Source organism: Anopheles cruzii, chromosome X (genome assembly GCF_943734635.1).
Source record: "Anopheles cruzii chromosome X, idAnoCruzAS_RS32_06, whole genome shotgun sequence".
NCBI classification, from domain to species: domain Eukaryota; kingdom Metazoa; phylum Arthropoda; class Insecta; order Diptera; family Culicidae; genus Anopheles; species Anopheles cruzii.
Genome location: NC_069143.1, coordinates 1,546,158 through 1,616,003, shown reverse-complemented (window position 1 = coordinate 1,616,003; position 69,846 = coordinate 1,546,158). Strand labels below are relative to the sequence as shown.

At 49.1% G+C, this 69,846-nt stretch overlaps 5 protein-coding genes across 13 annotated transcripts in view; 4 read left to right on the top strand and 1 right to left on the bottom strand.

Annotated features, from left to right (window-relative positions):
* The first annotated feature begins 4,717 nt into the window (after positions 1 to 4,717).
* Positions 4,718 to 8,710, top strand: LOC128271808 (tetratricopeptide repeat protein 17). The gene is made up of 4 exons (XM_053009500.1): positions 4,718 to 5,059; positions 5,180 to 6,120; positions 7,253 to 7,343; positions 7,467 to 8,710. Exons 1-4 carry the CDS (start codon positions 4,946 to 4,948, stop codon positions 7,734 to 7,736), a joined length of 1,416 nt encoding a protein of 471 aa, XP_052865460.1. The 5' UTR covers positions 4,718 to 4,945; the 3' UTR covers positions 7,737 to 8,710.
* Positions 8,711 to 30,687: 21,977 nt separating this feature from the next.
* LOC128270718 (troponin I) lies at positions 30,688 to 46,122 on the top strand. 8 transcript variants are annotated; one of them, XR_008269204.1, is made up of 8 exons: positions 30,688 to 30,840; positions 31,960 to 32,130; positions 32,202 to 32,325; positions 37,970 to 38,070; positions 43,607 to 43,650; positions 43,722 to 43,863; positions 44,517 to 45,321; positions 45,786 to 46,122. XR_008269204.1 is itself a non-coding variant. In XM_053008136.1 (7 exons), exons 2-7 carry the CDS (start codon positions 31,987 to 31,989, stop codon positions 45,861 to 45,863), a joined length of 633 nt encoding a protein of 210 aa, XP_052864096.1. In that variant the 5' UTR covers positions 30,688 to 30,840; positions 31,960 to 31,986; the 3' UTR covers positions 45,864 to 46,122. The 8 variants fall into 8 exon arrangements, 4 of the variants coding, with proteins under 4 accessions (XP_052864096.1, XP_052864103.1, XP_052864117.1 ...); XR_008269205.1 differs by lacking the exon at positions 37,970 to 38,070 and adding an exon at positions 36,040 to 36,140; XR_008269207.1 differs by lacking the exon at positions 37,970 to 38,070 and adding an exon at positions 34,941 to 35,041.
* A 4,806-nt stretch (positions 46,123 to 50,928) lies between these two features.
* Positions 50,929 to 54,339, top strand: LOC128275470 (uncharacterized). Its single transcript, XM_053014020.1, has 6 exons — positions 50,929 to 51,099; positions 51,163 to 52,796; positions 52,877 to 53,021; positions 53,097 to 53,238; positions 53,296 to 53,609; positions 53,695 to 54,339. The coding sequence occupies exons 1-6, from the start codon at positions 50,929 to 50,931 to the stop codon at positions 54,124 to 54,126; spliced, it is 2,838 nt and encodes a 945-aa protein (XP_052869980.1). The 3' UTR covers positions 54,127 to 54,339.
* A 2,630-nt stretch (positions 54,340 to 56,969) lies between these two features.
* Positions 56,970 to 61,652, bottom strand: LOC128274398 (xenotropic and polytropic retrovirus receptor 1). Of its 2 annotated transcripts, none has more exons than XM_053012604.1 (6): positions 61,555 to 61,652; positions 60,208 to 61,399; positions 59,938 to 60,132; positions 59,680 to 59,849; positions 59,276 to 59,565; positions 56,970 to 59,187 (listed from the first exon to the last, which is right to left on the bottom strand). In XM_053012604.1, exons 1-6 carry the CDS (start codon positions 61,621 to 61,623, stop codon positions 59,079 to 59,081), a joined length of 2,025 nt encoding a protein of 674 aa, XP_052868564.1. In that variant the 5' UTR covers positions 61,624 to 61,652; the 3' UTR covers positions 56,970 to 59,078. The 2 variants fall into 2 exon arrangements, with proteins under 2 accessions (XP_052868564.1, XP_052868555.1); XM_053012595.1 differs by having other exon boundaries at positions 60,214 to 61,399.
* Positions 61,653 to 68,948: 7,296 nt separating this feature from the next.
* Positions 68,949 to 69,846, top strand: part of LOC128266886 (40S ribosomal protein S14a) — a 1,314-nt gene continuing 416 nt past the window's right edge. The window contains exons 1-3 of the mRNA XM_053003712.1: positions 68,949 to 69,016; positions 69,222 to 69,462; positions 69,556 to 69,846. The exon at positions 69,556 to 69,846 is cut by the window's right edge and continues 416 nt beyond it. Coding sequence (XP_052859672.1) covers positions 69,223 to 69,462; positions 69,556 to 69,774 — 459 coding nt within the window. The 5' untranslated portion in view covers positions 68,949 to 69,016; position 69,222 and the 3' untranslated portion in view covers positions 69,775 to 69,846. The remainder of the gene's footprint in view (positions 69,017 to 69,221; positions 69,463 to 69,555) is intronic.

The following is a 69,846-nucleotide window of genomic DNA, read 5'->3' as shown; positions in this document are numbered from 1 at the left end:
CCGCCGAAACCTGCTCGTTTCCCAGCGTCGATTTGGCACAAAAGCGGTTCACTATTGATTCAACAATCGCTGCTCTCTGCCACCCACAGCCAACGGTCGACAAGTTCATCAGAATATGCGGGGGCGGCCCTCACCACGGTATGGGGTGGTGTTTCCTAGTAAGCTCTTGTTTCTCGCCTCGCCTTTAGGTGGTATTCTGTGTGGGGGCCGATATTTCGACAAAAACACGACACGGCCAACCGGCGCGACCCTGAAAACGTGATTTTTAGTAGGTTTTTAGCCGCCACACGTCTGCCCGACGCGAGATGGCGCTTGCGGCGTGCCAATGGTGGGCGTTCGAAAAACGTCCTCCGCCGTCGACTCGGCAACAATGCAACAGGACTTCGAAAACTGGAAAACAAGAATTCAGTTACCACTAGGCTGGGAACCGGAGCTTCTCTCGTGTGTACACTTGACTTCCAACGTCCTAACGTTGTGCGACGCACCGGCTGTTGGCGGCCGGAATGACTCGAAGGGGTATCAATAGAACCTTCCGTCGCCCAGCGTTTCCATTCGCAGGTTCCATCACACGACCTACGGCGCGACGATTCCCGGACGTGGGATTTTTCATTGCTCAAAGACGTGCTCTAAGATCCTCGTCGATCGTCGATTCGAGTTCTTTCAGTCCCACACGCGGCGGCGTCGTAATACACACTTGTCGGTTCAACGCGTGTGTGTGTGTGTTGTGAAAGTGTCCGTGTCCTTCTGCGTACTAGAGCAGCGCGCGCGGTACATCGCGGCACATTAGCGCACGCTGCTGATGCTGCTACCGGCGGCGCGGATAAGCTATTTTTAGCGAATCAAACCTTTTTTTCGGTCGTTTTATTCGGATCGAATTGAATTACATCACGAGTGTCACAGGGCGGTGTGTGCACGGCACACGGAGCCGGGACCCCGAAACTCCCCGAACCCGGCAATGGCTGGCGTTGAAGGTTGATGGTGGTTGGTTGGTTGGCGGGAGCCGTCAGCCGTCGAACACAATCTTGCACGGTGCGGGCGGGGTGATACTGACCCCGCGTCACTTTTGTTCGAAACGGCCCCACCAAAAAAAAACGGCGTCGAAGGTCACGAGCGACGAGACGATGGCACCGCGTAATGCTCAGCTTGCTGAGCGGAGCTTGGGATGGGGATCACAAAATTCGGCTAATCCTTCCATCTGTTCCAATTTCGGTTCCACACACATCGAAGAAACAAACCACGTCACTGACTTTGGAGGCTCTCACGCGTGCGTTCGACCGGATCGCGGTAAAAACAAGGACTCTGCTGCCGACCACGTATTTCGCCGGCGACACTGGGAGACATTCCTGTCACGTATTTCAAACTGCGGCACGGACGGAACAAAGGCGAAAACAAAACGGCAGCGGCCGCGTAAAGCCGCAGCGGCAACGCACGAGAACAGGAGAAGAAGCTCCTTCCTTGAGACAGACACATATTGCTCATCCGGATAATTTTGTAGCGCGCTGATTTATTTGCACATGCTGTGCGTTGTGCTCTCTGCCCGGTCGGGGTCGGCGTTTCTGTTTAGAAGGGTTCCCCGCAGCAACCTCTGCCTGCGCGCCGCACGGCGCGTCAGTCAATCGATCAGCGTGCGCTCGCCGCAAGTGATGGAACACGACCACACTAGATGCAACTAAATAGACCGCGATTGCTCAGCGGGGTGGTCAGCGCTCGGTGAAAATGCATGAAACCACCACCCCCCGGGCTGGCTCAGTAACGCTCCGGGAGTGGCGCATTGCCGCATCAAATCGTTTGCCGAAATGCTGAAATGTGGTCAACCCCACCAGGATGGAACGGACGCACGGATGGACGGACGGACGGTGGAAATGGTTTTCGACCGGTGACCGACATTTTCGCCAATCACCCACGGAAGGTGGGCGGCGGCGGACAGACAAACGGAACCGGCCTCACCAACCGTGGCCTACCCATCGTCCTGGCGACCCAATCGTTGTTCTGCTCTGCCGCGCAGCGGCCGATGAGCGATTGAGGCTAATAAAAGCACCAGCCGAATGGAGGCGAAGAAGCCGAAACCGTTCCACGGGCGGGAACACCAGCGCGCGGGACCACTCTCCATTGTTCCCCGCTGGCGGTCCATCCTGACGGTCCGGCAGGGAGGTTTGCGCAGCCGCAATAGCGCGTCGATGCGGTGCGACCGCGCTCGCATCGCGGCCCCTGGCCAATTCTGAGAAACTCGGTCCCCACGGCGGGCGGGGGTGCGGTCTCATCCTTTGTCAACTCCTCCTCACCACAAGGGGATGACCTCGCATCGGTGCCAAGGAATGGAATGGTGGTTTGGAAGCTTCGACTCCTTCGGAGCGAGGCGATCTGCTCCTTGAGCTTACATGCGGTGTGTTTAATAAAGCCCCTGTGCGCCTTGAAGCCGTACTGCGACAACTCACCGACTGACTGACGGTTGATTGATGATGGTTCACTACTGAGCGGTGGGGGGAAGGGACGGTGGTTGATGGCCGCGGCCTTCTGCGATGCACTGCGATGCACGGCCAGCAGCTAGCTTTCTCCTCCGCGCTGCTGCTGCTGCTGCCCTCAGCCGCCCTGGCGGAAGGCCTTCCGGTTAGAGTGTGAACATGTTGTGACACATACAGAGAGGGCGAGAGCGCGGCCCCCGGCCACTTACCTCGGCGATCTCGGCGCAGCGCGGGGGTAAACTACTCGTGTGGTTCCTGTGGCTGTGGCTGGCCTCGAAACTTTCACCGTTCACCGAGCGCAGCACTGTCGTTTGGTGGTGGTGGTGATGGGGGGTGTGTGGTGAGGCGCGCTTAGAAAGTTCGGTGGCGCCTTCGGTCGCGGTTGAGTGGTCATAAAAATGGCGATTCTCGTGGTGGTGCCGCTTACTACGCATCCGAAAGGGTTTTTTCGGCTAGCGTTCCATCCCCGGCCCCGAAGTTGAAGGCCACCGAACGGTACGGCAACGGCACTACGTAACCCGCGAGCCCAGGTGACACTTCCGGCAGCACACACGCACACACACACGCGCGCGTCACAGCCTTGCACGTTTGTTGGCTGCCGCCGGATGGATGAAGCCCAACCGACCTCGAAAGGCTCGCACGTGCGAGGCCACGCGAGTCAACGCGAGCGAACGGGGGAGTGGGGGGCGGTACGTGCAGCTTCGCTTTCACAACCACCCGGTCCCCGCCCGCGGGGGAAAATGTATGCAGCGGAGAAAAGGAGCGGAGCTATCCCCGGACCGCACGGGCACACCAGCGATAAAAAAACGCACGTTCAAAATGTAAGAACCGAAGAAAAACGCCACTATCCTTCCACCCCAATTGGTGCAATGCGTTTCTAAGCGTACCAGTGACCGAGCGACGGGGAGAGCGAGAGAGAGAAAGACGAACACTAACGGCCCCCCGATTATTCGAGTTACGATGGACACACACGGCTGAAGTTACGAGTTACGTTGGGCACGATTCAAGCGATGAACCGACTGACTAACTGGCTGACTAACAGTCGGATGACAGGCCGCGCTGAGTGGTGGCCACGGTGAGTGGCTTTTTGTGTGTACACACATCGTCGCACTATGGGGAAAAGGTGGTCATAAACTAACTTTAAAAACTGAGGATTTTAGTCACAATAGCCTAAAATAGATAAGTTATCTACGACAAACCCGAATCCGAATACGAAGCCGTTCATGTTGCGTAGATTCCGAGCATTCATCTGTCAAAGTCGAAAGAGTGATAAAAATGAATGGAACTTTTCTCATTTCATCCTCATTTCTTGATTATCCGGCGTTTCAAAGGACTTCCTGGTGACGTATCCGATCGGCTTCCTTTCCCGCTTCCCGTTAGATATATGTCAAAACACGCACCAGTTCAATTTAGCTCAAATTGCTTGAAAACTATCCGAGTTTGGCTACCATTTACCCAGTTTTTGTATGGGAGCCCCCTGTGCAAAATTTCAAGCGGATTGGTTCAGTCGTTTTGGAGAAAATGCGGTACAGACAGACAAACAACCATGTTTACATTTTGGCATTGCTGGTACATTTTTATTTGGAGATTAGTATAGAAAACAACGACAAGATACAGTTTTTCAACTTTGGTAATGCAGCAAATTTTTTCCGCAGCCTTGCGCAACTAAATTAGGGATTACAATTAAAGTTTGGGCAATTTAAAACTATTTCCAGTATGTTTTGCTTGCATCGACGAGTCGATGGACCTTGCCTGGATCGCGCCGTTAACCGATACCCGGGGACAATGTAACTGTCGAAACTGTCCAGTCCATGCTGTGTCCTGGTGTGCGCACCCACACTCTCTCAATGGGGCTGCCTGTTGTTCGTGGATGTAAACAAATTTTGTTTTTTTAAAGCATTAATGCTTCCGCAATCACCGCAACAACATGGTGCTCCGCACGTGCCGCTGTCAGAATTTGAGCCGCACTGGCACTCAGCGAGTGCCACGGGAACCCTACAAATGTTCGTTGGCGACGGTTGCTCCCAGTCGAAGTTTCGGTTTGTTGCTCTTGCTGCTGGTTTCTGGGGCGCCTACCGATCGCGGATTCGGGCGTACCAAAGAGAAACTGACTCGGGCAATGCGGTGCAGCATCCCGCGGGTTGATCATCTCTAGGACGCGCGAGCATCACAATCTGCGCGGCAACGTTCGGTGAGTGCCGGAGCGTCATCGTAGCTGTCACCCGCGCTGTGTGGCAACCAAAACAACACCGGGCCCAGCAATCAGCTGTCACCGCGCCGTGTGTGTACGTTCCCAGTCCCGTTCCGGGCCGTTCTACGAAATTCATCAGGTAGCCGAGGTCGGGCCGACGGCGTGTCGACAGTACGGAGTCGCAAGACCAACGCACCCGCAGCGGCGGTCCGGTGGACGACAGCGGACGGGTGTGCGGCGCCAGCGGTTGCCAGTGCGAACTGTCCGAGGCCGGCGGTCGCCCGCGGAGGTGATGTTGTTGCGTAAGAATCTGTTCGTTCTGCTGATACTGCTAGCGCACGACGGTGGCAGCGTCGAGGGCAGCACGCACTGGCTGCTCAACACCGACGGTCTAATTATACCGCAGGTGAGCGCGCTAACCCCCACCACCACCTACGCCTACGTCCGTGTGGCGGTCGGAATCATTTGAAAAATGTCTTTGTGATATTAATACCACCCCACCCGGCGCGCTCGGGGTCTCCACCAGCTCTCGTCGCCGTTCTACCTGCGCCGATCGTATGATCTGATCGCATTTCTGAACCAGCATGTGTACAAGCAGAAAATAGATCTCATCATCGGGGAGCTGCTGGCGATCAAGTCGAATCTGACGGCGAAAATGAACAATCTCGACCAGTACACGAACGAGCTGACGAGCAAGATCGGCTGCATACCAGACTACTACCTCGACGAGTCGGACATCCTCAGCACGATCGTGAACCCCAGCTACGTCAGCCGGATAGGCAAGCTGACCGAGAAAGAGGGACCGGCGAGCTTTGCCGTACCAAGCACGGCGCGCCATAAATCGGGGGACTCGGCGTCACCCGGAGAGCCGCCCCGGTTGCACCGGCCGTCCGCCTCGCTGCAGGTCCCCAAGTGTACCGAGTTCATGCCGCTCGACGTGAGCGTGGCAGCGTTCGACCACCTGGAGGGTGTGCACAACCGGTCCCGGCTGCGGATGGCCCCGGAGGAGGTGCTGATGAGTCTGGAGTACAACATCCCGAAGCTGCTGACGGACGGGCTGCGGTGGAATCCGGGCTCGTGGAAGATGCACACGATCGCGTCCTACTACTGGCGGCTCAAGGGGAACGCCCCGGAAGCGATGGAGTGTGCCCGGCGCGCCGTTACGCTAGCACCGCGTCCCTTCAAGGACATTGCGCTGCTTAGCCTTGGCACGATACTGCAGCGATCGCAACACCTGAACGACTCGTTGCTGGTGCTGCTGGCCGCCGTTGAGCATGACGCGACCGAACCGGAAAATCAGCTCGCACTCGGCAACACGTATATGCTGCTGTCCGAGTTTAACCGCAGCTTCGAGGCGTACCGCGTCACCGAGAGCCTCAGCCGGCTGTACTCGAAGCAGATCAACTACATCAAGAAGTCGGTCAACTGCTTCAAGGATCTGAAAATTAATCTGCTCAAGATGGAAAGGTGTGTGTCACGTGCCCTAACTGGACCTCAGTTGGCTAGGATTCGCGATCTTTGTGTGCTCGCCTTTTAGCATCATCCGGCACCAATCAACTTGGCATCACTCAATGTCGCTGCATCGTTAAATGGGGGGTAGAATTGTTGATCCTTCATGTGGCCTTTATGTTATCTCCACTGGAAGGCATAAAAACAGCAGCAGGCAGTTGTGGAACGCGCGTCGGTGCCGCACACATAAAACTGTGTCTGTGTCAAATGGCCCGCTTTTAACCGACTTTAAAGAACCATCGAATCGGGGCTGAAAACATGGGAAATTTTATTACACACTTGTCTGTCAATCTAGTCACCGTAGCGTAAATCATGTTCCTCAGTGCCCTAAGGTTGCGCGGGACCGGAGCTACTCAAGGACCTGTTTGGTTACGACCACCGGTCGCCACAAGTCCTTCACACGAACCCGCCAGATCTTTATTGGTTTGTTTTCGCCATCACGCATGAGAAGGCGGTAGCCTTGTTACGCGGTTATGATCGGGTGAGCCGGATCAGTGCACTCTTATTCATTTATTTTTTCTTCCGTTCTCTCTTGTAGTTGACTTGTGACTTCCTTCACATACGTCGTACATTATTATCAGAACTGCACGGAACGCCTTGTTTTTATGATGTTCGACTGTAAAAGAAAGCTTCCCTCGTTTAGAACGAGTTCAATGAGATGCACAATGCATTGCAAATTATGACATGTGATTTTACGGCTCATCTTCCCAGCCAACTACACATGCCGCTGAATTGCTGGGTTTTGGGGTAAAGATACTTCCAGTTTTTTCAGCGACTGCTGCCATCGGGCTGAGATTTAGCTCGTGAACTGAATGGCCGCACCGGGCCCCCTTTATGCAATACACTCGGGTGAGGGCCACGCTATTAAAGCAGTAAAACTAGCCGCTGCTTCCACTGAGCTCCGTCCTTAGGGAATGGTGTGCTTCGACTAGAACTGCTTATAAAAGAACTATAAACCAGCGCGCGCGCACACATACACACATGAAGGTTATGTAAACTAGGGGTTGTTTGAACCTGGGGCTTAAGGGTGTTTTGGATTGCTGGCTGAAGAAGTCATTTTACGATTTGTTTTCACTTTGTTCCTTTTCAGTCTCCTGCAGGATATTATCCCGGGACTGGAACTATACGGGGCGCTACAAAAGGAATTCGACGAGTACCACGAAAAGCTGGACCGTGAACAGGTAAGTTAATTATGGTAATAGTTGGGCGACATTATGATGGGCCAACTCACGGCAGCATTTTTCTTTTCATTCTTTTTTGTCTTACCAATGGCTCATAAAAACACACACGCACACAATCAACAGGCTCCCCTGAAGACGCGCGTGTTCGACGAGAGCTACAGCCACCAGGTAGACTTTTTAATACAGCGGAGCCAAATCTGCACCACGCGGTTGGCAAAGGATAAGGGCGAACCGGTTGTGTCCTGCGATTTCATCTCGGATGTGCAAATGTTAATGGAAGACTTTGCCGTCGAGATACTGAATAATTACGTTGACCTGAAACGAGAGCTCATCAACACCTACAAAATCAACTCTCTCGGTATCTATAAGAAAGTTTTCGTCGAGCATTTTTAGCAACAGTTTTTTTTATTTTACTGGTATGGCTTTTGCCAACGGGTGACGTCCGTCTAAAATTTCCATTATGTACTATGTTTTTGTGAAACGTATATGGTTCGATTTTCTTACGCGTTCCTTTTGGTACGGCAATGTTTGGGAAAAAATAAACCGATGTGCGTGCATCGTATGAGTTTAATGAAATCGAATGCTAGATTAATTTCTTTCAATTTTTCCTTGGCATTATTTAATCACGTGAGCGGCCCTGAGAAATGCTTGATTTTCCACATGGCTAAGACTGCTCGGATTGGTAGTTTAGTAGGGGGCGCTTAGAGGCTAGTTTTTTTATTTACCTTTTTGATACGTTAATTGCCTGCGCTTATGAGGAAGTGAACTTTGTTGGTCAAACCTGTTTCCTGTATTTGTGTGAGTGCTACGGTAATCTAATTAGCCGCGCTACGTACATAGATTTTGCATTGTGTTGTTCAATTTTCCTGGGCTGATCATTGAAAGGTTTCCCATCTGTCCTCGTGTTACGTGTGTGTTGCGCGAGTTAGTAAAGGTAGGCTGCGATCGCCGTAAGTTACTGGGCTTCCCTCGCTAGCAGTGTCGGTTACTGCTTCCCGTCGGTCGTCGTCCTGATAGTCCCTACTCTCAACTGTCTCTGAACGCTGAACCTAGGTCTCCACTCTGGCAAATAGAATTTGAGCTTACTAATGTTGGGTTTGTTGACAGCGTTACTTGTATGGTTACTTCTGCACTATGTGCACCGGGCTCTGTTTGCTATGAACACCAATGGAACGTGGGAGTTGAAGCAAAATGTTTCTCATCATACGGTGCACCCTTCTTTGAGCTAAATTATTGTCGAAATCAAACAAACAATCCCAAGCACTATGCTGCTGAGAACAAACATTACTATTACCGTCGAAACAAATGCAAACTTTGTGCAAATGAATGTGTTGTGATAATTTTTATCTTGATAATAAAATGTTCGCTTGATGGGTTTCAATTCTGTTATTCGATGGCATTCTGGCATTCTGTGATATCGTACAATATCGTAAATTCTAATTCTAAATAGGAATGCACAAAATTTGGTGTCCACGATAGCATCATTAATTTATTTTCGGTTCACGGTTATTTTATTTTGACAAATAAGTTAATTAGATAATCGAATGAGACATAATCCAAAGATACAGATGTCTTCGAATGATCTTCTTCATTATTGCTCGAAGTTAGTTCGAATCCAAGTGCAAAACTTGAAGTTGGTACTTAATACGACTCTGCTGGTTCTAATAATAATAAATAATCAAAATAACACGTAAGTTTCAGTGATAATTAAAATAGTTTGCAGCTTTCAATGGTTTCGCTATGATGGTCGGTAGACGATTCGATTCGGATATGTACCAAGCTCTTGTACTTATACTTATTATTCCTAGTTTAGCAAACCGCTGACGTGATGGAGTAAGATCTTAGTAAGAACTGCTTACAAAAAGAAAGGTTGTTTGTCTGTAGTTTATTCATCTATGCTGCACCGATTGATGCAGTAATTTAAGTTGATTACAATTCGACTGTATCCTTATCTAACAGGTAAACGAGAATAACAATATTCAACAGCAAGGTAGATTGTTAAGAAAACTGCTCCAGCCGTGAACGATGCTAGGATCAAGGAGTCAGTGGACTGTCTACGCAGCTTTCAAGTCTTTACCGTCACATCGAAATAAGCAATGTAACTCGGCAATGCTTGTCTTCAGTGAAAGTTTATTGTTTATTGTTTAGGATCTAATCATCGAACACTGAGCTACACTGCTCCAAAATGTTACCCAAAAAAGGTGCCTATAGATTGATGAAGGCAGACATTACTATTGCCGCCACTTATCGGTAATTCTGTACATTTTCAATTGGCGTCGTGGAACTCTTGGCTTTGGACTTGTTTGAGACCGATTTACTTTGTATTTATAGATGCAGATAGTTGTACCAAATAGTTCCACAATAATTTGTTGCGCGCGTTGTAGTCGTACGTGATATTGGTAGCAAGACCTAGATAAAGAGGAGGTACGACAACAAACGCTCAGATATTTTTATCTGATTTAAGCAAAACATTTAAATGCGGCACCGGACCAACGATTAAACGATGCACCGATGTGTTTTTTGCTGGTAGTTACGCTGGAGTTGCTTGTTGGTAGCGTTGGTGCCCGCGATTGATTGTCCGCACCCAGGAGGAACATCGTTTTTCAGACTGCGGTACTACACGCTGTGTTAGAATGCCCACAATAGCCGTTGTCACACGCACAAGAGTCATATTCTAATCTTGTGCAGTGGTCAGCAGCTGCAATGGACCTCGTATACTGTAGGTTGCATGCGTGGAGGTTGATTGTTGGTCACTTTAGCTTTGCGGTGGTTAGCAAACGAAGTCACCGAAGGAACCAGGCTACTATTGCCTGGAGAAGAACACCGATTTCGCTACAATTGCGCGTCCCAAGATGTTCCGTGCGCTAAATTATGCATGCGCGAACGTTGGCAGATGTTCCCGTTCCTGGTGGTGCTCCTTACCTGGAGCGTTACTGCTGGAACCATTGCACTAAATCACCACTGTCACTGTTCACTGGTGATCGATGCTAGCCACACTGCTCGAGGAAGAGCCGAAAATCGTTTTAAATGGGTTAAAACTTTCGAGCACTCCCAAGGACAGCGCGATCTAGTCGGCGGAGTTTGACGGTGTGTGGTCGGCACAGTACTGCTGGTCCTTTCGGTTGGTAGCGTCCTGCTTCATTGATGTTGATCGAGGAGTGTTTGAACACGAACTACCGAGCGGCAAGGCACAATCCATTGTAGCACCAAGGATCCTAGAGCACCGCCAAACAGAGGAACATGGTTTCGTACCATGGTTCCTGCTCCTGCTGCTGGCCTGGAACCGTTCCGTAGTGAAGCCAAAACCGTCACTGAGTAACACTGTCCACTCGGTGCTCCCTTTTATAGTAGGGACCTTACCCCCATCCGCCACTGACATGGTTACCTTCACCACCCGGTCGCTATAAGCCACTGACCAGCTGTAACGACACTGTCTGTCTATTGTTTCCACCCATCAATATATTTTCTCTCTCTTTCTGTCTCCCTCTTTTCTTTTGTCTCTCTTTCGGTCTTTCGCTTGTTCAGTTTTAGTGGTGGTTATGTATTCTTCTGGTATTCCGATTTCTTATCGCTTCTCTCTCTCTCTCTCTCTTCCTCTCTCTCTCTCTCTCTCTCTCTCTTGTTCTCGATTTTAAACTTATATTCATATTTATATGTGTATATGCATGTATGCAAACACATATGCACGCACGCTTCATCCATGCGTCTCCACTGTGTTATCCTACTTCGATTATCCTCTCCACTCAAGCTCTCGTCTCTCTTTTTCCGCGGTCAGGTTTCTCCCGAATCCTGTCGCGCTGCTGCCCAACAGGCTATGTGAGGTGCGCCTGTAAGGTGCAGCGCAGAATTTTGGGGACTTCTGGCACGGAATCCGTCGAATCGCCGTGTCAGTGCCGTCACAGAGCTTAAGGCGGGCAGACGGCCCGAAAAGTCCCAGTCTGTTCCGTAGTTTCGGTTCCGAAGTGACGTGGCGTTAATAGACCTAATAGTGTTTCCCTGCCACGTAATTGCTATGACGGGGCAATCGCGACCTGCGCGTCGAAGGATCGCCCTTGGTGTACCTTCCGAGGGTGCCATTCCAGCAAAGCCATACAGCGGACCGAAGGTGAGACCATCGATGAAATGGACACTTCCTCAATACAGCCCGGGTGGATCAACGTGTGTGTGTGTGTCCCATCAGTGTCCGTGGAGGGGACCGAACCGTCCAGGCTCTGGTTCCGAAAGCCATAGCAACGATCAGCCACCGGTCTGCTGCAACCCCCGGTGCTGCTACTGCTGCACGTGCTGCACTTCTTCCCCACTACCTCCGTCCCTCCGTCTCTCTCTCCTCACTACCATTTGCATTTAATTCAATATCGGATGGACTCGAAGGATTGCGTGGGCACTGCCTATACCTCGACATCCTCGTGGGACTTCGGGATTTGGTAGAGCGACCACCTAAGCGGGAAGCCCTCGAAGCCCAGTATGGTCGACGCGACCTCGCTGATGTTAATGGGGTTGCTAGCTTGCTGGGTTCTGTTCTGATTCTTCTCCACAAGCACTTCTCAAACATTACCTTATACGCTCAAAGTAGCGGCGGAGTGGCCCAACACTTGTAGCGTATCACCGCACAAAACTTAATCACAGTTAATGCGTTTCCAGCCACTCGTGGACTGGGAAAGGACGGCCCGAGCGAGGTATGTGGAAGAGGATATCTGCCCCCTGGTCCGGTTGTCCGATTTTTTATTGCTTTAAATTAGTTAATTTCTTGGATCTTGGGTCCGCAACCGCATTTATTTGATTACTACGTGTCGATCGCTCCGGAACCGTTTGGAGGTCCCCACGAGATTGCACGAGGTAAAGCTTAACGCACACACACGCACGCAACGCAGCGGGTCACTTGTCTGATGTGAAGCCCACCGAATGTTGAACCGCGAAGCGAACTCTAGCGATCAAAACGGACGTAATCATCGACGTAACACACCTCCCCCCCGGTGGAAGAAGATCCAAGGAGCAAAAACCAAGAACAACGAATAGTGTGGAGAATGTGGTTTGTTGCATACCTTGCAGGCGTGTGCATCCGTAGAGCTGCACCAATGCGACGGTGCGGATTGCTAGAGCGAGCGTCCGAGTAGTCGGTTCAGTTCATACCGCGAGTTCACTCCACACCGAGTAGGTCACTGTAGGCTAGTAGTGCAGCTACCATTTTGGTGTATATTGTTTTGCAGAGGTTCTAGGCGTTATATTAATCCCGGAAGTGTGCTTCAACTCAAATCTACTGCGCATATATGAAGATATAGTAGCGTGTCACCAGACTAGTAAGATGGTTTACTTGATTGAAGGGCCCCTCCACTGGATAGGATTGAAAACGGGGTATCGAAAGCCTTGCTCGCTGTGAACTATAGGGATCGTGTCCTAGGGGCTCAGGTACGGAGCCGTCTTCGGGGATCTTGTCAGTGACAGGTGAATGAAACTACTGCCTATCAGCTTACACTGCTATTAAGGCCCAAGTGCGAGGGGTACGAGCCTTTTTTATTGGAAGTCCTGACAACACCAGTGCACCTAACACCTGTTGCTGCTACTGTTGGACGCCTTCTGCCATGGGGCGCGCGCTCCGACGACGGAGCATTGCTTCCGCTTCCGCAGCTTGTTTCCCGAACTGACCCGAACCGTCCGACTCCGTGTCCGTGTCCGACTAAGCACGTGCAGCACTCGGATGAACCGAGCCCCGAGACGCTTGTGGCCGGGATGAACTCTCTCTCTCTGGCTTCGCGTGAAGTGACCGAAGGAAGAGGCTGAGGGAGTGTGCTCTAGAGGGGAAGAGAAATCCCCGGCGGTACGGGGGATTGTTTCCCTTCTTTTGTTTCGCTCTTGTTTGCTGTGTGTGTGTGTGTGTGTGTGTAAGTGTGTTGTTTGCTGAACATTACCGCGAATGACGTCATTCGAGACCTTGGCGGCAGGGCGGCGGGATTGCTGTAGCGTCGGGCGTCGGGGGGCAATGTTGTACTCCCGAATGCCCGATGCTCCGGCGCGCGGGGGCTTGGTTTTGCCTGGCGCGTGTACGTCACAACACGGAAGCGCGCAGTGCAGAAGTAGGTCAGGTAAGGCTCTCGCAACTCGCTTCCTCGGGCTCGGCCGGGCGCTCGGAGGGAAGCGCTGTTCGGCGTGGCTTCGAGATACCGGGAGGCGTGGGGCCGTTCGGGTGGTACCCGTTTGCGAATTTGGATCGCTCAAGCTCAGGCTCCGGGAATTAGTTCAGGCGTTTTGCGTCATACGAGCCCCCGTGTGCTCCAGGTCCAGGGCTGTGAGCCCCGGGGGTTTTGGGGGTACACCACGGGCCACGGGCCGCCACCGCTACAATGTGGTGTGGCTTTTGGTTTGCAAACGGAATTGTAACGCCCCCAACCAGGTGGTAATACGTACTTGACCTGGCATGTGGTGATAGGTACATATATTTTCACGCGAAACAACGCTCTAGACCTAAACGTTCGTCGGCCGTTAGGCCGTTTGGCGTTTGGGACTGTGTTTCAAATCGCTGAACCTCAAAACAGAAGAGGTCGCGCCACTATTGGTCGGCCGGACGGACCGGAAAAGAAAGTTGGAAAAAGGCCTAGGAAAATGTCCAAACTTCAAACACTAAAGGCTGTGCGTGGCCTGGACAAAGGCTGCACTGGGGCAACCGCTAACGCTGGGATCGGGCATGACGGGCAGTGACGAGTGGCACCAGCGCTCACGATGACGTCAGAGGTGATGACGTAGGTTCGTCCAGTAACTCGCACGGTTACCACGCCGCCGGTGCACCTCTCTTTTTCTCTCTCTCTCGCTCTTTCTGTCGGTGGCCTCGCTACGGACGCCAGGTCCTGCTGCTGCTGAGCTTCCTTACTGCACTCCAGCCGATTGTACGCCAGCCGTTTTTCAAACTGACTAGTGGGTCCTGGATCCGAAGGTCCGGCCAAGCCCTCGCGCTCGAGAAAAGGTACACGCCCGGCCCAGATAGGGCTCCCTGCTAAGTAGAGCCTATTAGGTGGCATTAGGTAGGATATAGTACATTTCGGGAACCCTTTTCCGGTGGACCTGGCCCGGGAAGGGCCCGGGAAGTGTACAGGTACGGGTATGGGCTGTTGTTTTAGTTTCCCGTTGGCCCATGTTGTCCCCGTTATTGCTTGTTACTGGAATCGTGTCTAGATTCGCTTCAGAACGTGTGGCGCTTTTCGCGGAATGTTCCCCTTTATGTGTGGCAAGGTTCAAAACGGTTCCTTCTTTTCGTTGTTTCTGTTTTGTTTCTATTTTGTTTTATTCCTCCCCCCCCCGCCGGTAACCCCCCCCCCGCGTGCCTCGACCCCTGCTTCAAAAAGTTATATTGTTGTTGTGTTGTGTTTGCCTCTTTTTGTCTCGTTTCTCACTTTCGTCCTGTCGGCCTTTCTCTAGAGGCTTCTTCCGAGGGTTTCTTTTTCAACTTTTGGGCCAGAGTTGCCATTCAATTGGCAACTGGCGCTACCACCTCATGAACCAGGGGACTGGAACTTACGATCAAGGGCTAACTAATTGCCGTCACGTTCGTAAGCGGTTGGGTGGCGAGAAATGGTCCTCATTCAACCAAATCCATGACCACTAGCTGGCCGGATTTTGGAATGGAATCGTGCCTGGACGATACGGTGGATGGGGATGGATACGCGGGGGGCTGGTACGTACCTGAGGGTCCACTGCAGTCAACCGCGTAGTCCAGCTATCGGATCGGGGTCGGGAGACAAAGTATGGACCGGAAATTTCGGAATTCGGCAACAGCTTTTTGAAACCTTTGGCAGGTGACCATCGGTTTTGGTCTCCGTGCTCTAACCTCAAGGTGCGCGAGCAGGAGCAGGGTCGAGAATGTCGACATAAGTTTAGGCGCGCGTTTCGTCGCGCCCTACAAAACTCTGGCGCTCTGGTCCACTGTTCGAACGAGCGCCACGCGCTTCTGGTTGGCGCTAGTAGCAACGGCTTACCTGAAGACGGAAAGTATCAACCAACCAACAGGCGGGGTATGTGGTCGGTGTTCTGTTTTTATAAATAGACCAGCTAACAGGCGCGACATCCGACGGTGTGCGAAGCTGCTTTCATTCGTGCTCGACCAACTCGACGACCCACACGGACAGAAACTGCGTGCTGCCGAGGTATGACGCTCGCTACAATGGTGCGACAATTAGGCCACTTCACGCCACTGGCTCACTCGCAATACCATGACTCCAAAGGCCAGCCAGCAATCAATCGCCCAACTTCTTCGCAAAATCTTGACATAAACATAGACGCTTTGAAGCGCTTGTATCCTGGACAGCCCAGTCTTGGATGTCTCGGTCTCGGTCTCGGTCCTACGCGGAAATATCTTCGAACGCATGTGGATGTAATTCTATCGTCTGACAACACACACGATGAGGCTGACAGTGATAGGTTCGGTACGATATGTATGCTCTTATCATTTTCTACCCTCAAATCAGCTGTCATCGACATGCGCGTCTACCAGGCATGGGCAAGCACAGAGCTAAGAGAATCTTTGTCAGCCCAATTCTCAGATTGAATGAGTTAATTAGCTAACGGCTACAATCAGATACCACATCAGTGTTGAAATGTCGTCGATAACTCCTTCTCCTCGTGCTGTGTCAGGTTATTTTCTTTCTCAAACTACTCGTGACTTCCCCGTTTGGCACTTGTGTTGGTAGCCAGACGAGTTCAGTTTTCACCGGACAACTGAACCCACCGAGAGATCCTCTCAACAAAACCGCTCTGGCTCCGTTCTGATCGCTTTGAAAGAAACAAAACTTGACAGCTAGCTCGTGCTCGTGAGCTCGAGCTCGATTTGGCAGTTGATGGTTGTCCACAGAAAACGGTTCCGGCCATCTCGCCGAGTCTCGTCATGGACCGGACCTGCTTCTGGTGGTGGTCGGAATAGATCGCACTGGCGCCTGGCGCGTCGGAGACAAATATCGACAAGAATCGCTTCACACCTTGGCACCAGCACACCCACCCGGCCCGTGACACCCGGCACACGCGGGGGAAGACCAGTGGTGTGTGGTGTGTGTGGGAGCGAGCATTTCTAAATTAAAGTTGACTGAATTACTGGTTGGGCGTTGGGCCGCAGAACCAAACCGTTCCTAATGGGATAGCGGGCTGCGTGGGCATGTCTTTAGCCCTGCCCCGCTCGGCTCGGCTCTTTTCTGTGCCACATCATCCGCCGTCGGCCATCCAACCGGATCGAAGTATTTTTAGTTCCGTTCGTAATCCACCGATCGGCTGGTGTTCACTGCTCGGCCGCACAGCTCTATTTCCTACGCCTGCCGTAGGTCGGTCTCATCCCCCAGGCTCCGTTGCCGTTTGCTTTGCCTCCTCCCCCCCCCCCCCCCCCCCCGCTGCTAGCGGTCTGCCCGTGTATCCTTCATCGTCCTCGTGCATCGCGCAGAGTGACGCACCTGTCGTGCGTTTTGCGACATATTGTTGGGCGAAACTCCGCACACTCGCGGAACTCTCGGATCGCCGGCCACTCGGAAGTGCTTTTTCGCTTGAGGGCTTCCGGTGCCATTGTCATAATGCACCGGAATCGAGCAAATTTAACGATGCTTTAGGAATGTGATTTTAATTTTATCCTCGACCGTTGCACCGTTCACGGGCAGCCCAGTCAGGCAGCCCGTAATGGTTGTTTCTGATGGTTTCGCACTGTCCTGCAGTCCTTCGTAATTTGCATGGCATTTCGTAGGGTCCGATTCGACATACGATTGCGTTGCCGTGCGGCATGATCTGTGATAAATGCAGGGTGTGGCGAGATGCAGATCGCCGTGGCGACAGCGAAGGGAAGAAAACGGAATAACCGAACAGGCGGAACAGGAGCAAATGAAGATCCTCAGGTGGTTGGCTCTCAGGAGTCTTGGGTCTGATTAAGTAAGGCCTTCCATTTATCAGTTTCAAGTGTGCCGTGATGTCGACACAGTTAAAATGATTATTATAATTATATTTTTGTTACTGCATCAATTATTTCCTATAAGTTTTTGCTACGATTCTGTTTACGATACAGTTTTTGGTGCGAGAACTTATTCAAGGAAATCCTTCCCAAAAAGTGCTCCATATAATAAGTTCTTGGCATTAGCATGATACAGTAATAATAATGTAATCATTGTATAAATAAGACAAGAAATATACTGTGTTGTTCAATAAGTTTTGACCTTCGATAAGAAATACACAATTTTATCGTTTTAAATACACTTTATTATTCAGTATGGACATCAGTCAACGAGATTCCAATTTATGAATTCCCTGATCCCTGAAGCGCGAAACTGGAACGGCTTTCACATCCCAAAAAATGGATTCTAACTCTCGAGCGATTTCTGGACACGAACTCATTTCAGAGCCAGATGAAGAGCCAGGTTCACGAATCCACTTTAGTGAATGCGTCACCCACTGTGCACACAGCTTTCTGAAACCCAATACATCAGTCAAATTATAGCTTGAAATGCCCAGTGAGATGCTTAGGGCTTCTACTAAATCTCTTTCAGCCACTCGACGTTTTTCCAATACGATATCCTGTATAGTTTCTACGGTTTCAGGTGTTGCTGCTGTTTTTGGGAGCGTGGATCCGAACGTGGATCGTTTTCAAGGCTTGTACGATCACATTAAATTCTGCAATCCATCTTTGTACTGTACTAGTCGAAGGCGAAGAGTCCTTGTATACTTTCAACATTCATTCATAAATTTCCTTTGCTTTTGAACCTTCCGAAAAAAATTCAAACACTGCACGGTACTTGATTTTTTCAATGCAAACAAAAACTGTGACACGCCGCTACTAAATGACTTGTAAACAAAGAATGAATTGACAGGTCCAAATGAAACTTCACATACGTTCATATGAACAGTGTACCAACATAACAAAAAATAACGTTAGCAGCAGCGCCCTCTGTGATTGAACCGCAAATATTATTGAACAGCTTGGTATAGAATATATTATGTATTTTTCCTTGGGCTCCTGTGTTGCAGACAACTGCTCATAAATGGGAATGCGAGAATCATACACACGGACGCTGAACGTGCCGCCATATCCTAGACCTTGAACGCTGTCACCCCGTCCCCCAAACCTTATCCCAGACCTTGAACGTCACCCGCGGACGTCCTTTTCGCATGCCCCAGGTTCGAGGCAGTCCGAAACCACATGCGATCGAGAGGTTGCAGATGGAGTCTGTGTGGAACGCATGGTGAACGTGTGCCTGGCCCACGCTCAAAGCGATGCTATCCACCAAGTGCAGGAGATTCGAGCACCAGCCATCCATGCAGGCTTCCACTGAACCTTCGCTTGCTGGCGAGGAATCGACAACGATGGTGACTGTTCCTAGGGCAGGCAACTAGAAGCGATCGTTGGATCTTGAAGGCCACCAGGGCGTCTTTTATTCTCAGGTAGACGCGGGCGTCTGTTGCCCTAGTCTCCCTTGTTCGAAATAAAGTCGGAAACAGAAGTCCCAGAAGTGGGCTGGGCAACTGCTTGATTTGACAAGAATCGGAGTGAAAAATATGATAAAATGAGTCTTAAATAGAAAGTAAACCCGACATTTCTTCTACACATCAACGTCTAGTCCCTAAATTTAATTTACATCTTGTTTCTGAATTAAATTAAGAGCGTTACCGTGGTTTCTTAAAACACACATCTTGTAGCCTAACGAAAGAGAAACCACAGCACACACACACGCACATACACATTAATGTCTACAAAGAGAGGGAAATAAGGGAGAAAGAGTGCGCGGCCGCGATTCGGCCATGAAACGGGATGGCCCCAACATCGTTAGTGGGGCATTCTCTCTGGCTGGCAAACGGAACACACGATGCGTGGTCGAGATTTAAAAATAGTACAAACCGAAAGGACAGCTCTGGACAAAACTACCGGCAACGAAGCAAGCGACAAGACTTTGAGCGAAATTTGTTACGCATTTTAAAAAGATGCTGGGCGTATAATTAGGCGAACTAGGACTTCATGACGGTTTGGTTGGTGTTCCTCCAAAGTTGAATATGGTTGCAGCAACCATTTTATAATTTTTTTAACTCCATCTTGAGCCAAGGGGTCGCAAGCTGTAGTAAACTTTTGATTGTGCACATAAAAATAGCTTAATACGATGCGGTAACAAGGGAAACGCAAACCAAATAAAGCAACCGCTCAGGTGAAAAGGAGAAAGGGAATGAAAATGTTTACACCGTTCCACAAACATATGAAAATCAAGTACCAGCGATGCACAGTTACAGATTTTATGCCAACGAGTAGGTTGAGAAGCGGAAAAAATGACGAGATTCAATTCTGACCTCAAACGCTTTTGGAGCGAACCCCGTTTAGGAGCGGACAGGAAAACGTTAGCTTAAAGAAAAGTAGCATTTCACACATTGAGCATCCGAAACATAGCAACAGGCAGTCGGTTCTATTAAAAGGCCGGTTCTAATTATGAAACCATACGATCCCCAAGATGGCCACTCTGGTGCATTTTCTTTGAGCGGCTTCAATGGCATCCCTCGGGGAATGCCGTGTGGAAATTCCATTTCACACCGGCGCATTCAATAGTTTGACGAACCAATTTGTTTTTAGTTATTGCAAAAATAAAATATTTCAGAAAAAAACACATATTTGGAAAACTGTCTAGTCCTTCTGTTGACAATAGTTGCCAATTGTGGCATACCATAGCCGTTGGTAAGTACAAATAGCTATCAAATGAAACATGTTTACGCGGCTAGCAGTGGCCGTGCCGCAACAGATGCCGCCCCAGCACCACTACGGAACCACTTAACGACAAATACCTGCGCAAAAGAGCAACCACCACAGAGCAAGGTGCACTTGGTAGGCTGCACAGAGTGTGACACTTCCAATACAATGAGGTGCCCCCGGGGGTGGACCGAACATTGTTCACCGTTGTGCCAATGAGTAACAAATCTGTCGGAGTAAGCATAAAAGAAGTCAACCCACGGTAGCTTACAAATACATATTCATTTTGTTTGTTGGGTTCCTAATATTTCTAAATAGCTCAGACGGGCGCGGAGATTGTCTCTCTCTCCCCTCGTTGAAAATGGTAACGTTAATGAGAACGTCGTTGCGAAGATTAAAAATTGACTGACTTCCTGATGTCCACCAAGCCAATCTAGTTCAGTGTTTCGACCGGACCGACGATACATTTAATTTTTTTCTTTACAGTGGACCTGATCCGAAAGGAATTTTTGCTTTCTCCCCGCCTCAGAACAGATGGTCGCCTCTATGCTTGCCAACCACGTATATTAGCGTTCACAAGCGTTGGAATGATCCACATTCACTGTCGCCATGCAGTTGTGTTTCTTGAATGTGGTGAGGCCACTATGCCGGGGTTGCGGCACTGTAGGATTTTTAAAAGGCAGGGAAAAACTCACAGCAACAATTCAATTCAAACTACGTTGAAACCGGGAATAGTTCGTCATAATGAGAACATTCTTTCCGCTTCTTACATCCGAATTCGCGATTCGAAACATTGTATGTTTTGAAATCATTGTCCATTGGTAGCCACTACTTTCTTCCCTCTTGCAGGTAATTCCCGGGTTCGAGTCTACAGAATTTCTCCTCCTTAGCAGCGTTTCAATAAGAGATTCATTTTTCAATACCTTCATAAGAAGTGAACCCCGCTGTGCTGCCTCAAATCGTTACTCATGCAACGGAACATGTAGTATTGACGTAACATGTTTTGACTGGTTTTGGAATCTAGTGGTCGAGCGTTGTTATGTTGAAAAATCAGTTTATTATGTCCTTTATCCCATTCTGGTCGTTTTATGGCCAAAACTTGCTTTAAACGTCCATCCATAATATCGTTAGGTTTGAAATGCTCATAGTGCACCATACCTTTCATGTCCCACCATGTGCACAGCATTATCTTTGCACCGTGAATATTTCGCTTTGGTTGCGGGTGGAAATGGTTTTCCTTCTTCCAATGTCCCTTTGTTTCAATTTATGTAGAACCTATAAGATATTTTTCTTCTTGGTCTTGCAAGCCAAAATCACATTTGACATGATTTCTCAGCAAGAGCATGTTTATTTCATAAAAACAAATTAAAAAAATAAAATTAAAATAATTTAGTGAGTATTGTATGTGAAACCGCATTAATTAGTTCATTGTCCTAATACCTTCCGCATGATTATGCACGGATTCATAGTAACACCTTTGGCAGGGCTGCAACATCTCTTTGTTGGAAGCTTTCGTATCGATTGCCCTTCACTAGGAGTTTCTAAGAATTCCAAGAGTCTTGGATCTGTTGGCACATTGATTGATGTTATTTTCCATACAGCAATTTTGAACTATCTGTACATATCTAATATGAAGTAAAGGTCCACTCAATAGTCTGAAGATGTGAAAAATGTATAAAGTGTGTACTTTTAAATATCGTAAATATCGATATACTAGCCGGCAGTTTCATAGGCACTCTTTTTTTGGTAAACTTCGGGTTCAATTCTTTGAGGCTGATATTATGAGTTGTTAATGAGGTTTAATTCACAACTTCATTCTCGTCGCATGGACGCACGGACCGGGACCCGGCGTTTCTCAGGAGCAATAGAAACAACAGATACATAACACAGCTACCGTCATGCAATCCGGACCCATTGCGGACCAATCCCCTTCCGCAGTGGCCCAGAACTGACCGCATTAAACCGCGCCTTCGAACGGGAAAGGAAAGTACCAAGTCGTAACATATTACACCCGATTCGAAACATATTATCGCGATCCCCGATTCGAATGACGCCCATCGTTGCGGTTGCTTTCGAGATGCGTTGGGACCGGTTCCCTCAAAAAGCCATTTGAATTAATCATTGCGCATTCTGGCCTGGTTGCGCGAACCCTAAAGACGCGCTCATCACAGCACGGCACGCTCGTGCGATCGTGCGAACTTATAGACTTATAAATAGTTCGGCACAACCAAGACCCGGGTAGCACAGCCGGCCGCTTGCCTGGTGGGGCGCATTGCCGTAGCATGCTGCTGCGGTGCGCGCCAGCTAGGTGCTGCGTTTGCGTTTTTAATGTTGTAAATTTAATTCAATGTGCCAGAGACATGTGTGTCGCTGCGTTGGCAGCAGCAGCAGCAGCAGCAAGGAACAACAAGTTCCAATGAATCTCTTCGGGACGAGCTCTGCAATGTGGAATGGACCGACGACGCGACGGTAGAGCTGAACCCAGGCCCGTGCCGTCCCGAGCGACGTTCCGTTCGGTGACGTCATATCGGTTAACTCAGGCATCACCGGCCTCAGTGGCACGACCACTGTCCCAGGATGCGGCCCGTATCGCCCTACCCACCCGTTACCCGTCAAACATTTGCTGCTGCGCTTCACCAATATATATATACATATTCGAGGGCTGTTCAAAAAGTAGTAAGATATTGAAATTTCCGGGGACTACGTTTATCCAATTTTCGGTTTTCTTTTGGTGGCGTCACATGTCAGTGACTTATGGTGAAAAGTTCGCCCATTTTGAGTAATCAGTCAATTTTTGACAGCTGTTTTAGTTGGACGTGTTTTGGCTCATCGACGATGCCGTCTTCATCTCCTAAATCGTATTGTAGCGTCGTCCTTTCATGGCAACCTTAAGTTTCCGGGATAAGAAAAAGTCAAAGGGGCCTAGAGATCTAGAGAATACGGTAGCTTTGGCATCATTAGTGTCTTGTTTTGGCCAAAAATTCGCGCAGAAACCACAATGTGTTAGCAGGAGCGCAAAAGCCAATTTTGATTTTCCCACAAATCCGAGGGCGTTTGTGACGGATTGCTTCGGGTGAATCGCGCATAACTTGTATGAAATATTCCTATTTAACCGTTCTATCCTTTGGCCACATCTTATGATGCACCACTACCACGGCAATCGAAGAAAACTGTAAGCAAAACCGTTCACATTCGACCAAACTTGGCTTTTCGATGTTCACATCTTCTCGGCACTCTGAAAAAAATTTTGAACAACCGTTAAGCGCTACTTTTGGTCTTAATGGCTTCACCATAAGCCACAGTCAACATTTCGATTGCGTCCACGCTCCTAGTTTCTTTTTTCACACATACTTTCATAAAGATTCTTTGCCATCCATTTTTTGACGATGAGCCAAAACACGTCCAAGCTAAACAGCTGTCAAAAATTGACCGATTACTCAAAATGGCCGAACTTGTCACCATAAGTGAATGACATGAGTAGCAACCTAACGCCAAAACTAAATCGAAAATCGAAACATACGTAGCCCGCGAAAATTCAAAGGTCTCACTAGTTTTTGAACAGCCCTCGTATATAAATATATGCGAATATTATAGCCACACTTTTGTTACTGGCCCGTAGCTAGCCGTCCCTGTCTCGCTAGTCGCCCAACCCGACACCTCCTCCCACAGGCCCCCTGACCACCCCCGAGTGCCTTTCTGATACGGCCATTAAATTGCGGCGTTCCGAAAATAGCCTCACGCAGCTGCCTGGTTGCGCTGACTGGCTGGCTGGTGGCAGGATGGCTGGTGGCCCTCAATTTGAAAACACGAAAATACGGCCCCGGAGCCGTCATCGTCGTCATCGGCGGATGGCCATCCTGGTCCTTCGCCCTCCTTCACTTTCGCACGCCTAAGTGGTTCAGCCTCCAATCCGAGCTGACCCTTCATCTCCGCGTAACCCGATTTAAATGGAATGATTTTTTGTGCGCCGGATTGCGCCACGGGATTGTGCCCCACGCACCCCGAACTGGAGTGCCCCGAAGAGTGGGATTACGTCAGACTGGTGGACGTCAGCCCGTTCGTGTCGCCGCAGGGCGCTGACAAAAGCCCCGACGACGACTGCAGCTCCTGCTGCAGTCGTCGTCGAGTGTGGATTTCCAGGGTGCAGTCTCCCGGGTGCCGATTGACTTGACCCTTGAGCGGAAAGCCCCCAGAACGACCTGGGGGCGGTTCGAAGGGGGGATTAAAATCGGACGCTAGGATACGGACGGATTCTACATTCGAACGTTTGTCATCATCGTTCGCCTACGTCGTCGATGACCCGGCGGCCAACTCGCATTAGACCATCGAGACCCCGGAACGCCGAGCAAATGTCGCCACTTGTCTCGCCAGCGTAAAAGTGGAGCAAAAACTAAACAACCACCAACAAGTGGTTAAATATGAATGTGAGAGAGAGAGCGAGAGAGAGAGAGAGAGATGCGCGCACACGTTAGGCTTAGAGGGCGTAGGGCCCGCCACGAAATCCTTGGCCACTTGGTGGCCCGGGACACAAGCAATCGGCTCGTCGGCGTTCCAAGTACGTAGTAATCCCCATTTTTCGGGACGACGATTTCAGTATATCCGGAGAAAATCCTGGAGATGAAGGCAACCTTGGACTCAAGGGTATCACCTGACCAAGGTGGAGGACCTTCCTCCTTATGGTGCAGTATGGTGCTGCCCGAGAGTTGGAGAAGAGTTGGGCCAAACCACACCAGTCGACCAGAATCGAATCGCTGTGAAGAAGTATCAGCAAACTGGAGGCGGAGGCGGCGGTGGCATCGCGGAACCGGCCTGCGGATCGCTACGTCACCATGGCTGCGATGGAGCGATGACGCAGATGGCGGTTCCCTCCTTTCCCCTGGCCCCTGGTTTGGGCCAGGGTTCCCATCGGAACCGTAATGTAGCGCATTTCACTGACCTACTTCGGTCGCACTCGGTGCACTCCGGCCGTCGTCCTGCAATGTCTGCCCAACGTCGTGTGTGGCAACAATGCAACCAAAACAACCCCCCAACCCCCCCCCCCCCCCCGCCAGAGAGAGCGAGAGAGAGCGAGTGAAAGGGGAGGGTTTGGAAGTTTGGAGCCTCGTGAACGCGCGAGTTCATTCACGGGCAGTCGTCTCACGCGGCGAGGCGTTCATCCTTGATATCGCTTACCATCGGAGTGGTACCGGTGGGGAAGGAGGGGAAGGATGACGAAGCGCGATAGGAAGAGAGAGATGTGTTTGTCGGGGTCGGGGTCCAAAGTGTCCAAATCCAATTCAAAGCGAGGGCCAGAGAGAAAGAGAAACAGAAATTCAGGGACAGGGAGACAGGAAAATAAGGGTTCAGTAAGTGTAGAAGGCGGCATGGTGGTTGGTAGGCCCCTCCCCTACCCTCCCTCTTACCCATAGTTTGGCAAGAATGAAGCATCAGCAGCGTTCTGCCATCATTTTGGGGCGAATTCGCATATCCGTGGAGACAGGACGATTCCTCTCAGTGTGTATGTGTGTGTGTGTGCGTGTGTGCAGCCATAAGTAGCTTACAGTTGTGGCAGTCGCTGAGGCCGATGACGTCAACGGTTGCGGCAGCAACTCGGACCCGGGACTCAGGGGCTCGGGGCAGGTCAAACCACACAAAAACAGGACGAACCACGACTATATACGTATGTACGTACATGCTCCGGTCGGTTCGCTTACGTTCGTCCTCGGCCTCGGTCTCGGCCTCGACACACCCCGACCTGACCCACCCCGACCCGACCCGAGTTTCGATCCTGCTGAACCGTTGTTGGTTCCGTGTTTAAAATTAAACATCCAACCACCTGGACCTGGACCGGGAGGACGCACCTGTTTGCCACACGCAGGACGAAACCAGGTCAACGGCCTTGCTAGCCCTGGAGGACGCCCAGAGCAGCAGCAGGGTCACGGACGGACGGGCGGACCGGAATCGAGCGTGATGACGTTCGTGGATCAGACTCCTGTCTCGTCCTCCGGACCCATGCCACCAATATTTTGTCTTCCGTAGTCAGCACCGAAAGGATACTGCCAAACACCCGAAAACGGATGGTGGACACTAAAAAAAACACAGAACGATTGGCGAAAGTACTAGAACAAGGATCAGAAACAGCAAACAATGGTCGCAACATAAAATGTAACGGAACACAACAAAGCAAAGCAAACGATTTGCCAGGCAGTGCGAGAAAGCGGAAAAGGGTGGCCATTGCAAAAAATGACACACACACACGCACAGCTCGGGCAGCGAAAACAAGACGCGAACCGCAAGGACGAGGCCGGAAAAATAGAACCTCACACCTCAGGGCAGCAACCCACAGCAACCACCCTCCCACACCACCGCGGCCCTCCCCCTTCCCCCTTCCCACCTCCCGCCCCTTCCATAGCCGCCTCCACCCGACAAGTAAAGGCGCGTGCGATCGAAACAACACCGAGCGGGACTCGCATTAGTTAAATCCTGTCCGGGAGTCCCTAGCGTGCTGCTCACTGCCTTCACCCAAGGACGACCTTCCTTTCTTCCTGCTGGCGCATCGAGGTGTGTTCTAAAAAAAGCCCACCAATCAACAGACCCAGACGCACGCACGCACGCACGCACCAACACACACATAGACATCGCGGACCGCTCGGAGGCGCTCGGGAGTGGAGCCAGTGGCACACTGGCACACTGGCACACTGACACACACACACACACACACCGGCGCGGTTCATTCACCGGCCCGATTGTTCGTGTGTGCGCGCGCGTCTCCCTTGGATTCATTCATCAGCGGACGAGGCTCTCGGGTTTTATGAATAAAGCCCCACCGCCTCCACCGCCGCCGCCGCCGCCGAGCCGAGAGCATGAACCGCCGTCGGTCGCCGCGCGGAGGAGAACTCTCACACCCCGCCGAGATCCTTCCCGCTCCGTTTTCGACACGTCGTCCGAAGCTCACTGCGCCCGGAAGAGTGACGCACGTGCGCGGCGTTCGAAGGCTCGTCCAGCAGGGGCTGGGCTGTGCTGGCTGAAGCCGTCGCCGTCTGTGCCAACCGCGCTACCACCCCTGCTGCTTGCTGCAGCACCCTGACTTCCCCCTTGGGTCGTGTGTTTTGGCTAGCCGTGCGTCACCAGCCCTGGTGAGTCCTGTGGACGATGCGGCAGAGAGCGCACACCCCCCGGTGGGGGTGCACGGCAAGCGAGGGGACTACTCGGGTAGCCCCGGTAGCCCTGGGGAACGAGCGGTCGGTCGGTCGGTCTTCGGCTGCCTCAACCCGAACACAAGGGTATGCATCAGAATGAATGACGTCATAGAGGTGTTTGGCCTCGCTGTGCATCTAGCAGCCTCAAAATTTTAAATTAATCAGGTGGGGGGGTGGCGCAGGGGGGTTCGTTCCAGGAGCCCAGGCTGACCCAGTAACGATACCTTCGAATCGCACGAAGCGCACTCTTAGGCAACCACCGGGTCCAGGGAAGCAGTGCGGTCCAGCCCACACGGTGCCCACGTATGTTTGCACCGCAAGCACCGCGCACCAGTGCTCCTTTGCAAGCGTGCGGGTTGATTCACGGCCACCTCGAAAGAGACCAGGCGCCTCCATTGGCACCAGGAACCAGGCGCCTCCATCGACATCGTGCACCAGGCGCCTCCATCGGGCGCAAAGCGAGCTAGGAGCTAGGACGTGCCACAAAACGGGGGCCTTCTAAAGGGGGGTGACGTATCGCACCCCATCGAAACTTCCCGCTTGATTCGAACCGGACCATTTTTATGATGTTCGGTTCGTTCGGTTGAAGGACCGTTTGTTGATGATACTCGACCGCAACCTCGATGCGCAAGCGCGTGTGTGTGTGTGTGTGTGCGCGGGCTAATTTTATCCATCGGTCGCCATGCGTCGCCAAGATACGCCACCTAGTTTTGATGAGGGGGGTCGCACCACCCTCCTGCGTGTGTGTGTGTTTGGTTGGTCCGGTCCAGTTGCGGGGTCTATTGTTGTTGTGACAACAGCACACCGCGAGCGAGACCCAACTAGACGAGCGCACAGAGCCCAAAAATAGACCGAAGTTAGAAGTTCGAACACACCGGCTATGACTATGCGCGACCACCACCCGCGTGTGGGCGGTGGTCCGCCGGTTCCCCGGGCGTCACCCTGTTCCCTTGAAGCCGGTGGTGATCGTGTCGGGTGATCTTAGGTGGGTGGATACTCTCTTTCTCTCTCTCTCTCGCTCCGAGCAAATAAGCATAAGGTTGGGGAAAAAGTAATCTATTATTTTACGATCGATATCGTTTGTGAAGGATCGATCTTACAGTTTAAAGATTATCGTTCGTTTTCAAAGTTCCGGCACTTCACACTGCAAAAAATGCTTTCATTGCTTGTTCCATTCGTTTGTAAGTTACAGGGTGTTAACAATGGAAGTGAACAAAGCGGAAAATTCGGTACATTTTACAATTTTTCTTTGAGCATGTCGAAAGTTTAAGCTAGGCCGCTGAAATTTTGCATGTTGTTTATGGTCCCGATACTCTAACTCTACGTAAAGTTTTGGTTTCGTTGACCCGTTTCAGTTATTTTTTATGGTAAAGGTGCACCTCGAACAGGCAGACCCGTCGTCGAAAATGTCGATAAAATCACAGAAATAATCAAAGTTGATCGGCATGTTAGTACAGGGTGGCAACGTGAAAGTGATACACTTAAATTATGTCATAAAAATCACAAAAAAATCTTTCTCTCTTCTTGCAGTTTTAATAACATGTTACAGTAGTAAACTTACAATGTATTTAGTTCAATTGAAATCTCACGCCTTTGTGTTTGATTACGGCCTGAAGTCGCTTTTCGAAAACATCACACGCCGCACGCACGACTTCGTTCGACATTTCGGCATCCCAAATTTTGACAAAACGATTTTTAAAGTGTCCAAACTCATATGCTTTACGTCGTCTAACTCTTCTAGCATGTATCCTCAAATACTGAATACGAGGGGGTTCAATTCTGGAGACGATGGGGGCCGTTCATAGGAACTGATAAAACATAGCAAATTTTGCTAACACCATTTCTGATCAACCAATGCTTTATGCGCAGGTGCTGAATACTGTTGAAAGCAAAAATGATTATCTCCTAAAAGTTCCTTGGTACAAGGAAGCAAATGGCTTCTGATAACGTTTTGCAAGTAGTATTCCTTGTTGATTTTCACGCCCCGATCGATGAATAACAGTGGTAGTTTCCTTTTTGCTGATATTACTCGCCAAACAATCACAGCTGATGGATTATGGTACCTCACGACCCATTTTTTATCGCTTCGTATATCACGAAGACTTCCGCCATAGGCACGATCATTTTGTTTGTTCAAAGTTGCCTTTGAAGTAAAAAATGTTCGTCCGAAAAAATTATCTCGTGAGCAGCGTGCGTCTTCAGGAGCATCCGAGATCTGGCAACCCTGTCGGCTATAGATCGGACCTATAGCTGTATAGAAGATCGGACCTATAGCTGTAAAAATTAAAACGATGAGCACTCGTATGAGTGTATCACTTTCACGTTGCCACCCTCTAATCAGAGCATCGACCAGGACCTAAAGATAAACCATCAGACAGTTTTAAGCCATTTGCGCAAAGCTGGATTCACGAAGAATCTCGATGTTTTGGTGCCACATCAATTAAAACCAATAAAATGATGGATCGAATTTCCATCTGCCAAGTTTTGGCCAAACGGAACGAAATCGACCCATTTCTTAAGTGGATGGGTACTGGGAAAGATAAATGGGATACATACGACAATCCTGTCTGAAAATGATCGTGGTCTAAGCGTGCTGAAGCACCTTACCCAGTGTTCAAACCAGGACTCACCGCTAGAAAGGTTCTAATGAGTATATGGTGGGACTTGAAAAGAATCGTTTATTATGAGTTGCTTCCGTGTAGCCAAACACTAAATTCAGTAAATCTCTTCTAGCAAGAACTGCACCGTTCGAAGCTAGCAGAAACGACCAAAATCGGCCAACAGAAAAAAAACTTGTATTTCATCAGGACAACGAAATATCACACACGTTTTTAGAGACTCGCCAGAAAGTCCGGGAGATTGGTTGGGAAGTTTTAATGCATCCGGACCGCATATGGTCCGGACCTTACACCAAGTAACTGACACCTTTTTCGTGCACTACAAAATTTCGTGAGTGATGAAAAAATGAGATCAAAAGATAATTGTGAAAATGGATTTCTCGAGTTTTTAGTCAATAACTACTAAGTCTTCTACAAAAGAGTCATTATGAAGGTATTTTAAAAGAGGCAACAAATCTTCCACAAAATGGTCCATATTTGACGTAAATCGGACAAATGAAAGTACTTATATTAAATAAAGCTTTGAAATTCACGCAAAAAACGCCCATGACTTTTTGGACAGCCTTATATGTTCACATTTACTATCCAGCGTGGAAAATTTGGACCAACGGCTCAACGGCGCGCGTGCATCATGCGCGTGCTCCAAATCCAACTATATATCGGGATCGCGCGGATTCTTCCTCGCTTCTTCGGTCCGTGCGCCAGGTTTCGCAACTTTACCCTCCTGGTCGCCCCCGGTGGCGCATGCGCGCTGCGGTCAACCGACATGGCGCCGACGTCACCGTCCCCCGCAGGTGCGCAGGCTCGTGCGCGCAGGATGCGCACCGAGCGAGGCGGCCCGAGCGCTACCCGGGCCGGGGCGGCCAGTCAGCAACGTCGCCTCGGATCGAGCAGTATTCTTTCCGAGTTCCCCAACGGCCGAGTCTCGCGGACAGAGCGCGCACACCGCCAACACCGATCAGTAGTGACCAGACCGTTTCTGTGTTCGGATCGTTCCAGATCGTTTCCCCGTCGTCGTAGCCGAGGTGAGTGTGGGGCCCGTAAGTGTGGGGCCGGCAGGCAGGCAGGCGGCAGACCCAGAACATCTAAAAACCGGAAACTTCACTTCAATCAAATGACTGCTGCTGCTGCTGTTGCTACTGGCTGGGAGGCTTCACCGTTCAACTGCTCCTGTCCGACTTCTAGATGCGCAGAGGCACAGTGCAAGAATTGAGGTTGGGTCGATACCGGGGCATCAGGCACTCTCAGGGGCACTGCTCAACCCGAGCCCAACTCTTCTATCATCCTGCGTTTTGTCACCCCAAAGTCCCGCAGTGTGGTGCCTGGCCTGGTTACATAATACGGCATGGATCTGAAGCTGAGCAGTCGCTCCTCTTATTCCTTGTCACTCTATACCTCTGTCCGCCCCGCCCGTATGATCTCCGGGCTGGCTGGAGAGCCTGACGGGTGACGTAATGCGGCCAGGACGATCGCGGTCTTTCTTGCCCTCTCGCGAACCACATGCGTGCGTGTGTGTGCGTGTGCGTGACCGACCCATGCGTCGGCGCATGGGTCGGCGGAAAATCTCTCGTTTTTTCCTGTTTTTAGTGCCCTGTGTCCGTCCGACTGCCGACGGACTCGACTCGACTCGGAAAATGTATTAATAGCCGTCGGCGGCACCTTAAGGCGGCCGGCTGCCTTATTAGGGTTGTGAGGGGGCTTCCGCATGCGCACTCGGGTCGCTGTCGGGTCGTGCGTGCGTGTCGGGTTACCAACCTTACCAACACCAACCAGGACGTGTTTTTCGAGTGGCAACGGTGGTTGCACAGGTTGCACACGCACGCACGCGGCGTGCTAAAAATAGAAATTTCACCAGAATGCGGCGCGCGGAGGTCTGAAATAGCGGCGCTGAAGATCGGCGCTCACTGGCGCGATTTTGTTGACCCAAAAAAAAAGGACTGACTCACCGGTCGGTGCCCAATCCGAGTTAGCAAAGTGCTCCGAGCCCCCGTTCCCCCCGAACCAGTAGCAACAGCAGCACCAGACGACCAGACCGCCAACGATCGCCATCACTGGCACTGGTTCTCTAATATCTCGCCTCTTTCCCACCCGCGATCCCGATCTCATTTCTGGGCTCATCGACCGCCGGGCGGCCAATCGTACAGGTACCAACCACCAACCACCACATAGCCATGGCTGATGATGAGGCAAAGAAGGCGAAGCAGGCCGAGATCGAGCGCAAGCGCGCCGAGGTGCGCAAGCGCATGGAGGAAGCCTCGAAGGCCAAGAAGGCCAAGAAGGGCTTCATGACTCCAGAGCGCAAGAAGAAGCTCCGGGTAAGTGACCTGGGGGGGTTGGGAGTGCGCCTGCCTCACGGCTGATGATCCCCCCCTCGCTCCCCCTTTAGTTACTGCTGCGTAAGAAAGCCGCTGAGGAACTCAAGAAGGAACAGGAACGCAAGGCGGCCGAACGTCGGCGCATCATCGAGGAGCGCTGCGGCAAGGCAAAGAACCTGGAGGACGCCAACGAAGGTAACACAAACTTGCGCTTCCGTGTGTCTGTGTGTCCGCGTGCCTTTCTTTGTCGTCCCTTCACCGGCCCTTCTTTCTATCACCCTATCGACCTATTTCCGGACCCGGCAGCGGTCCCGGTCGGTCGGTCGATCGGTGTTCGTCCCACATATTCGAGCCGAGGATGTCCGAATCATCTATTCTATTTCTCTCTCTCTCTCTCTCTCTATCTCTCGTCATCTTCGTAAACCGATTGTCAACCGGGTTTGGTAAATCATATTCTCGAGCTGGTTCGCCCTGTATTTCCTCACATCCTGATCTTGTCCGTTCCCGTTTCAATCGGTTCATACGCATTTTCTTCCCGTATTTTGTTTCTCTTTCTCTATTTTCTATCCCTCACTCTCTGTATCCTTTCCCCGTCATATTCACTTCCTTCCCGTATAATTTCGATAGTCCAGCATCATGCTCACTCTCCGTCGTGGCACGTGGTCGTACCGGTCTGCGGCAGCAAGGTCTGCGCGTAACTCGTCACTCACACCTGCCATAGCCTGCCACCGATAGCCATCCCTAACCCCTCAGATCTAGCCGCGGGTTCCGCACGCTCTAGCAGACGTTCCGTTCACCGTTGCACCGATCATTTCCCGTTCCGTCTTTGATTTCGGGCTCAACCCTTTCATGGCGTAGGGTTTCTGGTCTGAAGTGCGCTTCCCGAGAGAGCCTTCCTATTCAATTCAGCGTGCTGTGTTCACTGACTGTCCGACGCGGGATGACCTTGGCCTTTCACTGGGACTTTCGTTTCCCGTTTTCTACTTCTCAGCTTACTTGTTTTCGCGCATTGCGATTGATTTGGACTGCGGACTGTTCGGACTATTTCTTCGGAAAAGTATTTGGTTAGCTTTTAGTGTACCCTTGCAGGTTTTATTCGGCAGTTTTCGTCCAGCCAGTCTTGGAATTCTAATCCCCATCTACTTGGAGAAAAAAAAAACAATAATGGAAAACCGAATTGGATAATGGAGATGATTTAATTTTTATTTCTACCAAACTATTTCATATACACTTTACATATTATATATTGCATTAACTATGTCCCGATGCCTCTCGTTAGCTACGTACACTACAAACAAACCAAACTATATTTTCTTCCTCCCCCCACCAAATATCTGCCCCGTATGTTGCCCACACGAACACCCGGCCATTTTGTGCAACCACCGACACCCGTTCCCCGTATCTGCGCACGCAGAACAAGCGAGAAAAGTCGTCCGCGACTACCATCAGCGCATTAATAACCTGGAGGTGGAAAAGTACGATCTTGAGTATGTTGTGAAAAGGAAGGACATGGAGGTACATACACGCTACACTATCAACGCTACCTATTCAGGTGCCACGTACACTTTAGGTTCAACCGAGCGGTTCCACCTTCGTGAGGCGCCCTTTTGCTGCCCCTTTGCTTCTCTCTGTTTCTCGCGCTCTCTCTCTCTCTCTCTCTCTTTCTCTCTCTCTCAATCTTCTATGCTCTGCGAACTCTCCTTCTGTTACCAGTTTTTCACGTTTTCCGTTACTTTTCGTTGTTTTGCGTGCTCTCGGTATTGTGGACCTGTTTTGCTGTTGATGATCATTTCAATTTTGCCTATTTCTCTGCCTCGTTTCGTTCGTCTACTATTCTTTTTCGTTCGGCTTCATTTCATCTTTGCCTGCGTCTCCTTTATAAACCTCGATCTTAGCAGTAGCAAAACCCTCTAGTTTTTTTTTCTTTTTTGCTTTTTATGGATTATAATTTGTTTTACTTTCTGTTTTACGGAACCGTCACGTTCCGTCCAGGTACTCTGTTTTGCTTATCCTTAATCGATGGATTATTACTCTTGCTGATGCTTGGGGAATCGTACATTGGTTCTACACCCTGATTAAGGTGTGTCCAATTCGAACTCCAAGATCGTTCTTTTTTTCTCTCTCTCTCTCTCGTTCTTTTTATTTCTCTCTTTTCCTCTACCGCACATGCCTTGTTCCTTTCTTTGCCTGGACATCTACTGTCCGCTTCAGTTCAGTGAACTGTGAACAGAACAAAAGAACAACCCTGAACCATCGTTGTCGTGCACTTCATTGTGTTAACTACTCTTTCCCCCTATCTCTCTCTCTCTCTATCTCTCTTTCTCTTGTGTACTCTCTCTTTCTTTTGCCATTCTTTCTTTATCCGGTATCGTGTTTATCGTGTGTTTTGCTGCGATTATATACATACATATACACACACACACACACACTCACCCATACATGTTTCCCGTTTGTTGTTCTGTGACTAGCAGCTATCGAATGTTACGTTATCGGTTGCGTATTCTCTCTCGCTCTTTCTCTCTCTCGGTGGCCATTTGTTGTAATGTGGTAATTGTTCTGTGACTAAACTGCCCGTTTTTGATGTGATCCCAACACGCCCAACCCCCGCCCACAGAGTCCTTAAGTCCCTGCCAGTGCGACCATCTTCGGGGGCGGGTAGGGGGTTTGGGTTTTGCGAGCCTGGCGCCGTTGAGGACTTGGGGGCCGTTATCGACGGCTGGACTGCCGGCTGGACAGGGCCGAGCCATTCAGTCATATGTCACTACTGATCCTGTGTTGTGTGTTACCTCTGCTTGTTGTTTCCTTTGTAGCCAGTCTGAAGCACATATGCAAAGAGTACCACAAACGAATTTGTACCCTGGAGGGCGAGAAAATTGATTATGAGTATGAGGTGGCTAGGAAGGACTTGGAGGCAAGCAACACACCATCTCGATTGCGTTTTTACTTTCTACTACTAGTACTACTGCCACTACTACTGCCTTTTCTTCTTCGTATTCTCGCCTCGCCTGGTGCCTTTTTTTTCTCCATCGTGCTATCGTGTTTCGTTTGGCTCGGTTCGTACACCTGCCTTGGGGGGCGGGGGCAAACGCGCTGCGCATCTGCAACTACCTGCATAGCCCGTGTTCGCGCTGTGTGCCCTGCGCCCGTATAGCAAGGCCTGGTGTCCCGGCCAGATCCTTAAGACCTTCGTTCGCCTCGACTAGTGCGCTCTACTCTGCTCTCTGCGCGCTCACCAAAGCCTGTCCAAGCCTGACCTGTGACTGACATGACCGAAACACCTCGTAGCAAAAGGATAGGATATGCTGCGCCCGCCAGCCAGCTGCCATTTGCGCGCGATTCCAAGCCCCAATGCCAAGCGCCGCCGTCACCGCCGCCATTGCAGCGCAGTAGCAGTCGCCGTTGCCGCCGTGTTTTTGCGCCTTTGACACCTACCGCTGCCTCGAGGCTGCCCGACAATTAACGATGCTGCCAGTGACGCATCTCGCACCGTCCCTCTACGTCCCTTCACTCCACGGACACCGACCTTCCTGTACGAAAAACCATTCAGTTACTGACGTGTAGGGTTTGACAGGTCTGCCATTCAGCGTTCCATTTCCTCTTTTGTGCGGTTCTTGAAGTGCGGCATCAACTGGAGCTAACAAAACACATGCACACACACACACACACACACACACACACACAGACACATACGCACCCAAGGAACGGTCGGTTTCGACGGTCGCATCCGTTCGTCCGTTCGATCATCCACCACATCCTCGCGGCAACGATTGCCTGGCGACATTCGATTACTGCTTCGACGGCAATGAAAACACTAAAGGAACTGAAGAACAATAATGCTTAGCCTTCTTGCCCAACTCTCTCTCTCTCTCTCTACCTCTACCTCTCTCTTTCTCTCTCTTTCTCTACCAGCTGAGCTACAGACAATATGTAAGGAATATTGGAAAAGGGTATTTGGTTTGGAAGGTGACAAATTTGATTTAGAAAGAATGGAAAAATTGAAACAGTTTGAGGTAAAGCATTTGCGCTGTCGCTTTCTTATCACTATGGTTGAATGTTTCTTTTTTTGCTATACATATCTACTTATATATACATACTATTATGTACTTTTTCTTCATTAGAACTATAACGTGTTCATTTTCATTAATTTTGCAAAACCTTGCAATTTTTGTTTAATATCCTTTTCTCTGCGAGTGGCCAACTCTTTTGTGTGCCAAAAAAAAGAACAAAACACCAATCAATACGTAGCATCCACTGGCCTGTTCTTTTAATTTCGTTTCGTTTCCCACACAAATCAATGCCTGGCCTTTCTCTCTCTCTCTTTCTCTCCCACACTCTTTCTCTCACATCACTCCACTGCATCACTCACACACACATACACACACACACACACGAAAACGGTCAGGATTTATACATGAACATGTTAATTACAAAAGAAACAACACATATTGGCAGCTACTTACCGTTGTGTTGTGCAATATTAGACACGTTTCGCGTTTTGCTAATGCTATACTCCACTCCACGTTAGCGAAACTCAACTCAAAACAGTTCACAAATGTGAATGTTTTGACCAACCAACCCCAAAGACCCGAAAAGACAACAAAAAACAACAACAAAACCCCTCCGACTGCGATTTCACTGATCTGGTCTGGTCTGATACATCACAACAGGCATGGAATCTTAGCCTTACACCGAATACCCTTCTTCCCTCCACACACACACACAGACACACACACGCGCAGAATACATACCCAACAGCCCAATGGAAAAAGCTCTTTATTTGCCAATGAAAAAAAAAAACAAAAAATACAAAAAATGCCGTCGGAAAGTTTAGAAAATATAGTTTAGTATGAACTTTTTTTTTCGAATTTCCCACGACACACGATGCGTTGCGTAACAGTAAGAACATGCAGCAGCAGGATGCAGTTTTTACACCTTCGAATGTAGTAGGAACACCGATAGGTTTCGTTTTGGGGTTTTGAGCAATGAAACAAATGCGGAAACATTTGTTTGCTGCAATGTGTTTGTTTTTTGTACAGCGCTTTCTTGAGATTGCAATTGGTTTGTCGTCGTCTTCGTTCGGTGGTGGTCATCGAGGTGTCGTCATCTGCTTCTCTCTGGTTCTTCGTAATATTTCTCTACCTCCTTCCTCTCTTTCTTTTTCCATTTTTCCTCCAACTTTTCACCCATTCTTTATCCGTGTGATTCACATTTGATTTAGAGTACGTCTTGTTATCAGGTACAACTTTTTGTGTCTTCTCTGTCTGTCAAGCTCAGCCACGGCTTACTTGTTTTGTTTGATTTATGTTGTTATTCGTGTTATTTTTGGTTTTAGTTTTACTTTCCAATGTACTTTTTCTTCTTCACTTTCTATCGTTTCTTCTCCGGCCAGTGAACTACGGATGGGATGCGTTTATCTCACACTTTTCGATGGCCGCCTCTCTCCACCTCTCACTCGTGCACACCTTTTCGCTCCATCTCCATTCGCTACTTCTTCTTCTTCTTCTTGTACTTCTGCTCTCGATTGGACCTGTCAATGTACTGACGCTGACGCTGCGGTGGTAGTACCATCGTAGATCCGAACAGTTGGCCAGTATGGCCGTTTGCCAAATCACGTCAGCCCATCGCGTACCGTTTAAGACCCCATTCTGTTGGTACCCTACCGTCATAAGAGCCCACTCGTTCCCCCAGTCGCCTCATTTGTAGTTCGTTACCCTCATGTAGCGCAGCGCTCATTGTATTTTTTATTGTTTCCTTCCATTTCTCTCTAATTGTCGTTTATTCGAACTGTTGTGCTTTCACGTGACTCACAGTGTACAATACTCGCTTTTCCCATTTGCAGACCAGTTGAAAGACATTGTTAAAGAATATTACAACCGTATGTACACGTGTGAAGGCCAGAAATGGGATTTGGAATATGAGGTCCGGAAAAGAGATTGGGAGGTACTGCCATTTGAATGAATTTTGAAAAAAAAATACCGTGTTCAGAACAAGCCATCAAACACCATTAAAACCAAACCAAAATCAGTGCCCGTATCCACTTCGTGTCACTTCACACTCCCCGTATTTTTGTTTTACTTCCATGGTTTTTTTTTCTGTTTTGTACTTACGTTTACTTTAAGTTTTACATTGACTTTTTCTTCACTTTTGCTATCGTTTTTTATTTCTTTTGTTTTGTTTATCTTTATCCTCCTCCGACCCATGTCCATCACAAAACTTAAGCTCCCAACTAAGGATTTGATCATCAATCAATTGCGCACATCGTAACGGGATGTTTTGATTATGTTGTTATCTGTAATTTTCGGTTTGGAACTTGACGCGTTACGTTACGTTTACCTTAGCATTGTTACAGTACTCATTTACTCTTGTTTACTCTGGTTTTATTTATGAGTTTTAACTTGATATCTGTTTGATCGTACTTAAACCTAGCACCGGTGAGCTCCCAAGTTCATTTCACCTAATTAAAACGGAAAACTCTCTATTTTTTTGGGTTTCTACGTTCATCCCATCACACCTGGAATGTACCATTCGAGCTCCTCCCGCACCACCACCCACCCCCCCACCCTGATATCATCATCATAATACGTTCCTACGTTCCACGCGCCCAACTTCCCGTCGTCCATTCTATTCTGTTTCACCTGGTTCATTAGGCAGAGTTTGCAGAGTTTTGATTTATTCATTACCGATTCGCAGGCACCCAAACAGTAGTCGTTGGTTTTACTACATTCATTTAGTTCGTTTAGTTGTTTTTCTTTGTTTCTTAATCATTTTTGACAATTCGTTGTTGTTCGTCCATTCGCTTAGAGATGGCTTGTTTGCATATATATTCGTTTGGGTTTTCATCTAGCATTTGTTTTCTTCCACAAGCTGGAAAGGGCGCCATGGCTTGGCCCAACACACACTCGATTTGAGCTTGGCACGTGGTGGAAGTGCTAGCCAGAGCACACCGGAGAATACCATCATTCTCATCTATGCCGAGAGAGTCCTTGCGTACCGTGGGTGGGGGGAGGGCGGTTAAGTACCGCTTGCGAAGCTGGTACCGAAGCTGGACTATTTTTCATGCGAAAGCACAACCCCGTTTTTGGTTTTTTGTACTTTGATGTTCGTTCCATTTTCTGTACCATACCAAACATTGTCGTTCTAATCGATGTCAAATGATTACGTAGTAATGCATACACACGGACACATACACACTAATGTAACCGAATTTTAGTTCACTCAGGATTTGCGGATTCCTGTCCGGATTGTTGTTTCTATTTTGTTTTATTTTTCTTTTCATGAACGCTCATTATCATTCAATTCCCCCGTACGATGTTTGTGCTTTTTTTTACTTTTGGTGTAATGTTTGCTCACTCCTTCCTATAACGGTTTGCTTCACCTGGTTTGTTTTTCTTCTTCGAAACTTCGCAATTGTGCTTAACACATATCATTCGTTTTTGTACTATTCTGGTGCCTCTGGTGCTACAATCAGAACGTGATTTTAGTTTTATTATCACACACGCGGCCCAGGTCCGTGCCGTGGTCTGAATCGTGCACTGGTAGTACTTTGCACACCACCAGCGGCCCGCCACTTACCTCATTCACCGCGTAGGATGTAGAACCCTTGTAACATATGTGGTAGATGTGTAGCATGCTGGCTTTTCGTTACTCTCCTTGCTTGCTCTGAACATAGTCCGTTTTCTAAACAGGTTTACATAGTTTTACGTGTTTCTTTTTATCCTCTATATCTCTTTTTCTCTTTCCCGTCCCCTTCATTTACTTGTTTGGCTTAACTCGTATTATTTCACTCCATCTCTCTCTCTCTCTATCTCTATCTCTATTCTATTATTATCTACTCTTTCTTATCGTGTTTTTTTTTTGTTTTGATTAGTAATCTTGAACATTTGAGAAAGGGAGGGAGCTTCACACTATCCCTATCCCCAAGACATCCCCAGATCCCGATGCTCGTGGTCTGCCGTGCGTGCATACAGGTGTGCGTGTGGTGGTTATTGGTAAAGACTGTGGGGCCTGCACTGAGGCCTGCTTGTATTTACGGCCACTATGCCTCTCACAGCGCGGTGAGCTTGAAGATTTGAGACGAAAACCCAGAACTCCCCACAATCAACATACTCGAATACTTGACCTACGAACTGACGAGCATACGAATACAAATCCCGTTAGCTACACATACATACACATCGATCGGGTGAATCGGACGTCAGACACAGTCTCTTGGCCACCTAAGAAGGCCACCATTTCCGGGACGAGCAGTTGAGATGCCAAAAGTTTCAACCAAGTTTCTCCTAGCCGAAGCTCGTGGCGCGTAGACACCTAGGTTTAGGCTTTCGATGCTGAAAGCAAGAGTTCAAAAGTACGACAGTATGGCACAGATAGCAACCGTAGCAACCCCGGAACGTGTTGAGTGTTAGTGCGGATGGGGCGGGGGGCTTTAGCCAGCAAGCTAACACCGCAGTGAGGTCCGCAGTGTTGCCCGCATCTCTGTTTGACTTAGTTGTTTGTCTGTTTTGTTTTATTTTTCTTTTGTTTTATGGCTGATCTATGTTTAACACTTCCCGTTCCACTACTCCCCGTTCTAACAACGACCATCCACTTCTCTCTCTTTCTCTCTCTCTCTCTGTCTCTCGCCCTCTATCTGTTGTTTTTTCTCTCTTACTGTTACACCACTTGTCAAGTCCGATTGCTCCGATCCGATCCGAGACGGTGTTGTCGCTGCGTCTTCAGCAGACCCTGCTTGCTCTGCTGGGATAAGCAGCTAGCTGCTCTTCCACCCCACCCCTTCAACTTCCTCTTTCGCGCGTCGTAGTCAAGGATATCCCTATTCCCCCATTTTAGATTCCCCGGTTTTAGAGAACCGTAGCGCGCGGCTTCGATGTTAGGCTCGAAGCGACACTAAATGAACCCCTTCTTGCACTTGTGTTGAGTGTACAACTTTTACCACTTGTTGGCTGTATGTCGTTTGTGCGGCTCGTTCTAATAGCGGAGCGCTTGTTTGTTGAGCTCATTTGTTTTAGCTAGGCTGTTTTCTTATCGTTGTCGGTGTTTCGTTGATTTCAGTTTCATGTTGGTCACAAACTGTCATTGTGACCACCAACAACTTTGGCCACCACTCTAAGAAGATAGATTACGTTTTGTTACTGTTTGTGTTGCTAGTTGCTAGTTTTCTTTTTTTATTTGTTACTTCCTTTGCTCATCGTCTTTGTTGTGTCTCGATTTTAACTAACACCACCTTTCCCGGTCCCCCTATTGAGCATTTTGTTTTGTTTCGTTTTGTTTTTTATCTTTTATCCCCTGATGCAGCGTGTTGTCTTGTTTAGTATTGCGGCGTACGATGCCAGAAAACATGAACATTTTTAGTATTATTTTGTTATGGTTTCGTTTGTTATAATTTTGCTTTTGTTGTTCACATTTGTTCTCTTGTTTTTTTAGCCGTTCTGTTCTATTCTTGTTCTTTTCTTTAGTTTTTTGCCAGTTACATTTCTCTTCTTCTTTTGTCTCAGTTAAAAACGTTACTGTTTCGTACTTATTTGACACTCGGTTTGAAACAACTTGCGACAATCAAAACACTGCTTAGGCAGGCTAAAAACAATAACAAAAAGAAAAAAAGAAAAACCAAAACAAAAAGCCAACATCTTTGGATCTGCGCCTCAGTACTATTCTGGTGCCCTGGGAAAATACGACGGGGTGCTCCATTATCTCTCCATTTAGTATCTGTTTTCTACTATCTCGACCCTTTCTCTCACATTGTGAGCTTCTCTCTCTCTCTCTCTTTTTCTCTCTCTTTTTCTCTCTCTCTCTCTATTTCTCTCTCTCTCTCTGTCTCTTATTTTCTTTGAATTTGTTTTGTTTTGTTTTTCTTCTCCCTTTCTCTCTTCAGTCGTCTTTTTGTGTATTTTTGTGCCTTTCGTCAACTCGTTTCCCCCCTGTACCAATTGTTTGCGTTAATCCTCTATGTGTTTCCCGCTGTTCTACTTCTACTCTTCTCTCCAGAGGTACCCCTGTTGTTCTTATTCGTTCTACTATCAACTGTTGTAGTAACAAATGGTTCGCATGACGGTTGACCGTAGATGTGATGTGAGGCTGACAGGCTAGGCTATGATCTCGCTATGATGCCATACTGTGCAGTACGTTCGCCCATACGTGATGAACAAAGAGAGACTCTGAGCGGGAACAACCTGGAGATCGTATAGAATACGCAGCCGGCTACCCTTCAGCCAGGGGCCCCAGCCGCACCGTACCTTTACTATCTAATGGTTATTAGGTCCGATTGTGCTGTGTCCGATCAATCGCTCGCCTTGCGACAATAGTCCGTGCGTGATCGTGATCCCCAGGTTTGTCAGGAACGGAACTCGTAAACGTAAACGAAATGAAACGCGGACACACATCCCCTCAGCGTAGTATGGGGCACAGGAAAGCCGCGTGCAGGAGCACAGCGATAGAATACACAGAAGATTTTTTTGTATTTTTATGTTTTTTTTACCACATTGGCTAACACAATTGTCTCATGAAAAAAAAAGATATGGCTTTCACCGGATAAGGCCTACTGATTGGCCCTCATTTGGACGCCACACGGAAGGACCCCAATAAATTTGCCAAAAAAAACCACACACGAACGCATACACACCCACACACACACACACATCCTTCCACACACACTTTTACGGCCTCCTCACCGACGGAGACATTCCACCGCGCCTCCAACCAACCAACCAACCAACTGTACCTGTTTTCGTTCCTCTGCTTCGCGTAGCTCCAACTGCCCAGATGATGTCTTTGTGCAGCCAATCGCTAGTGCCTCCTCCTCGTCCTGTAGATCCTTTACCGGTAGACCTAATCGCTCTGTTTTGCGCCCTCCCATTCCCACCCATGTAGAGCTTGTCAGAAAGTACACTTTCGGTCAGCTCGGTTAGTGCCGTAAGGCGTGTGCAGTGGCGCCACCTAGCGGAGTTTCTTACACTAACCAGCAGTAGCCTACCGCTTCCGTCTGCCCACCTGCCGCCGCCTAGAGCCACTAGCGGCGGCGGCTAGATCTCACCGCCTCTGGACCGGACCAGCCTGGCTGGGTTTATTCGTGTGTGTGCGTGTATATGTATATGTATGTGTGTGTCTGTGTGGCTGTGTGTGTATGTGAACCGTATCTACTGACTGACCCCATGGTGCATGAACCCACCTCGCGTGCGTGTGTGTGTGTGTGACCGTAGTGCCCGAGCGAGCTTCTGGAACTTCACCTGCACACCACCTCTAGCAGCCCATTTTCATACGCCAACGCGTTTCATGCACACACAGGGCTGTGTGTCAAACACACGCCTGGTTCGCGCCTATAGTGTATACTGCCTTTGCTGAATAAAGAACACAAAAAATAAAGCAACCATTTCGCGACGCGAAAGCGAGCTACGAGATCCCCCGCAACTATTCTAACAGCAATCTGTCTTTCGTTTCCGCCATCACCGTGAACGCCCACCACCAACGTGGACCTGATTAGATTTCCGACCTGAATGCCCAGGTTAACGACCTGCGCGGTAAATTGTAAGTAGCACCACCCAGCTCAGAACCTGGAATGCAAAGCTCATCGCTGTATTCTCTGTCGTTTCTCACAGCGTCAAGCCAACGCTCAAGAAGGTCTCGAAGTACGAGAACAAGTTCGCCAAGCTCCAGAAGAAGGCCGCCGAGTTCAACTTCCGCAACCAGCTCAAGGTTGTCAAGAAGAAGGAATTCACCTTGGAGGAGGAGGACAAGGAGGTAAGTGCAGTGCTCGAGGGCGCCGGCCGTGTCCCGGGCCGTGTGGCTCCCGAGGTAAAGGGGGAACATTTTTGTTTTTTTTTGTTGTGTTTTTGTTTTTCTTTTTGAAAGCTATTGATTTTTGACACACTACGATCCTCGCTACGCCCAGAGTGCGTAGCGAGGGACCCTTTCGCCGTTTCTGATCGACTCTCCGTATACGTACCGTATGCGTACCTTCCAGCGTCCGGTTTTGCCCACCTCAACCCTTTTTTGTTTGAGGATACCATATCAGATACAGGGTCCAAGTGGTCGGCAGATCATCCCTCGCGTTGCGGAACGATCGTTCCGGTTGGACCTTTGTCCTGGTCCTCAGATTTTGGCCATCTCGCTTCCAGCTGCACATGGCCACCGGGCCGGTGTAGAGCCAAAAGGATATACTTTTTGGAGCCGGCCCCGGCACTATCCGGACACTATTCTCTACTGGCGCTACGCGCAGCTTTAAAGTCGTAGCATTTTTGTTGTTACGCAATTTTGACGTTTTGACGTAACTTTCGTCACACACACGTGTTTTTGCATTTTGCTGTGACGATCGCCAAGTTGTGCTGCTGAAATTGAAATTGGATCACTGATGGGTTGACCGTTACCATCCCGCTCGGTTCGTTTTTCAACAGGCAAAGAAGTCGGAGAAGGCTGATTGGCAGAAAAAGTAGAGTAGCGGACGGCGGCGCGTGCACCGAGATAGCACCACCTAGCAAATAGTCCATGCCATACCGCGACACACACCGCTGATGGCAACAAACTCCCACAAACCACACCACACAGATACACACGCCACACGTACCCCAAAACCCAACGTCACCCAAGTCACTCAAGTCACTCCTCCCCTACACCAAACACACACACACACACACACGCACACAGACACGTCTATCGACACAAGCACACACAAGCCTAATGCAGGAAGTCCCACAAGGGAGCCGATCCAGATCCTGTTCCAGATTGTTGTCCAGGTGGTGGACATGCCCCCGTGGTGACCGCTGATAAAAACAATAAATCCGACACACATGGAACACACACACAAATAAATAAATCAATCTAAGGCCGATCGAGCATATATGCTAGCTACTTTCTCTGTGTCATGCAAAAGAACGGGTCTCCGGGTCTTCGGGTCTTCAGTTGCTAGACCCAGGCTCTTTCCCTCCTCGCGCATTAGTACAGCGGGGCGAGCTATCCAGTCTTCGTCGTTCCATTCTTGTGTTGTTCGTGGCTGCTGCTGCTGACTCCGCCGGGGCCAGCGTTACCGGCTGAGATGCTGCGTATTTGAAGGTTCCAACATCCTCATTGTCCCCACAAAAAAAAACCCAAGAGCTATAGAGAGGGTACGAGTACCTTCCTATCGACCTACCTACACAAACAAACACCTACATATACAACCACACCAGTAGACGAGATACGAGGTATCAGCTCCTCGCTCAGGTAAATGGTACAAAACTGATCCTTAATTAGTTGACGTGTGGTTACATGGAATCGCTTTCAGCACCGCATTCGCATTTGATAGTTATAGACCCCCTTTGACCGTTCTTCCCTCACCGACACCCGAGTCCCGCTAGGCTGCCCGGCCTACCCTTTATAGTAGTCCTAGTCCCTAGTCCCGGGGACTTCATCCCCAACAGAACCCAAGAAGCCCTCGTGGGGTTCCGTGGGTTCCGGCGGCAAAGTTCCCGTTTTTCGAGCTGTGTGTGTGGTTGGTTTTTTTTCTTAACTTTCTTGACTTTGTTTTCAGTTCGATTGTGACACTTTCGGTTTTCGATATTCCCCGAATGATCCCGCCTCATCCGTTCCACCCGGTTCTAATATCGTTTTCGTTTCTCTCTCTCTTTCTCTCTCTCTGTCTTTCTTTCTCCCACTCTCCCTCTCGGATCTTTCGCCCGGACGAGCAGAAGAAGCCGGACTGGTCCAAGAAGGGCGACGCCAAGGTAAAAGAGGAAACGACCGAAGCGGTTGAGGCCGAGGCATGAACGCCAGCTCGCCGCAGCTGACGAACCCTACGCCCGTCCCGAAGTCCACCTAAACCTCGACACACCTCCGACCCGTACCTTCTCACCCCTTCCCATGTGCCCACATGTGTCTTCTCACCAGCAGAAGCAGTGTCTTTGGAGCAAGAAAACAGATCAAAAACAACAACACTTTCGGTGTTCTGTGTGCATCCTTCGTTTTGTACCCGTAACCGTCTCCGTAACATGATTTTCATAATAAAGATATATGTGAACCAATGAACCACCTCCACACAAAACCAATGCCTCCAGCCGCCAGTCGCCGCGCTGAGCGAAAGGGACGTACCGAATTCACAGAATAGTCACCGACCAGTGTTGCCAGTCCCAAGTGTGCCTCGGTGAACGATCGTGGAGGTCTGCAGTCGGCAGAGGCACCGATCTACTGGTGCTGCTCTCTCTCCGTTCTCGGCCATTCACTGTGGTAACTCTGCCAACACACCTAGACACCTGAATCTTTCCCGACAACAAGGCGTTTTCCCCGTGTTGCTCTGTTTACCAGTTTTTGCTGTTTAATAAAGAGTTCCAATGAGTAACTAAAAACAAAGCCCCGGAGAAACCTCGAAACCGCTCTAACGGATGTTGTCCAAAACCAAAACCCCATTCTGTACTAGCCTGAGGAGCCTGCGGAAGCGGCGGAAACTGCGGAAACATAGAGTGTGGCGCACCCACCAACCCCACACGGGCCCACGGATGGCGCACGACGATGACGAAGACGACGACGACGACGACGACGGCGAAGAATGATCGACAGCAACTCAAAATGAACCAAACATCCAAGCATGGTGCCCACTAGTTGGTGTTCGCTGTAAGTAGGTACGGGGCTGCCGTCCGAAGTGGCTGTGTGCTGTCCGAAGTCGTCCGTCCGAAATGTCACGCGTCGCCTCGCGATTCGTGATTCATGTGTCTGCTACTACTATTGCGTCTGTGTGTCCGTCCCGACTTTCCCCGATTGTTGCTCACTCGAATCCGTGTTCCTCCGCTGGATGTCCGAGCCGCGCGCTGACCCGATCTCCGATTGCTCTCGTCCTTTCTTTCGTCCTATCTCTCTGACCCGATCCGACAGGAGGGATCTACCGGCGCAACCGAAGGCAACTAACGACGATCTACGAACTGCTGGGAGCCAACCGAAGAAATCGATTTTCTGTATCCACCACCACGAGGGAAGTACCACCATTTCACCGCGCGCCGCGCCACACTGGATAAAGCCGGACGCGATGATGACGCCTGATTAAGCTATAGTTTAAGTTAGCACATACGTTTCTCCTCTATCACCTCGTTTCTCGTTCGGACTAGGAAGTAAGTCAAATCACCTGCTAGCTCTAGCTGAGCAGATCAGCAGCACATCGCAGCATAGGCCAGCGCCGTGCCGTCTACGCGTATGACAAGAATTAGGATCTTATGGTTTCGGTCTCCTCCCCTTCCTTGTTTTGTGTGTGTGTGTGTGTGTGTGTGTGTTAGTGCTTCGTTTTCGTTCGAGAGCGCTGCCGCTAAACAGCTAAAAAAGCGCGCGTGTGGTATAAACCGTCAAGAGATCACCTCTGCTGTATAATCCGAACGCGCAGCCATCGCTTCACACGTGCTTGATATAGTTCTCTTTTTTTATTATTTTGTTTATACGAAAAGAAAAACGTAGGAAGAAGAAGAAGAAGAAGAAAATGACTCGCCCACCTTTTGATTGCTTAGATTCACTAAACGTCCTCATTTTTTTTGGTAAAGGCCCGTACGTACAAACCAGCCCCAGGGTTTGCATTTATTTCCGTCTCCGTTAGTCTTCAGAATAGAAGAGAGTGGCGAAACGAAAACGGTTTCGAACGGAACATCGAAATGCTCGAACGTGAACCGACCATCCGGCGGCATCCGAAAATTGACAGTTCTCGGCGCTGCCGCGAGCGCTCTCTGCTGGCCACAATACAAGAACTGGTTCGAGTCTCAGCTAAGTCGTGGGGGGATTTTTGCGCAATATTGCGTGCGGTTTGGTGCGTACGCAGACACACCTTTTTAACAGAGCGTTCTGGAGACGGCGAGGGCTTGATCAAGTTACATGGCAACGCGTACTGATGCCTCACCTGATTTTCAACTGTAAACCCAGTCAGCAGGTACAGCGGAGTCCGCGGCAGCCCATTTTGCAAGAAACTTGCACGCCTTTCCTTGGCCATTTTGCTTTTGTTTTAATGTCGGCGAAGCACCACCACGCACCGTTCGCCCAATTAGCCTGGGAACAAACTCCTTGCCAATTTCTTTTGCTTTAATATTGTGCATTGTGGTCTTCTACTCCAGCAGCAGCTCATCCCCTTGCAGTTGCTGTAAGCCCCTTAACCAGCAGCCGATGTGCGTTCCAAATGTAGCCCCGAGCCGAAATAGACAGCGTTCCAAGAATGGCCGAGAGAAACGAGCCCTCCCGACACGGTGCCAGCGTGGTGATGGTGTGTGGTGGATGAGGAGTAGCTGTCATGGGATTCTAGCCAAATGAAAGGGGGCTCGGATGACCTAGTGCCGCAACGCGCATGACCGTGGCCTCCGTGGCTTCGAAGGGGGGTCCTTCAAAGGAGCGGAACCGGACCGAGAGTTCGCCGCGGTAGCAGGCAGGCTACGGGCAGGCATTACACAAAATTGTTGCGCACTGCTGTGCACTCTAGCCCCACGCCCCCACTGCGCTCTGGTGTGGACCGGTTCGTGAGACCGGAGTAACCCAAGTCGGCGACCAGTGGCCTTCCGGACCAAAAAAAATCGTTAGTGTTCTATTCTCGCGTGTCAAGCGGCACTCGGCTGTGCTCTGGCAACCTGCTAGTGGAGCTGCAGGAGAAGGCCTCGGGGCTACCGAGGACCAAGTTCAACCGAGTGTGAGGTACGCGGGCCGGCACGGGGCTGTCACAGGGCACGGGACCGATGAGTGCGTCGGTTCGCGCGGAATTCCTAAGTTCCAGAATCCATAGTCCGCGAGCCGGATCGTGGATCGATTTTTCGTGACCGCTTCCGCTCCATCCCATCCCGTCAGTCAGTCAGGGTCGGGACAGGTCAGGGCGTTGCTAAGCTACTGTGGTGCGGTGGGAGGTAAGCATGCGGTGGTGTGAAGAACCTGCAGGACCAAAGTTCAGTTCAGGCTCCGCACTCTCGCCCCACGCGCGGCACATTTCGCATCGGATCACTAATGGCCGTTTGTTGGTGTCTGTGCGTGAATGGGAGTGTATGTGTGTGTGTTTGGCAAACGGAAGTGAAGTTGGGTTGGCTTCCCTTGTTTTTGGGTTTCCAAGCTCCGGTTTCACGCGTCAATAAGTACGTCAACCGGGCACCGGGGACGACCGCTCCATTGTGACCGGCGGTTACCGCAGCCTACCCAAGCCGCCGCCCCTACATTCGTACGCAGGAAAAGAAAGAAAACTCCAAACCACAACCGCATGCAGAAGCATGGCCTCCCACCAGCTACAACCACCTGTAAGAGTGTTGTTGTTGCTGTGTTGCCCTTGGCCACGTGCGGTGGCGCCAATAATGGCCGGTATTACCGTCCCGTTTAATGTGCTGCCTTGTTTTGACGTTTATTTTTAACGATTTACTATTTCGATTCGATGTCCCTCCTTAACCCCATTGGGCGCTGGGCACTTGGACTTCTGCAATGTACCAGCGCTCCGAAACCACCGCTGCAGGGGAACAAATGGGTTTTATGGGTGTTCTTTTATTACTACTGTGGCCAACAAATAACGAAAATTGGTGTGTAAAAAGTAGTCCTGAACCCCGGAGTGTATTGCATACTTGAGGTAACGTGTTTTCCACTTGTCAAAACATGCCGTCGTCAAACATCAACATCTTTATTATAGATACTTTGAGCTTGAAGCTTCTTTCATCTCTTTTTGCGGGTTTGTTGATTTGTTGTAATGGATGGTTTCGTTTTGTTGGTTTATTGTTTTGGATGGTTTGTTGATTTATATTTTGGAGTAGAGGTCGGCTTCTTCCGGGTCGTTTGCCAGTGCTGCTGGGAATTCGCCTTCAATGTGTTCTTCGATTCGGTTTCTATCTCTTCTATAGACTCCGAACGGTGTCCATGGAACGAGCTCTTGAGTTTAGCGAAAAGCCAGAAGTCACCTGGCGCCAGGTCAGGCGAACACGGTGGTTGTGGAATGTATATGGGTCGAGTTTGCGGACGAAAATGTGATGCAAAAACATCACCTTTTTTAGCACCAATCGATGCATTTCTCTTTTATAATGCCCAAACACGATCACTCGAAAAGGGTTTCCACTGATCGTTTTAATGTTCCAACAAGATCATCAAGGTATCAAGGCAGTGTCAACTGTCAACGATATTGGATCCCTAATTGTTTGAATTTATCGACGTGTCGAGCTCATCAGTTGATAATAATGGTCTAACTGGCCGTGCCTTGTGCCTTCAACGCTTTCCTTCTCCCAACACGTTGTACCACTCAAAAACTCTTGTTTTCTCGATAGAGCTTGCTCACCGAAGGCCCTTGTGCACACTTTTTCAACCTTCTCGGAAGCAGAAATTCGCAATCCGCACACCAAATTGAATGGAACTGTGCTGTTGGAACTGAGCGTTTCTGCCAACATGAAAACCGAAGAATTCGAACGTTAAACTGTTTACAAAAGGACTCGCAAAAACACTAATTAGTGTTTTGACGTGCCATTTGACAGTTGGTGACAGTGTTTACGCTTTGAAGAAATAAAAACATTTATTTTTATCGGAATGGCAAATAAGTTCCCGGAAATTCCCGTTACGCGTTGGCCACAGTGTTACACACACACACAGAGCGCCGCGTTCGATGGGCAATCGACGTTAACCCGTGCCGCTGTGTGTCTGTTGCTGCTTCTATCTCTCGTTCTATCTTGACGTCCGGGTTCGACCGGATTTACGCCTCCGGCGGGCTCGAAGCAGCACTGAGCGGAGGGCCGTGCGGTGCCCCTACAACACACACATGCCCGTACATGCGCCCGATGGAGCTGCAACCCGCTCGGCGTGACAGCATTCAGGAGGAACCGTACACTACCGCCGGCTGGTGACACGCAATTCGCACGGCGCACAATGGACACGACGGTGCTGATCTCCTGGCTGGCACTGGCCGGTACGCTGCTGCTCGTGGCGCTCCTGCTATGCCGCCTGATACAACCGTACGACATCGCCTGGTTTCTGTCGAACCGCGAGGACAAGAGCAACCTGTCGAAGATGCGACTGTACAACGCGAACGGCTACCTGGTAACGGCCCGGCACTTCCCCACCCCATTCAACTGATCACTGATGCTTTTCCTCCTCCTCCAGATGCGCTCCGGCTCGGAGATACTGCTCGGTTCGACCGGCAGCTTCCGGCGCTTCGATTCGGTCGACCGCGACTACCGGCCCCAGGTGCCGAGCGCCACGGCCGTTCCGCCGTGGCACCGCTCGACTGACGACCCGGACATTCCGCCCCAACCGCTGCGTCCGGCGCCCTCGCCCCGGGAGGCGAAGGTGACCCGCGATAAGCCAATCCACCGCCAAACGTCCGAACCGGACTCCACCGCCCGCTCGATCATCATCTCGCCCATTCCGCGGCCGGTACCGCGGAAGCAGCACTCGGCGCCGCTATCGTTTCCGCTACCCCTGCTCGGTTCGCCGCGTGAAAAACGCGGAGGGCCTGCAGCATCAGCAGCAGCAACAGCAGTGGTGCCCTCTCCTCCCGTGCACGCACCTTGCACGAATCCGTTCCTCGGCGGGGTGCCGTTCAAGGAAGAGTGCGGTGAAGGACTCGCCCCGACTGCTACCACCCGGACGCCTACCAAACCGGTACCGGGTAGCGCCCTGCGTGCCGTCACGATCGCTTCTCCGGTCCACCCCGGGGTGCTCCGTGCGCTCCACTCCGCCAACAATCCGTTCGTCGATGCGTCCTCCACACTGCTCCAACAATCAACTGGCAATCAAACGAACCAATATCGCCATCAGCAACAACAACAACAAGCTTGCATTTTCAGCTTCGAACCGGCGACGGTGCAGTCACTGTACAATCGGTCGAACCCTTCGCTGCCGGCACCACTTACCGGCACCACCACCAAGCTGCCAACGTCGGCGACGCCAGCGGCCACCCCGGAGGACGACCCGCTCCGGCGGGCGGAGAAACGGCTCAGCACGATGGAGAATCTACGACGGATGTCGCGCCTCATCGAGAGCAATCAGTTGCTGCTGAACATCTACCAGCAGTTTAACCGCACGGTGTCGGAACCGCATCCGGAACCACCAGCTGCTGTTCCTCCGGCCTCAGCTCCCAGCCCGGACCCAGACGCGGATCGTTCGCGACCATCCATGGCGCACACACGACCACCTTACCCAGGCGGACCACCGGCGGCCGGCGAGCCCGTTCCGCCCTGCCTTGACAGGTACCGTGATTCCCCCCGCACCGACGCCGTCGATAGCCTGCGGCGGGTACCGTCGGTTTCGCGCAACATCAAGCACATCCTGCGCAACCGTTCCTTCTCGGAGACGGAGTTTAGCGAGCGGGCCCTGGCGAAGACGCTCGCGATGCTATCGGAATCGGAGCCACCACCGTCACCACCGGCCGCCACCATGATGAAGCACGCGTCGTACCGGGACTTGAGTCGCTACGTACCGGGTGCCGGCGCTGGCGGCCGAGTAGGGCCCTCCCACGGTCAGCGGACGGTCAGCGAGACGCTACACAAGACGGTTTCGGAATCGTTTCTCGAGCAGTACTCGCTGCTCGGACGCTGTGGCCCGACGGGGGTGCCAGCCGGCGAGCCAGTAGGCGATGAGGTCGCGGGTGCGGCGTGCGAACGATTCCGCCCAACGACCACGGTCCTTCCGTCGTCGTCCTGCGAATCGGTCGCATCGCAGTCGTCGGTCGTGTTCGCGGACCTTACACCGAGCCTGTACCGGGGCTATCTGTGCGTGGGACTGCAACCTGACAGGTACGCGTACGAGGGACACGGATCCCCGTGCTTTCTGACAAACCTTTTTTGTTTTGTCCCCCCCCCTCCCTTCTCGCCAGGTCCGGCGGCGGTGCGGAGCTGGCCGTTACGGTGCAGGAGGCAAAGGATCTGGTTAGGCCGGGTGGGCCGTCCGACGCGGGCGAGATGGAAACGTTCGTTAGAGTTTTCATGTCCACCGACAAGGCGAATGCGGTACAGACCAAGGTAAGCACCACGGGCACGGTCGATCGGGCGTTCTTTGATGCCTTTTTTTTCTTCTCCTCTATTCGTTGCATACAGGTCTGTGCAGGTTCGGCCGGTCGGCCAAGCTACGGCGAAACTTTCCGCTTCCGGATCCCGGCCAACGGTGGCACCGGTGGGCGGCGGCAAACACTTTGCTTTCAGGTGTACCAGAACGATGCCCGGTCGCCGGCGCTAATAGGTAGGTCGTGGTCGTGGTCGGGTCTGTTAGGCACCACTTACGTCCTTGCCCCCGTAGGTGAGGCGGAAGCGCAGATTAACGACACCAGCCAGCAGTGGCCGACGACAACGTGGCTTCAGTTGCGCGACTGCAGCTACCAGAAGGGCTCGCATCTAGGCGAACTGATGTTTTCGCTCAGCTACCTCCCGACGGCGGAACGGCTGACCGTGGTGGTGGTGAAGGCACGCAACATCGTCCTAAAGCCGCGCATCGTCGACAGTGGGCGACGGGGAACGGTCCACGGTAACGAGCCGGCGGCACTGGATGGTCCACCGGCTGCACCCGACACCGTCGGTCCCGATCCCGAGTGCGGGGGAAATATTTTCGTGAAGGTAAGGTACGCCCTCCACACACGGTTGCGGTCGTTTCGGTTGACAGTTCTGCCATCTTCTGCCATCTATGTTCCGGCGCGAATAGGTGTATCTCCTGAAGAACGACCAGAAGGTGTCGAAAAAGAAAACGTCAGCCAAGCGGGCCGAACAGTTTCCGATTTACAATGAAGCGATCATCTTCAGCGTGCCGCCATACCTGCTGAACGCGGTCCAGATACGGTTGTCGGTGGTGCAGATGGTGGCCCGAGCGGAAACGTCGCCGTTTCCCGGAGACGGCGTCGACCGGGCGGGATACCGGAGAAAGCCGAGCGTGAAGCTCGTGTCGCTGGGGCACGTCATCATCGGGAGCGGGACGACGGGCAAGGCCTTGCGGCACTGGCACCAGATGCTTACGGCGCTCCGCAAACCCGTGGCGATGTGGCACGGCCTGCGCAGCACCTCGGAACGCAAACAACCCCGGTCCGGTGCCGGAGGCGGCACGGATCATCAACACGACCAACTTCCCGCGGATGCTTGAACGAACTTGTGTGTGTGTGTTGCCAACTGTGTCGCGCAATGCGCAATCGTTCTATTCGATTGAGTAACATTCTCATATCTATATGTGTATATCTTCATACGTGTATGTACTTTTGTTCTCCGCCAAACCGCCGACTATTCGCTACCGACGCCCGTTGCAACCGGTTCTGTGCGATTGTCACGATCAACATCAGGAATGCCTTTAACAGCGCCAGCTGGCTGGCTATTGCACAGTCGCCGCACAGTATGAGGGTTCCCGACTACTACCGGGGGAGCTACTCCGATGGCCGAGTACAGCTGGCGACGAAAAACAGTTGTACTCGGTTCGAGGTCTCACTCAGAAAAGGAAAGATTTATCATACCAGGTCTCAAATGAGACTTTGTTCGAAGAAAGCACATGTTTTTGTGCATTGAAATAAGAAACTCTATTTTATTCAAACTATCTGCCATCGCTAGCTATACAGTTCTTCCATCCACCTGGTAATTTGTAGATGCTACGCCGAAAGAATTGTTCGTCTTCTGAAGCAAACCAATTAGTCATCCAATTTTCGACCATCTCCTTGTAAAAATCAAAATGCTGCTCAGCCAATACGTGTCCCATCGATGAAAATAAATGATAATCAGAAGGGGCTACGCGATTGAGTGATCGGTGATAGAGCAGTCGGTAACGCTCGTTGCTTTCACGCAGCTACCCCGGGTTCAAATCCCGATACCGGCGTGACAAGGGGGTTAGCGCGAGACCAACAATCCCGCCCGAGGTTTAGTTCTCTACGCTGTCCATTTTCATTGCAACAAACAACGGTCCCACTGCCATGGCCCTCACTGCCTGCTACGTTTACCGACAGCCAACTTCACTTACTTCATATCACAACTGTGAATTTTGGACGAAAAATCGGCTATATCATCACCATTTGAAGAACTTTTATCACAGATACTCATTAGAATGGACATTTTTGAGGTTGACGTCGTGTTTCGGTGATGGATTTCCAAGGCCAACCAAACTCCTCTTGTTGTTGTCGACGATCAACCCATGCTGACTGTCTTCAATCAGTACCCCAGACATAGGTTTGTGGGCAGATGGCAGTGAACGCGGAGCGGTTAATCGAAGTAGTGGAAGTGTGGCTGAACGAATTACACTTATCCGTCGTTCAGCACAAAGCCGAGGAGGTCATGGTTAGTAACCTAAAGTCCATCCAAGAGGCGGCAATCTTAATCAGCGACCTCGTGGTTCATTCCCGGAATATTCGAAATACTACACCGGAAGCATTAGGTTATCAACCCGTACTAGGCCCAATTCTTGACTGGGCATGAGAACTTCCGGGAATATCTCCAACGGATACGGAGAGCTCCGTCACAGCCTACGAGACAGCGTGGAACATGTACTCTTTGTGTATCCCAGGATCGACAACGCCCAAAAAAATATGCGGCTAAGGAATGGAATGGTTCACTGTGCAGTCGACTAAGAGCGATTACTGAAACTTGAATCTACCAACCGGCGCGGAAGAGCCAAATGCTCGGGCACTCTTTTCGAAGCCTACGCCGATCTCTTTTATATAAGGAGAGGGATAAACGGGTGGATCGTCGTGTACCTAGGCACGGCATGAAAGACGGTCACCAAAATGTTTTGGTTATTCTCAGTAGACGAGGGCGCCTGCAGCTTTAGTGCCCCTTCCGAAGCTGGAGCTGGAAACAGTTGTCCCGTAAGGGCTAGGCTGGAGAATCAAGGTGATTGGTTTAGAGGGTAGGCAGGTGCCTACCCTCCAGTGCACGAGGCATCCATGTAAAACAAAACAATATGAAAAAATACCAAATGTTTTACCCAAATGCATCAATCTTGCAATTTCAAAATATGACCATATCGGATTTCCAACGTAATTTTCCAATTTTATATTTTCCCATTCCTGCTTCCATCCATCGCCACTATTGAAAATTTCAACCTTTCGAAATGAAAATTTCACAATCGAAGGGGAAAGAACTGTAAAAATAATCTGCTCTAAAAATATCATTCGTTAATTGAATTACCCTCGATTTGAAACGCTACACAATTTATTTTATCAATAACTATAGCGTAAGTTTCAAGAAGTTTTTTTTCATTTTGTTTATAAAGTATTAAGCTAAGTGGAATCTTTGTATTGCACCCTGTCTCGCCAATGACAAAAACATGTAAAATCGTTAAATTTGTAGTGAATAAAACTAATGTATGGCTTTGATATGGTTGTTTCATTGGTCTTTCTTTCAATAACCTTGTAGCACATGAGCCCCTCAAGGGTTGTTGACGTCGAAAAAAGCTAGGTTTGATGTTTAACCAGCCTATTTCCAAAGGCAGATATTTCTGCGCTCTATGTAACAATATAGAAATTATGCGATTATGCGTCAAGCCTGTTGACCCCCCTAATTAAACCTCTTTAACTATTATAATATCCATCAAAGCTTACTCCCCACGGTTTCTAGATAACGTCTTCCTGCGGCATTATTTCATAATCCAGCATCGAGTAAACGATTTTATAACGTGTGAAGACGTTTCCCCCGGTGCTCCAATCAAACACAGTCTATTTTAATAACCCTCGTAGAGGCGTTTTTGGACATGGCTGAGCTGAGCTACAGATCCTAGAATTGAAATATGAGGAATTTCATGAGATATCTTTAATTCATATACGTAGATAGATTACTCGAGACTATAGGTAGATATCTTTGTTTTTGTTTTATTCTAATCCATTGAGTCTAAACCATTTTCACTGTAAATACACAAGAATCACGTTCCAAATCACATGCGCAAAAGCTGAACGAATATTTTCGCTCAGTTACATTCACATCAGTCAGTCGGTAACTTGCTGTCTCAAAAATGCGGGTGAAGAAAATAAGGAACAAAAAAGACAAAATATTTAAGAAAAACTGATAGAAATGTACAAGCTTAACTGTTTGAACGCTGAAAACATAATCTGATTCTGCCTACGAAAGCAGTGGAAAAGTAAATAATTTTGCTTAACTGTAAATCACAAACAGAATGAGCTTCCGTAGGATTTGACAGATTACAGTATTTAGGCTGGAGTTTATGGGATCAAGTTATCGCGGCCCATGCTAAGTACATCTGCATCCTTTAAAACACAATATCGTAGCCTTTTCGGCTTTACTTCGCTCTTACGTTCTATGTACATAACATTCTAATACGTTCTTCTACGTTCTAATTAAAGTTTCACTTTGGAGTTGATTTCTCATATTACAGCAGCACAAAATATATATACAATCTTTCAAAGTCGGTGGTGGTGAGCACCAATGTGGAGAAAATTGAAAATGGTCTATCTTGAAAATGGTCTAAGTCTGTGGCGTTTAAAATCGAGAACAAATCAATACACTCTATTTTGAACTAGCATTTAAGAATTCAAATCAGAAGAATCTTGAAAAAAACATAGAATTTTAGTACAGAAATTTACATAAAAAAGTCCTAAATATGAAATATTCCTATCAGTAAAAAATTGGCTGAGAATCTTGAACCTTGGTTGCTGTCCGTTCGTTAGCCACAGCCAAGACGACGCCAGACAGCGACTAGGCCCTTGCGACCGGCTGCTACGTCACTAACAAATGGCCTTCACGAAACGACAAAATGGCGTTCTAATGCTGGAGCGTGCCGTGAAGAGAGCTGTACCGTGCCGCAGGGCTTATGCCAAATTAAGCCCTGCGCCAGAACAGCAATGAAGTAATCAGAAATTGAAGTGGTTGGGAAGCCAGACAGCGTCAGGGCCCTTGCGGCTGGCTGCTGCGTCACTAATGAATGGTCTTCACGACAAAATGGGGTTGTGATACTGGAGCGATCCGTGAAGGAAGCTGTACCGTGCCGCAGGGCTTATGCCAAAAAAAGCCCTGCGCCAGTACAGCAATGAAGTTATCAGAAATTCAAGTGGTTGAGAATCCATAAAACATGTCGCAACCTATTAATTGTTATTATGTGTTATTATGTGTTAATATGTTAATAAAGCGTACATGTAGCCGCCAGAGCCCTGGCGGCATTTCGCTGTTCCGCGCAACAGCACAACAAATATGCCATTATAATCAAAGAAACGATTGAGGGCGATGAACACTGTTGATTTACCCAAATGCATCAATTTTGCATCGAATTTTCGATTTGAGTATCCAAAACTAATTTTCTCATTCTAGCTTCCATTCATTGCAACTTGTTCAAATTTAAAGATATCGAAACGAAAATGTTTATAAACGTAAAAGAAGTACTTAACAAACAATCTGCTATAAAAACATGGTTCATTCATTGAATATTTCTCGATTTTAAACACCGCAGGATCTATTTTATCAGTAACCTTAGCGCCAAATTCTAGCCAGCTGACAACAAAAATGAGGCAGTTTTACATTTTATTTGTAAAGTGTTATGCTAAGTGGAATCTTTGTTATATTGCACCTTGTTTCGCCAATGACTAAACCATGTCAATACGGGAAAAATCGCTTATTTTTAATCGTATAAAACTAATGTATGGCCAAGATGCGTTTGTTTCATCCATCGTTCTATCAATAACCTTGTAGCACATAAGGCACTTAAGGAATGTTGGCGTCAAATGGAGGTAGGTTTGATGTTTAACCAGGCCATTTCCCAAGGCACATTTTTCTACGCACTATGTAACATTATAAAAGGTATGTATGATTTCATATATAACGAGCCAGAGTCAGGTTGCCACAAGTTATAAAAATAAGTACCATAATAATTATAAGTACAATATACATATGTTGAATAAAATATGGAAGATAAGCTGATATGTGTTAGTTTCAAGCCTGTTCAACGCCCTCAATAAAATGTCTTTGTATTCAACTACCGTTATATGCATCGGAGCTTTTTTCATCTCCCTTTCACTGTAGCTTTTCAATTCCACCGAGTACTGATTCAACGAAACTAACCAGAGGTGCAAAACACTGCCCCTATCCTGAAAGCCTTACCAACTGTGTTGATAGTTAGATGATGATAATGCCAAGAGTATCAACTTCTACACCTTCATCGGTTCCTTTCGTACGCCGCTCATCTTTGATTCTTTTTGGTTTTGGTCGGTTATGCTTGGTATACCTGCAAGCGAAACAAAAGAAACATGAGAGTCTGTGGATAACTTTCAACTGTCGGTATCGATGGTCTTCGCGTGCGATATTCTACTCACCGATTGATGACACCGTCTTCCTCGTCCATCATCTTCAAGATGATGGCCTGATCATTTGAGTCGATCGGAGCGATCGAAATATCGCGCACCGCTCGGAACTTGCCACAGTTATTCAAATGCTCGTTCTCCAGTCGAAAAAAGTTCCATACGAACCGTCTGAACACCTCAAGTGGTGCTAGGATTGAGGTCATTAGATCCCCACTGACAAGCCCGCTCTCAGATAGCCCGTATGCTAGGATCCATGCGAAGCGCAACACAAGATCCTCAATGATTGCGAAATAATAAAAAAACTGCAAAAATGAATTAAATGAAAAATTACTGTACTAGACCTTACGAGGCAGTCAGTGGGTTTTGGTCATGCATATAGTTTCGGTCCGTTCTAAAATAATAATAAATAAACATACCGGCATTGAGTAAACGATTTCCTCGCGCAGAAAGGTGTTTTCGCCGGCATTGCGATCAAACAGACCCCAATCCATTTTAATATCCCAAGTGTAGGCGTAGCAAGAGGATACGACCGAGCTCAAAAGCCACAGCCAAAGAAACACATTGTCGAACGAATCTTCGTACCTATCTGGAAAATCGTCGATGAAAGAACAAATTAGTGAAAGAAATCAGGCAAAAGATACTGTTTTGCATAGCAGCACTGCATCATCACTTACAGGAATTCGCATTACGGAGCGTAGCAAATATGACGACACAAAACGTGGTGGCATATTTACCGGCGTTGGCAAGGTGTGGAAACGCTTCACGCGAGTCGCGATAGCGGCGTAAGCATTGAGCAAACCGAAACCACGCCGGAAGACAGTTGACTAGAGGTCTGATAATATAACTGTGCTCCATGCATTGATCGGTATCTGGCGAATAGAATGAAAGTAAAACACCAGCTGTTAGTCTTTAGTCACTTTATAGATAGGTTTCAATGGTACAACACTCACTATTGTTCACCTCGATCCAGTTGCCGTTGGTCGCGTAGAAACAGACCAGAAACTGAAAGTCGAGCAGCGCCGTCACGAGACTATTAAGTTGATCGGCGAGCCAGAAGTCGGCAAAACCTACATGTACCAGCGGAGCTGCCACCATTCGACCGATCGTTTTCAGCAACCAAAACCGAGCCTCGTATCGGAAAATGCGCAACGGATTGATCAGAAATACTATCATGATGACGGTCAAGAAGAGAGGGTTCACAAACGGTGGCACGCTAAGACTGTCGCTGTAAAGAAAGCTTAGCAAGCTGAGCGTCCACACCACACCTAGGATGGCGGCCAGCTCCATCAAGTGCTGCTCCGAGAGGTGGTTTCGAGGATCAAGCTCGAAGATCAGTACATGGTTGACACCTGACGAACGCCAGCCGTAAATGTTGACACCGATCAGAAAAATAAACTCAATGAGCAGTAAAGGACCTCGGTATAGCCGGAAGGCAATTTTCAGATTGTCGCCGGTGTCGTTATAATGGAAGATGGCTGAAAGCATGACAACGACAAACAGAATGACGAAGCATCCACAGAATAGACCAACCTTGAAGGTGATCCACGGGCTCTGTTGCTCGCCAAGCGGCGGCACTCGCAGCCGCTTCATCGCCCGCTGTCGATCACCTCCCTCTAGCTGCAACGTCACTGTCGTTTCCACGTCCACGATCATCTTGTCGATGTCTTTGTTAAGGAAAAAGAGGTTTGTCTCGACATTTTCCTTCAAGTAACGGGCTCCACTGTCCGAAGCGAGGATCTTGTCATGTTTTTTCATTATCTTTCGAAAGCCGGTGTGGTTAAGGTTCTGATAGTTTTGCAGCAATATCAGGCTGAGGTAGAATTCGCTAAACGCCAGCTTCAACTCTTGTGCTTTCCGGTTCGGCAAGTGAATGGGCTTATGGCTGTGGCCGTTTTTGGCCTTGCTTTTCTGGTGCAACTCGAGTGTGGTGCGCAACTGCGTTGTGAGGGCGGCATACTTTCGCGTGGCTTCCGCTAGCTTTTCCGAATAAAAAGTGTTAATTTTCTTTAGCTCAGCATCGCTGTAGTTATAGAAGGATTCGTCAAAGTTGGCAAAGTGCCGCATCCGGACGTCCTCCTCCACACTCTCGGCGGCGGGTGCCGCCTCGTTGGCCGTGTATAGCAGACCTTTCATCTCCTGCGAAATAGCAAACACCGGAAGTACAGTAGTGTAGATGAGTAAACCTTGCGTATAGTTGAAGAGTCAAGTTCATGTTATGTTGCATTCTTTTTTGTCAAACCAATAAACAACGGATCGTCCCTTACCGTTACCGTTACCATAAAACATATTACCTCGTAGTTGATATACTGCTTGCGCCATTCTGGAGTTATGTGGGCGGACAAGTGCTCGGCAAACTTCATGTTCCCGGTATTGCGGCCCGATCGGACGTTAGTCCAATCGATATGTGTATTACGCGAGTACCACGATTACCACAGCACAAAATACGGGAAGAGATCGTGCCGAATTGATTCTGTAAAAGTTGATCAACAAATGTGAAAGAATATGAAAAAAATGCTTTAACAATTATATTACACTTTTGGATCTGGCGGACCAACTATTCGCACCGATAGCCCAGGCCAACAGGACAATAACATCTACTATAGGACACTTTGTACGATCGAAACGCTGCAGCGAAAAAGACAAATTAGCACTTTAATAACGTTTTGTATGACTGCAGCGAGCGCCATAGATACCGCCGGAATAATGACAACAACATAAGGCAATGACAATTATATTATTATGGTCTTCTTTAGAAGTAAAAAAATACACAATCACTCAAGCAACAGTCTTTCGATAAGCTCAATATTTCGCTAATAGCTGTCGATAGCAACAATCTTTCGGTTATAGCTTTGATGTGATTACCTAAGCTCTTCGCAGTACCCCTCAGACTGTGCCTTCTCATTGCTTTCGGCATTTTTGTCTACTAAGAATTATCAATGAGTTGATCATTCTACCGCCACCAAACCTATACCAGTTTAACTGCTCACTATTAACATACGCCACTCTGTCACCATTCTCTCCCAGACCTTCACCTAGCCAGTCGTGCAAAATATTTAATTGTTCGATTTAATTCAAATGCTTCAAATGCAAAAGAGGCTGTAAAAGGCAAGAGCCAGCGGCAGGCTATCGGTACTCTGTCAGGGTTAAAAATCTCGGTCAGGGTTATAAATCTTACCGTCAAGCATTTGCCTCATTACTACGTAACAATATAACGTTGTAGCAATCGCCTGAAGAGGTGTAATGCTTTGTGTTTTCTAACTTCACAATTATCGAAACGCTGTTACTCGAATCACACCGGGTAACAAAAAATTATCGGATGGATCTATGTTATCTTTCAACCACTGACAACAGTTTAAAGCTTCTAGGTGAGAAGAGCTCCAAAGATGTACAAAAAAAACCGGGCGCAGCAAAACAACAACGCAATTCTAAAATCCAAACATGTTTGGTGATGCTGCGATGAAGTCTTTACGTTTGTTAATACGTTTGTCTTTACGTTGCTAAGGGCTGGCAAACAGCGCAAATGCATTTGAATTAAAGAGTGATGCTGCAGGGAGGGTAAAACATTCTTGCTTACTTGCTTGTGAGGTTCTCCTCTTATAGGTTAGCCACAGTAGCATGTGCGTAGCATGAAACAGGTCCAGGGGGGTTTCCGAGGAAGAAAAGTGGCAAAGTAACCGGTATACAACGAAATGCGAGCGAGTAGAAGTATGCTACTGGATACTGTGGGTGAGAAAAAGAAAGACAGATCGTGATCGTACCTGGTTGAAATAAGTCTGGCAAACGGGTTTGAATACGCCATGCGATTTCCGATCTTTGTAACCAACTTGATGCAAATTAGAGAATGCTTTGTGCGCTTAAATAGATGCTTTGATGGAAAATGTAAACATTGATTTGAAATTTGGACGTCGGGCACGCACCGTTCTTCTTCACTATCGCGCGCACTACCATTCTATAGAATTCGTTAGCCTACAACTTAGCTACAGACCAAACGATGGTAGATATTTGCCTACAAATACATCGTTGGTAGACGACAACGTGTATACTTAGTTGGCTCGATAAAGTGGCGAGGCGATAGGCGGTAATAAAACAGATTGTAGGTATATTTGAACACGTATTATGTGCTCACATACTCTTCTCCTCTTGCCACCTGTGATCTTATCTAGCTCAGCGATAGCTCGTCGATCGGAAAAGTGTAAGCCGATCATTCGTGACACAGAATTGATGCGCCTTTGCGAAGGTCCACAAATGGTCCACTCTGATTTGTCTCTGTTGATCTGACTCTGTAAACAGAACCCGCGCTTCCTCACTTACGAACAGGGGTTTCTGGAGCAGCCGGATCTTAACTGCCGTAGTGACGCAGCCACAAAAAGGCTTTCAGACGTAGCGTCTGCTCCCAAGCCTGATTGTAACGCCGCCAATTCTAATACACAGAAAATATCACGAACTATCACGAAATTATCACGAACGGGTCTAACGGGTCCAACGATAACGAGGCGAAAGTTTGCCTCTATGAGATGGTTTACCTTTGTATTCCGCCGCTGCGGTGTTTACGGTGCAATAAGTCAATTAACTAAGCAAGAACTGCACTCAAACACATATACATGTAAACTGTTCATTGATTGACCGCAGAGTTTGCGAAAGAGTTTGCTTATGGATTTACTATTTCCGCAGTCACGAAGAATTTTGTACTGACTTCTGTTATCTCCCGCTAAAAAGTATCCGCCCGATAGACCCAACGTTCCAAACGTAGCACCGCGGGCGGTGAAACAAGGGCGCTTCGGCGTGAAGAGACGAAACGGCAAAACAAACACAATAAATAATGAACAGAACTAAAACAAACGCGCCCGACAACGAGCGCGCTCCGTACAATGCTTCGGATGGAAGTGCATTCAGTGACGGAATGTCAGATTCGTTCATGTATATATGATTTTTTTTTTCCCGATGCGGGAAACATCCTGGGCCTATCTGGCAGTGCAGGGGGCAGGAACGCGATGCATCATCGCCCTTTATTTAGTATTTACATAGTACATATTTACATATAGTCTATAAGTATGCTAAGCACATTCACAAGCCGCGGATATAAGTGTATAAACAGTCTCAGCTACAAGGAGCTGTCAGTTGGTCGCTATTCCGCTATTGCTCTGCACAACCGTTTGACAAGGAACAAACGGTTGCTGGTAAACAAAACGCTACAAACGGTTGCTGGTTAACGCTGGTAAACAAAAAAGGTGAACAAAGTGTTGTGCAAACGTGGCCAACTTATCCTGTCGCAGCTGCAGCGGCAGAAGGGGATCGTGCGAACATCTTCATGTGTAGATTCTCTCGGAAGAAGCCGTGTCCCGAGAGCACCTGGGACAGATGGAAGTCCACACTTCCATGTTTCCTGCTGACCCAGCGCGTGACGTCCGGGATGACTCGGCGAGCCCAGCGCTGGTACCGGCTAGCGTCTGGTGTAAGTCCCTCGGCCGTCCACTGCTCTTGCCACTGGCTGATGGTGCGCAAACGCTCTCTCTTGCGCAGGGCCGTTGCGTCCGGAGGGGGATGGGTGTCCTCCGTTAGCTGCCCAATCGCTGGCCATCGTCGCCCTATGCAGCGTTCGTCCTCCTGCAGCAGTAGTACGATGGGCGTCATGCTGGCGAGGACCGTGGCCACACTGTAGGAGACTGAGCGAAATGTGTACGGGCACCCAAGGTAAGAATATAAAAAAAGCACCCGGGAGACTTCAATTACAACGGTAAAGTTTCGTTACAACGGTTGTAGGAAAATGAGCGACATGTGCTCGCTACACCATGCACCAGTGTTCGCTGCACCCCGTTCAGGCGCCGCTGGTTGCTCAATACTTCGAGGCCGGAGGGTCGCTGCGCCCATAGCGGGGCTCCATACCGGGCGATCGAGCTCACCGCATTCGCGATCAGTCTGCGTCGGTCGCTCGTTGCTCCGCGGCGGTTGGGCATCAGAGCCCGCAGTACTCGTTCCACCACGTACTCTATGTGCGGTCTCCAGCGCAGATGGTCGTGCAGCTGTATCCCGAGGTACCGGATCGTCTGTTTCGATTATGTGTATATGATTGCTGATTGGATCTCACGTACACATCGAGCTATCACCGTACAAACAATTGTATTCTCGCTACACATTCGTCCGAAAGGGCAACTTTCGGTTTAAACTTTCGCGACAATAATTGAATGCAGCTCATGGATCGCAGGAAACATATTGCAGAAAAAGGGCGTTCATAGGAATTACATTGAATATCCGCAATTTATTCCGCCATTCTTCGGCTTCAAAGACAGTTGCCTACTAGCAATGGTGCAACTTGCGTACACAAAGTCCGGCGTATAACGTCCATGGTCTACTAGGCGCCTACGAGCCCTAAGGAAACAAAAATTATCTTGCCAAAGGAGCTTTCGTCGCAGACCATCACAGTGGACTAAATTGGGCCTCAACAACTACCGACGACTCAATCACCAGCTGCATCGTAAATACCTTACCCGTTTGCACGGCACTGCGAGACGGCAGTCGAGACCGCCGAACCGAGGCGAGTAAATACGCCATAAACCAGCCGCTGACAAGGACCAACCGCGATGCTGCTGCCCCGGCGTTCGGCCTCAACCGCCAACCACCACCACCACCGTAGGTGAGGGGAGAACGTTTGTTCGAAAATGTTCCCCCTCGCCATCCACGACGACGCCATCTCGTCGACCTTCGGTGACCCGAGACCAGCGAGGACGGGGTGGGGAGGGTAAAAACCCTGCCTCTCCTGGCCAGCTCCGCCCAGCCAGCCGAGGGGACGGTGACAACGTCAGTCACGGGGCCTGGAAAGCGGAATCGGCGCAACGTGGGAAGATCAAATCAGCCGCCGATCGGAAACCTTCGCCCGAACCGGAATGCTGTCCGGTTCCAACGATTTCCTGCCAACGGGCTCCGAGTCGGACGCCACCATTCTGTCGGAAGCTGAATATGAAGTTCTACGAGCAACACTTTGACAGCTGTTGCCCAGGACACCTAAGTCGCAGCCTAAAGTGGTCCTAAGGCAGAAATTAAGGGCCCCGTAATATTGAACCCTTCCTACATCAAGCCCCCGTTAGGTAACGGCGGTACGGCAAAGCTTGGCTCCCGTCACCCGCCAGACAGCTGACATTAATGGATGTCAATATCTATCCCTTCGTCCGTGGGCCGGCAAACTAATCGGGTTGGCAAATAATTATCAAAAAAGGGATTTGGTCCCGGGCAGCCCGGGAATGCCGATTAAGATTAAGTGATTAAGCAGGGCTACCAATAATAATAATAACTGTATCCATTACAATAATAATAATAATAAAAGTTCCTTCACACAACACAACATTGATATCTCAGTCGATACTGTACTGGAAGCAACTATACATAAGGTAATCGAGGTGTGACTTCTCTTTGTGCTTGCTCAAAAGTATTCGAAACTTTGATATATAAAGCTCTTATGAACTACAACTCAGGAATTATTAGCTCCCGACAACATGGGTTTTTCCCTAAGAGGTCAGATAACACAAACTTGATAGAGTTCGTGTCAATGTGTCACAGTTCGTTCGCAAATGCGTATCAAATGGATACCATTTATACTGGTGGTCCGACACTGTTTTGTGCGGCCACGTCCACGGAATATATAATTACGTCATACTAGTCAGGATAGTCAGCAAAAAATCAAAAGAAAATGTTCTTATCGGTTCAGCTGCCGGCACAGAAGTAAGCGATACGATTTATTTCAAATCCAAGCCAAATCAAACTGCGTAAAATTCAATCAAAAATTTTTTTCTTTATGTGGTGCGGCCCGCTGACTAGCTGTTGCTTTCCAATGCGGCCCACATGTTAATATGAGTTTGAGACCACCGATCTACACCGATTTAAAGTCAGCATTCGATCGCGTCAATATTGAAATACTACTGGCTAAGCTTGAACGAATTGCGATAGAAAGGCATTTAATCGCATGGTTCCAATCGTATTTGACCGGACGGCTCTATCGGGTGAATTTAGAAGGTCTCAATGCTAGAGAGTTCGCGAGCACGTCTGGAGTACCACAAGGCCCACTCCTATTATCGCTTTACATTAATGACTTAGTTTCTGTGATACCTAATGACGCTTGTTTGATGTACGCCGACGACGTCCGACTGTATATGCCTGCCTCCACTATATCCGACTGTGTGGCGCTGCAAAAAATATGTGATAACTTCTGCGACTGGTGTGAGCTAAATGATCTCTGTATTGCTGTTGATAAGTGTCGTTCAGTAACATACTTTAGGGCTAATAGGACTATCTCTTACTCGTATTGTATGTTAAACTCGCCAATCCAATGCTGTAACGAGATTCGCGATCTAGGTGTTTTATTAGACAGTAAATTAAATTTTAACGCACATTTCAAGCAAACTGTTAACCAGGCGCTACGAATTTTAGGTTTATACTTAAATTGACCAAGGAGTTTAGTGATCCGACATGTTTTAAAGCTCAATATCGTTTGTCCGATCCGTTCTGGAAGCTAACCGCGTTTTATGTTGCCCCAGCACTGTTTTGTGGAAGAAAAAGTTTGAAGCCGTTCAACGTAAATTTACTAGGGTTGCTCTATGGTCTTTTTCCCGTACCGTGTCCTTTCATCTTGACTACAAAACTCGATGTTTACTGTTAGGACTGCAACCACTTAGTTTTTGGCGCAAAGTGGCCTAAAGTGTATTTGTGGCTAAGCTGCTGAAAGGGGATATAGACGCCGCGGTGCTATTGCCCCGCATTAATATATACGCTCCTTTCAGACCAATGAGAAATCGGGGCTTTCTTGCACCGCAACCAGCAAGACATCCTAACAACGACCCAATTTCCAATGTTATGCGTAGCATTAATAGCAATTATAGTTCATTTGACTTTAATATATCTGTTGCTAGCTTTAAAAACAATGTGATCATATCCGCTCCTAGTTTATAAGCTCTTAATGTTAAGGCCACAAATAGGGCCAAACATTCTGTCTAGAAATGAATAAATAAATATATCACTGGTCGTAAAAAAATTCAGAGATTGTGTAAAACGCAACGCGCAGAGCATCCGGACTAGGTATCGCTCGGACCTTATGTACGTAACTTGTGGCGGCGCTATCAGGCAACTAACTTTATTCAGCTTGGTGGCGGATCGTTCAATGATTAGATTAGTGTATAATAAAGTTGATATATAGAAGCAGAGGCGGTTGTAGGTGACTTGTTGATAGCGCATAGCAGTTTTTAGAAGTGCATTAATGAAGGCTGCCTACAGAAAACAAAACTATCGCCTCTACCTCTATATAGCGACTATGATTGTAGCAAATAACACGGTAGCACTATGGAGAATTTGTGTTCGATAGGCGGACATAAATGTTTTGCAAGAATCTACAGACTTTTTAACTTTTTTACTTCCTATGCATATGTTTTGTTCAAATTCAACATATTTATTCATCGTAGAGGCCCTTATGAATATTTTACCTACCTTTTTTACTTATCACCTGGATAGGCACATTCGATTGTGCGAATAAAAGATAAATATTGCCATTCGGGGTTGCGTGCGATGCCGAAACTGCATGCAATATTCCTGATCGATTTTTTATCCGTTCGAGCACCGAGCGTGGAGTTCGTTCGCAGAGCGACTATTCGGCGAAAGACTATTCGAAATTGTTATCGAACTGACAGACAGTTGTGAAGTCGCTCGAACGTCAAACGACAGCAGGCCTTTTTCAAACTTCCGTGTGGCTGCGATAGAACGCATTGTTGCGAGGTAAGATACAAATATTAATTTTACTGATCGGTCAACAATATTGGTAGGTGAAGAATGTCCTGCCGGGAGCACTACGGTTTATTCAGTGGTGCCCATATTCTTCAAACTGCAACGTGGTTCAATATGAACTGAACGGTGTTGTGTTGCTTGGTCTTAGGTTGAACTTGTTTCTCTCTTTCTCTCTTTATGCTGTGGTTTGCTTTAGTATGGCTCCGTCACGAAAGAACAAAGTTGTGAAGGAGGAAGTGCAGGTGTCCCTAGGGCCACAGGTACGGGATGGTGAAATCGTTTTTGGCGTGGCCCACATCTACGCCAGCTTTAACGATACTTTTGTCCACGTAACGGATCTGTCGGGAAAGGAAACGATTTCCCGGGTGACCGGTGGTATGAAGGTGAAGGCCGATCGTGACGAAGCCTCACCCTACGCCGCTATGCTGGCCGCTCAGGTAAGTGCAATAAGAGTAATACGGTACATTACATAGTTTATCGTTGGTTTAAACAATTGTGTATGATTATTAACATCTCGTTCCGTAAACTAGGATGTAGCTGAAAAGTGTAAATCGCTCGGCATAACCGCGCTGCACATCAAGTTGCGTGCTACAGGTGGTAATCGAACGAAAACCCCTGGTCCTGGAGCACAGTCGGCTTTACGTGCGTTGGCTCGTTCGTCGATGAAGATTGGACGCATCGAAGACGTTACTCCAATCCCGTCTGATTCCACCCGTCGGAAGGGCGGTCGTCGTGGTCGCCGACTGTAAGACCTGTGCATACCTTTACCCTTTCCTCGGGTTTCATGTGAATCTTTACTTGATCGTGATCACTTAGCGTGT

Coding starts and splice junctions, on each gene's coding strand:
- LOC128271808 (XM_053009500.1), top strand. CDS start 4,946: ATGTTGTTGCGTAAGAATCTGTTCGTTCTGCTGATACTGCTAGCGCAC. Junction 5,060..5,179: donor ACGGTCTAATTATACCGCAG/GTGAGCGCGCTA, acceptor GGTCTCCACCAG/CTCTCGTCGCCGTTCTACCT. Junction 7,344..7,466: donor AAAAGCTGGACCGTGAACAG/GTAAGTTAATTA, acceptor CACAATCAACAG/GCTCCCCTGAAGACGCGCGT.
- LOC128270718 (XM_053008136.1), top strand. CDS start 31,987: ATGGCTGATGATGAGGCAAAGAAGGCGAAGCAGGCCGAGATCGAGCGC. Junction 32,326..37,969: donor CCTGGAGGACGCCAACGAAG/GTAACACAAACT, acceptor TCCCATTTGCAG/ACCAGTTGAAAGACATTGTT. Junction 43,864..45,785: donor TGGAGGAGGAGGACAAGGAG/GTAAGTGCAGTG, acceptor CCGGACGAGCAG/AAGAAGCCGGACTGGTCCAA.
- LOC128275470 (XM_053014020.1), top strand. CDS start 50,929: ATGGACACGACGGTGCTGATCTCCTGGCTGGCACTGGCCGGTACGCTG. Junction 51,100..51,162: donor ACAACGCGAACGGCTACCTG/GTAACGGCCCGG, acceptor CTCCTCCTCCAG/ATGCGCTCCGGCTCGGAGAT. Junction 53,610..53,694: donor GGGGAAATATTTTCGTGAAG/GTAAGGTACGCC, acceptor CGGCGCGAATAG/GTGTATCTCCTGAAGAACGA.
- LOC128274398 (XM_053012604.1), bottom strand. CDS start 61,623: ATGAAGTTTGCCGAGCACTTGTCCGCCCACATAACTCCAGAATGGCGC. Junction 59,566..59,679: donor AAATCGTTTACTCAATGCCG/GTATGTTTATTT, acceptor TCATTTTTGCAG/TTTTTTTATTATTTCGCAAT. Junction 59,188..59,275: donor GAAGACGGTGTCATCAATCG/GTGAGTAGAATA, acceptor TTTCGCTTGCAG/GTATACCAAGCATAACCGAC.